The following is a 72,089-nucleotide window of genomic DNA, read 5'->3' as shown; positions in this document are numbered from 1 at the left end:
GCACAATCGGACCTTGTTGGACATGGTTCGTTCCAGGATGAATCGAGCTTCGCTACCAATCTCATTTTGGGGGTATGCCTTAGAGACTGCCGCCCATATCCTTAATCAAGTCCCTACAAAGAAGGTTGCCAAAACACCTCACAAGATGTGGACTGGAAAAGTTCCCAATCTAGACCACATCAAGATTTGGGGTTGTGAGGCTTTCGTGAGACGCGAGACTCATGATAAGCTCAAACCCCGAAGCAAAAGGTGTATTTTCATCGGCTATCCATAGAAATCCTTTGGCTAAATCTTCTACAGACCTAGTGATAATGTGGTCTTTGTAGCAAGAAGAGGATTCTTTCGAGAGATAGAATTCACGAGTCAAGGAGACAGTGGGAGGCAAATTGACCTTGAGGAACTTCAAGAGTCAAGTGATGAAGGAACCTCAAACCCTAGCCCTCAACCTGAGGAGGAAACTCCTGTTGAGACAACTGGAGAATCTATACCTCTGAGGCATTCCACCAGAGTTAGGAATGCACCTGAGCATTATTATGGTTTCCATATTACTGCAGAAGGTGAGACACTTATTAGTGATAACACACTGGTAAATCTGGATGAGCCTAACAGCTACACGGAAGCCATGGTAGGCCCTGAGGCTGCTAAATGGAAAGAGGCTATGGATAACGAGATACGGTCCATGTATGAAAATCAAGTTTGGAACTTGGTTGACAATGTACCTGATCGTAAGATATTTGGGTGTAAATGGATCTTCAAGAAGAAGACCGACATGGATGGTAATGTACACACTTATAAGGCACGACTCGTTGCAAAGTGTTATTCTCAAACTCCGGGAGTTGATTATGATGAGACCTTTTCACCAGTGTCCAAGATAAAGTCTATTAGGGTTCTGTTAGCCATTGCTGCATTTCATGACTATGAAATATGGCAAATGGATGTCAAAACCGCTTTCCTTAATGGAAAGTTGGCTGAAGATGTTTACATGGTTCAGCCAGAGGGTTTTGTCAGTACAGAGTACCCCAATAGAGTGTGTAAGCTCGAGAAATCCATTTATGGATTGAAACAGGCGCCTCGCAGATGGAATATTTGCTTTGATGATAAAGTCAAAGAATTTGGCTTTTCAAGGAGTGAAGATGAATCTTGTGTCTATATCAAGGCTTGTGGGAGCATAGTCAGCTTTTTAGTACTGTATGTGGATAACATACTACTCATAGGAAATGACATCCTAACCCTGCAGGAGGTAAAGTCCTGGCTTGGGAAGTGTTTCACTATGAAGGACCTTAGTGAAGCTGCCTATATCCTAGGGATAAGGATTTTGAGAAACAGGAGTAAAAGACTAATTGGACTTAGTCAAAGCACCTATGTGGACAAAGTGTTGAAAAGATTCAACATGCATAACTCCAAGAAAGGTGAGTTGCCCATTCAGAGTAACGCTAGATTGAGTAAGACACAAAGCCCTAGTATAGAGGCTGAGATAGCAGAAATGAGTCGACTACCTTATGCTTCAGCTGTAGGATCAATCATGTATGCTATGACGTGTACTCGACCTGATGTAGCCTTTGCTTTGAGCATGGTTAGCAGGTATCAGGGGAACCCTGGCAAGGCACACTGGACTGCGGTAAAGAATATCCTCAAGTACCTGCGAAGGACTAAGGACTGGGTCCTTAACCTTGGTGGGAGTGATGACTTGAGAGTTATAGGGTATAGTGATGCTAGCTTCCAGACTGACAGGGATAATTTCCGCTCTCAGTCAGGCTGGGACTTTACCCCAAATGGAGGGGCAATTACATGGAAAAGTTCCAAGCAGGAGACAGTGGCTGATTCCACTTGTGAATCAGAGTATATAGCAGCAAGCGAGGCTGCAAAGGAGGCAATATGGCTAAAGAACTTCATCGGAGACCTTGGAGTTGTACCAGCTATAAAGGAGCCAATGGAGATTTTTTGTGACAACAATAGTGCAGTTGCCTTAGCCAAGGAACCAAGAGATCATGGGAGATCCAGACACATTGACAAAAAATATCACTTCATTAGACATCAAATAGAAGAAGGAATCCTCGTGGCAAAGAGGGTATCATCGGATGAGAACCTAGCAGATACCCTCACGAAGGGACTGACTCGAGCTAAGCATCTCCAGCATGCTCGGAGCATAGGGCTGAAGGATGATATTAGTTTTAGTAGTTAGATAATCTCGAAATTTGTAAAATGTAATTTACATTTGATGATAAATAAAACTTGTTATTTATGAATAAACTTTTGCTATCACTTGTCAATCTTTTACTATATTTCTTTTGCATGTTTTGACTTCCAGAATAATTATGTTTGGTATATCATATTATTCGAACCTCCACAGTCGGTCATATGTCGGAAGTAGGTAAGAATCAAGACTGTCATGATTGGTTGCAGAGGTCTAAGGTGTTGGACATGGCTACCACAATCATGAGTGCTCATAAGTTTTGAGCATTGGACTCAACCCACGCTCACAGGAATCACTTCATGGAATTTATCTCGAGTGATCGTGAGATGGTAATATCATATAAGTCTTCAAACCTAGAGATATGATTTGTTGCCTATGAGTTGGTTATGCAATGATTGTACGACAACGCATTGGTAACTCGATGTTATAAAACGTACCTTTGTGTGTAATTCAACAAGTAGTAGAGAAAACATATCAGTCGAAGTTTATCTATTCCTTCTAGGATTAGAAGCGATATCTGGGCCCCTCGATGATTTTGTTTTGACCTATGTACCGGGCCCGATCAGAACTAAATTGATGTGTTCGGTTAAGTTCTATGTCAAACATATCGGAAATCGGGAAACAAATGTTGGACATTAAGTAAGACCATGTTCCATGTATTTGTCCGGATGATATCTAGAATAAAGGATTATATGATCACTTATCTAAAATGGTGTGTTCTAGTTCAACAGAGTTTAAAGAGCTACAATTGCTGATCGGTTCCAGAAGTCATACTTGCAACTATAGTTATTAGACTTATCCAAGTGGGCGACTGTTGGATATAGTGTCTAAGTCCATAACTATATTTGGTATGTACTTGACCCGACCCGACATGGTCCATTTGGGTTGCACTTCACCCGAACAATTTATGGATAATCTTTGGAGAATAGTATAAGTTATAATTTATTAATATATGATAAGTTCTAATATATTAATATAAGATCATATTATTTAATTAGTATTGATCTATAATTAATCTAGGATTAATTTAGAGATCTAAAGTATTACTAATTAAATATGGGCTCTTATATTTATATATTGTGGGCTAATGCTTATTTGGAATGGGCTAGGCTTGCATGGAAAGTCCATGGATACTCCATGGAGTATTAACCCATGGATCTCATGGAAATGAAGAGACATGGGTATTAGGGTTTACAAGGATGTAACCCTAATCCACCACACTATATAAAGGAGGCTTTGGTTCTTGAAATCATACTAGTTGAGGTGAGTAAAGCAAGAGGGCCGATTTCAAGATAGTTGTGACTATTCTCTCAATGTTCCAAGTTTGTGGTGATTTGTGATTTCCATTTGAGGCATCCACACTATTGGTGCTAGGCTCTAAAACTCCAAGCAATCAACTATAGCTACAAGGTAAGTATTTCTACTAGCTTTATTTGATTCAATTTCCCCTTCTACTAGCTTTATTTGATTCAATTTCCCCATGCCATGCTAGATAGGATATGAACCTTGGAAAAATGATTATTTGCATGTATCTTAGACAAACATAGATCCAAGGTTTATTAGGGTTGCATGTACACTTAGGAAGTGTTAGAATGCTGAAAACCCATGACACCGGTCCAACATCAGGCTGCGCACGCGGTTTATGAGATCCATGAACGCGGCAGGAGCATTGCTGAGCCCAAACGGTATCACCACGAACTCATAGTGACCATAACGAGTCCAAAAGGCTGTCTTCTGCACATCATAATCCAGACTCGCATTTGGTGATAACCCGATCGTAGAACAATCTTATAGAACCAAGATGAACCCTAAATCTGGTCAAATAAGTCATCAATCCTCGAGAGGGGATAACGGTTCTTCACAGTTACCTTATTCAACTCCTGGTAGTCTACACACATCCAATGTGACACGTCCTTCTTCGTCATAAATAGAATCGGGGCTCCCTATGGCGAACTGCTCGGCCTGATAAATCCCTTGTCTAACAACTCTTGCAGTTGTGTAGGTAACTTCTGCATCTCGGGAGGAGCCAACCGATATGGTGCCTTGGCTATTGGAGCCACACTAGGAACTACGTCAATCCTGAACTCTACCTACCTCTCTGGAGGCACCCCAAGAAAATCCTCTAGGAACACGTCCTTGTACTCCCATACAATCGGTATATCATCCACGGTCGACTTACCATTATCCCGGGTATCCATAACATAGGAGACATAACCTACGCAACCCTTCTGAAGGTAGCGCCTAGCTTACACTGCTGAACACAAAGTCGGTCTATGTTGCGGCCGCTCGCCCTAAATCACCAACCTTCCTCCACCCGGAGTCCTAACTCGTAGTAGCTGCTGGTTGTAGCCGATCACTGCCCTGTTGGGGCTCAACCAGTCCATACCCACGATAACCTTATTCCATTGCAGGGTAATAGGGACTAAATCCAAGGAAAATTGCTCATCAAACAACTACAGTTTACATCCCCGGTGAACCCTCGCAACCCGAACGGTCCTATCATCCAATATCTCTACATCAAGTGTATAGTCCAGCTCTCCTGGAGCTCCTACAAATCGCTTGCTCAGTGTGAGCCATACAAAAGATCTGGTAGCCCCCGAGGTAAATAATACCAGAGCAGATATACCGTTCATAAGGAACGATCCTATAATAAAACACATAAACATGAGCAATTATCAATATAAATAGACAGATAAGGAGAAGATACATACCCGTCACAACATCGGGAGCTATAGGTGCCTCCTCCGCAGTGAGCTAAAAAGCCCTACTCCTAGCCGTAGGCGCCTCTGTCCAGCCCTGACGTCCGTCGGTAATACTCAATATAGTAGGAGCTAGTGCCGCCACCTATCCTGTTGTTGCTAAACTCGGACACTGGGACCGCTTGTGTCCCCTCTGATTGCACTGGAAACAAATCAGATTTGATATTGTGGTAGTAGTGGTGGTAGCAGTATAGTCCCTGCTTACATGACTAATTTTTCCACAATTAAAGCAACCCAAACTACCCGCCTTGCATGTACCCTCGTACATCTTGTCGCACTTGCCACAACGGTTGCGGTACTGTTGGCTCCTCGATCTTTGATCCGATACATTGGGATTTTTGCCTGTACTCCTTGTCTGAACCCCCTCTAGTTTTCACGTCTTCTCCATCTCCAAATCCAACTCCCTTTCCCGAGCCCTCGCTGTCATATCCTCCAACATCTTGAGGCTGGAGCGGCTAACAAACTGTCGGATAGCTCTCTGCAACATTTCATGATATCTGGCCTTTTTCATTTCCTCATTCGCCACATACTGCAGAACGATAAGGGCCCTCTCCCTGAACATGGTGGTGATCTCAGTCACCGTCTTAGTCGTCCTGGAACTCCCGCGCAAGTTGCTGCACCTGAATCATAGGCGCACACTCGACCCTGAACCTGGTCGAGAAGTCACTCCAGGTCATAGTATCAAGGGTATCATCACCAACGGCATTCCCAACCTCCTCCCACCAATCACGTGCTCTGTCCTTCAGGAGACAAGAAAGCAAGTAGGACGTTGTCCCCCTCAGGACATCTGCTGATGCGAAAGGTATTGGCGATATCCGCTAACCACCTGCTGCTAGCAGTAGGGTCCCTAACCTCATTGTAGTCTGGGGCCCACAAGCTCGACACTCCCAGAATGTCATCGTGCGCGCCCCCATGATGGCCACTATCTTAGTGAGGAATGCACCCGATCTCTCATCTAAAATCTCCAAAATGCTCTCCTTGACCGTACCGAAGAGTATAGGAGTCCGGTCAATGATACTGCACGTGATCTCAGATGAGATGAACTCCTTCATCTGGTCATCGAGCTGCCCGACTCCAAAGCCCGAACCTAATTCCTCGCGTGCGCTAGAGCTGCCAACTGGCCTAGTGCATAGTGTCACCATACTGAAAATACACCATAAAAATCGTCAGAATACTGATCATAACTCGAGGGATCTCACATACTACAAGTTTCTTGGGTTCATATTAGTCTTCCTTGATTTGAGTACGGATCCTCTGCTTTCAGTAGTATGGGCACATACTACCCTTCATATCTATCCGTACTTCCTCAAGACATGCCTTGACTCCACCAAGTCCTTTTCACTACTACTGCTTTCGGCGCTAATGTCATCCTAGGCTTGCCCTAGGGTAATCTCCGTCCCAGATTTCCGCCATCAGCTGCACAAGGATTCCCTCCTACCCTTCCCTAACTAGCTCACTAATACCATTACATATTACTAAGACCAGATAATTTTTTCGAGTGAGAGGTATCTCCCTACAACGGTTAGACTCAAACGTGAGTTGTGAAATAAGGCTAAACCTAACCTTCTGAAATTATTTAGTCCTCGTAATATGTAACTTAACATATTCGTTACCAGTTAGTTAAAGATAACTAGAACTCCTAAAAGCACAAAGCAAGCAACATTCTAGCATTGAGTAAACAAAACCAAGCATATCCTAATCAGGCCATCATATCACTGACTAATCAGTACTAGCATGCAGTTCAATAAGCTCATACAGTAGGAATACAAGGCAACCTTCCTAGATCCTTAGCCATAATATAGCATGCAGTTCTCATACACATACAACAGGCATATGTCACACCCCAAAACCTGAACGGCGGAATCGTTCGGGGGTGGAGGACGTCATGCATAATATCACAACAATGCAAAGTAGTAAACAAGCAACAACATCATCCATTGCATTAATAATATAATTTCATACAAGTGTGTTCTGTTAAATTAAATAAACACCAAAAAGTACATCAAAATAAAAGAGTATTCTTGAACAAGCTCCATCTTCTCAAAAACCTGGCTCCGGTACATGTCTACTGGTGACCTGAGAATACAAGTTATTTTGAAAGCGAGTATCAGCTTTAAAGTTGGTGAGATCATAAGTATATTAGTGTTTGAGTTTGTATGAAAGCATTTGTAAGATGTTTGTAAGATGTAATGTATAAGTTTTGTAAAGTTTGTATTTGTTTGAACACTCCTATAAAACCCTATGTTTCCTACTAACAGTAGCCTTCTACCAAGGGATCTAGTAACTGTGTGTGTCTCTTGTAAGAGTGTGTATTTTCCCAAATCCGACTATCATTAACCAAAAATACAGTTTTTACATTACCGTGCATCGTGTGAATGTTCACGAAGTGAATGTAATAGGAAAATATTATAGTACTATAGTGTTGTATTAAGTAACTACCACTGTACTAACTACCTTAAACCAATTATTATTTAAAGTACCATGTGATCGGCCTGTACCCTGCTACCGACTCAATAGTAAAACGACGATGTAAGACGCCATAAGAAATGACATTTGGCACCCGTAGACTTGCAAGTCCCACTGTAGCGAGCAACAAGGTGTAGGATAGTCAATCCAGTATAGATCTATACGCAAACTCATACGCTCCCCAATTAAGGAGATTTTGTATACAAAAAAGGTCATGGAAGGTAGTGCCATGACCCGTTTAATGGCTCACATAACTGAATGTAATGTATATGTAATATATATATATATATATATATATATATATATATATATATATATATATATATATATATATGCTATTTGTATTGTGTGTTCTTCCCCTGTCTAGCCTGTATGTTTGTTTCTCATCACTATGTATTATGTTTGTTTCTCATCAATATGTATTATGTTTGTTTCTCATCACTATGTATTATGTTTTATGTTTGTTTCTCATTACTATGTATTATGTTTGTTTATCTTCACTATGTATTATGTTTGTTTCTCATCACTATAAGGTATGACTCGTGTATGAACTGACTCTTTGTATGTTTCATTATTCTAGTATTAGTTTTAGTAAAACCCTAAACTACGCCAATTGTAGTTTACTAGTAATATAACTTGTACGTATGAACATGGAAGTATACCCTTGCTACCCAAGGGTATTGAACTGACTGGAAGAACCTTTATGAATATATATGTACACATGATATATAACTAATAGTTAAACAACCTTCGGACAGATACTCGATATCTTACCAGACCACATCCCAACGGAGAAAAGGAAATAAAGCGAGCTGGCCTTCCTAAGCCTTTTAAACATTGCTTATATAACTATACATACATAGGCATGCATGTGATAATAAGTATAAAACAGCTTAAGTATAAGTATTTGATAAGTAAAACAGTTTGAAGCAAAATAGTTTGATAAACAGTTTGAACAGTAAGAAAATCACTGGTTTTGTAGTTATTAATCACATGTGATTGATGTAATAACTATAAGTATTTAACTTGTATCCCCCCATAAAGCATTTAAAAACATTTAAAACATTGATTAAGGGGTATGAACTCACATGTAGTGAGTGGCACGGATGAACTGAAGATTTAGGATTGCTAGGTGTCAAGTGAAGTCTTGAACACACTCTATGATCCTAGTTAACATATAATATCACATATTTGTATCCAATTAGCCTTTAAAAAACTACTAAACAAGTCAAGACACCCTAGGACATGCCAAACACCTTTTACAAGTGTTTTAAGTCTCAAGGATTGCATCTAAGTGTTGTAGGGAAAGGCTAGTTTGTTTGGGGTTCAAGGAAAACTCCATTAGGGAGTTTACGGTTTTGTGGTCATAAGCAAAAGGGTTTATAGTCGTAAACCCTTGGGTTTATGGTCGTAAGCTCACCCCCTAGGTGACCATTTGTTGTTTGAAGCCTTCTAAGCCAATCCAAGCATTCCTACTTCATGTTTAAGCCTTAGGAAGTTTTTTGTGGCATCTATACACTCCTAAATTGAGTTTACGGTCCATGGACCATTTCTCCATGAGTTTACTACCGTAAACTCCTATGGAACATGGTTTTATGATGTTTTCAAGTTCTAAACACTTCAAGGTAATAGTCTTGGTTAGATTCTATGCAAAAGGAAGGAGTATGGGACATTTATACACCTTTCGGGGTGTTTACGGTTTTGGGAGATCCCCAAACTATAAACACATATAAATGTGAGATTTTTGTGCTTTTTGTGTGATAAAATCATCAAGGATGGATCTAGACAAGTCCCTAAGGCATTGTGAAGCATCTAGGCACCCTAAGGCACCCTTTTGCACCTTACTTGGTGTTTACGGTTTTGGGAGCCTCCCAAAACCTTGAACACCTTGTTCTTGGTGTTCTTGGGACATTTCCTTGATATTAAGATGTATAGCAAGCTTTAAAAGACTATAGGATAGAAGTACTTACTTTGTGGAAGCTTGAAATGAACTAAAAGTCCAAGAACACTAGTGTGTGTTCTTGGTGTTTTGGAAATCTAATCAAAACACAAAAATGGATGGATGAAAATTTGAATAATCACTAGTAGTTATGATACATCAACTAATCAAGTCGAGAAATACTCACGTTTTCAAGAAATCAGGTGAAAACCGGGATGATAGTTGAGAGTGTTTGGAGTTTACTCTTTAGAGTGAAAGTAAAAAGTGATGTGTTTAGGGAGTAAAATCATGCTTAAGGCCTGAGTTTACGGTTTTCAGAGGAGTTTACGGCCCAAACATAAAAGTTTGGCCGTGAACTTCTAAGCTACGTGGTATTCGCGGTTTAGAAATTTCAAGACTCGAGGCGTTAAATTCTTTCACCCGTTCATTTAAAGAATAATTATTATAATAGTCAAACGAACTTTAAATTTGTTAAAAACAAATAGAAATGAAATTGACTTATAATATGAAATGATTGACTTTTAGGGTTTGATCGAATGAAAATTTCGGGTTGTCACATCATCCCCCCGTTAAAGGGAATTTCGTCCCGAAATTAAAGTATAAGAAAATAAACTATTTACAAAAAACTATGTAAAAAGACGAGGATATTTTAGTTTCATCTGATCCTTGTGCTCCCATGTGAATTCCGGTCCCCGTTTGGCGTTCCAACAAACCTTCACAATTGGGATGCGGCTTTGTTTCGTTTGCTTGACCTCTCGGTCCATGATCTCTACTGGTTCCTCCACGAAGTTGAGGCTCAAGTTGATCTTGATCTCATCGAGTGGAATAACAAGAGTCTCATCGGACAAACACTTTTTCAAGTTCGATACGTGGAAGGTAGAATGTATGTTACCGAGTTCGTTTGGTAAGTTAAGTTTGTAAGCTACAGGGCCGATTCTGGCGAGAATCTCGAAAGGCCCAATGTACCTTGGATTTAGCTTTCCATGCTTTCGGAAGTGTATTAAGCCCTTCCAGGGTGAGACCTTCAATAGAACACGGTCACCCTTCTGGAATTCCAAAGGTTTCCTACGTTTATCAGCGTAGCTTTTCTGTCGGTCTCTAGAGGCTTTCAATCATTCACGGATTTGAACGATCTTCTCCGTCGTTTCCCGTATGATTTCCGGACCTGTGAGAGTGCTTTCAGGAACTCGTCCTTTAGCTAACTAAGTATCACCCACCTCAGCCCAGCACAGAGGGGATCTGCACTTTCGGCCGTAGAGGGCCTCGAATGGAGCAACCTTTATGCTCTTGTGATAACTGTTGTTGTAGGATAATTCGACAAGGGGTAAATGAGTATCCCATGCTTTCCCAAAGTCTATCACACAGGCTCGCAACATATCTTCCAAGTTTTGGATAGTTCTCTCACTTTGCCCGTCGGTCTATGGATGGTAGGCTATACTTATGTCCAACCTAGTTCCTAAGGAAATTTGTAACGACTGCCAGAACCTTGAAGTGAATCTACTATCTCTATCCGAGATAATGGATAAGGGAACATCGTGCAGTCTTACAATCTCCCTAATGTAAGTTCTGGTAAGTTTCTCCATCTTGTTTGTTTCTTTGATCGGCAGGAAGTGTGCAGACTTGGTCAGTCTATCGACGATGACCCATATGGTATCAAGCCACCCGTCGTCTTGGGTAACTTGGTTATGAAATCCATAGTTATCCGCTCCCACTTCCATTCCGGTATCTCAGGTTGTTGTAGTAGACCTGAGGGTTTCTGGTATTTGACCTTGACCTTGGCGCAAGTAAGGCATTTACCCACGAAGGTAGCAATCTCTGCTTTCATGTTAGGCCACCAGTATAACTTTTTGAGGTCCAGATACATCTTATCTGATCCCGGGTGCACGTAATAACGAGTGTTGTGTGCCTTGTTCATGACCAAGTCTCTGAAACCACCTAGTGTCGGGGTCCAGATCCGGTCCATGAAATAATAAGCTCCACCACCCTTAACCTCCAAGTTCTTATCCATCCCTCTTAGGGATTCACCCGCCACATTTTCAGGCTTCAAAGCATCGAGCTGAGATGCCTTAATTTGTGTGGAAAAGTGTGAATGGATAGTCAATGATTTGACTCTACGACCAGAATATTCCTTCCGACTCAGGGCGTCAGCTACTATATTGGCTTTACCCGAATGATAACAAATTTCGCATTCCTAATCACTGAGTAGCTCGACCCACCGTCGTTGTCTCATGTTGAGCTCCTTCTGGTCGAAGATGTGTTGTAAGCTCTTGTGGTCTGTAAAGATAGTGCTTTTCGTTTCGTACAAGTAATGTCTCCAAATCTTCAGAGCAAACACAACTAATCCTAGTTTAAGATCGTGGGTCGTGTAGTTGACCTCATGTGTCTTCAGCTGTCTCGAAGCATAGGCGATGACCTTACCTCGCTGCATCAGAACACATCCGATCCCTTGATTCGATGCATCGCAATAGACTATGAAGTCTTCTATCCCTTCAGGGAGGGATAGTATTGGTGCGGTGCACAAGGCTCGTTTGAGCATTTTGAATGCTCTCTCCTGCTTCTCTTCCCAGTCAAAGGCCAAGCCCTTCTGGGTCAGTGTTGTAATAGGTTTCGCTATGCGGGAGAAGTTCTGAATGAACCTGTGATAATAGCCAGCGAGGCCTAGAAATTGATGAATCTCTGTAGGCGTCTTCGGTGCTGACCAGTTCTCAATGTCTTTGATTTTTGAAGGGTCCACGTGTATTCCCTCTTCGCTAACCACGTGCCCTAAGAATTCGACTTGTCGAATCCAAAATTCGTATTTCGAGAACTTCACGTAGAGCTTCTCCGAACGTAATGTTTCGAGGACTTGTCGCAGATGTTGACTATGCTCCTCCTTACTACGAGAGTAGATAAGTATGTCATCGATGAAGACGATAACGAACTGATCCAATTAAGGACGACACAACCTATTCATTAAGTTCATGAATACTGCGGGCGCGTTTGTCAATCCGAACGGCATCACTACGAATTCGTAGTGCCCATAACGAGTTCGGAAGGTTGTCTTGGGAACATCCTCCCCTAGCACTCATAGTTGGTGATATCCGGATCTCAAGTCGATTTTTGAAAAGAAGCTCGCCCCTTGAAATTGGTCGAATAAATCGTCGATACGAGGCATCGGATAACGGTTTTTGTTCGTCAGCTTGTTGAGCTCCCTATAGTCGATGCACATATGAAATGATCCGTCTTTCTTCTTGACGAACAAGACTGGAGCTCCCCAGGGTGAGAAACTTGGTCTTATAAAGCCCTTGCTGAGCAGTTCGTTAAGTTGACATGACAATTCTTGCATCTCTGCAGGTGCTAGACGATAGGGCGATTTGGCTATGGGGATAGCCCCTGGAACTAAGTCAATTCGGAACTTGACTTGACGTTGCGGAGGTAATCCTGGGAGTTCTTCTAGAAAGATGTCGGGAAAGTCGCGTACTACTAGAATGTTCTGAATGTCCTTCGTTTCTTGGCTCACATCAACCATATGAGCAAGGAATGTTGTACATTCCTTTCGCAAGAATTTCCGAGCTTGGATGCTCGAGATGATACGAAGGTTCGTGTCGGGTTTGTCATCATAAACTATTAGGGTTTCGCCAGATGGTAGATTTAGACGAACAGCCTTATCGTAACATATGATATCGGCACGATGAGAACTCAACCAATCCATGCCGATAATGATGTCGAAACTTTTAATTGAGACCAGCATGAGATCGATCGAAAATGAGTAGCTATCTAAAGTTACGGTACATCCTATGAATATACTGCTAGTGCTCTCTGTCTTGCCATTAGCCATTTCTACAGTGAACGGTTCTTTAAGTGTTCATGATTTTTGCTTAAGTAATTGAGCAAACTTTTGGTTCACGAAACTTATCTTCGCTCCACTATTAAATACATTGCATGCATAAGCGTTATCTAGGAGGAACGTACCAGTGACCACTGTGGGGTCGGCTACCGCTTCCTCATGGCCTATGGCCAGGACTCTTGCCACTCCACCGGATATCCCTGCCTTCGGGCAGTTCCTTTTGTAGTGGCTTAGCTCGCCACATCCGTAGCAAGCTTGGCCCACTCCAGTACCGAGGACTTGGTTGATTGGCTTCGCCGGAGCTTTATAGAAACGAGCAGTGTGCCCCTTCCTGTTGCAGTTCATACACTGCATTTCCCGGCAGGCACCGACGTGATGGAAGTTGCATTTGTTGCACTTAGGTAAACTTCCAGCGTACTGCTTTACCGGAACAGCAGCGGCAGGTGCTATCGCAGCATGTATTGCCACGACCTGCTGCTTTTTGGCAGTCTTAGCTTTCTTCTTGTCATCCCAAAACTTCCGCTTGGAGTCAGCGATTCTTGCAGGTTATGAGATGGCCAGGGTAGTTGTTGTTGTGGCCGGGGTATGAACCCCATGGTCTATGAGCCATTGTGCCAACCGCTTGGCACTATCAAATGTAGTGGGTGTGATGCCAAAACATATCCCTGGTACGGTGGAACCATCCCCCATATGTATCTCTCAATCTTCTTTCCCTCTGTATGAACCATGTTGGGACAGAGGGCCACCAGCTCGCAGAATCTGGCGGTATAAGCGGTTACGTTGGAGCCCTTCATGGTTAGGCTCCATAGCTCTTCCTCCAGCTTTTAGATCTCGCCCCTCGAGCAGTACTCCTCAATCATGAAGTCTTTCAAAGTATCCCAACCCATAGAATTAGCCACTATGAGAGATAGCGACTTAACATGGCTATTCCACCATGTTAGGGATTTGGTTTCAAAGGTGCAAGCAGCGAACTTGACCTTGCTCTCCTCTGAACAAAGCAGATTTCGAAAACTGATTTGGTTTTCTCGAACCATTGCGAGAGGGCAATGACTCCACCAGTCCCATTGAAGGACAACGACTTGCAGTTCGTGAAGTCCTTATAGGAGCACTCTCTCGAGCGCACATGAGCTTCAACCTGAATAGACTGAACAGGGGTTCCTCCTCTAGTGGAACCAGATGAATGATATTGAGCCATGGCTGTAGTCATAGCTGCAGCTACAGCAACATTTAAGGCTGCTGTGTCGAACTGAGGAGTAGGTGGTTGAGGAGGTGGTGTTTCGTTATTGAGGTTTCTCCTTGGATATCTGCAAGGCGGCATCTTTGATCTATAGTTTATGAAGATGAAACATTGATAAGATTTCAATGGAAGATTTGATGAAAATGACTCAGGGACTAACTCTCCATAGCCCAACGATACGATTGAATGGAAATCTAGAACTAATAGATGATCACATTTGGATAATAATTCCCATAAGATTAGGTACTTGTCAATATTACTGGAATTACAGATGTAACAAGTTCGGGAAAAACGGCCAACAGAAATAGGCCTTACATCAACCAAAATGGGAAAATTTTGACAGAATTACAACCTAACCAAGACCTAACAGGCCTACGATTTACAACGATAGAGAATTAGACCAGAGTTTTACAAAACTAGGTTATATCCAAAAAGAGAGAAGTTGGTGAGAATCTATCGGCGACGGGAACTACCAGAGTGAGTTCTTGATCCCGACAAGAGATGTTCTATATCCCTCATACGCCTATCAGCCCTTGCTTGCTGAGCTCGAAGTTCTCTGACTTCAGCTCATGTTTCAGTGAGTTCCCTCTGAAGAGCTGCATTGTGAACCATAGCCCTTTCATGAGCAGACTCTAGTTGGCGAATGCGGACAGTGTTAACACCAGTGTTGGCGTCAATCTCCAAGACTCGATTGATAGATGATTAACCCAGTATAGTGTTCCGAGAAATCCTACGAACCATGATGGGTAGGGCTCTGTCAGCAGAACCTCCATTAGTGAGGTTGTAGAAACTTCTGACTCCATTGTAGGGAATGGGTTGACCCTGTTCATGGCTCCATGTATTCAATTTTGTTGCCCACAGAGGTGTGGGTCCTTGAAATGCGGGTCGAGGGTTTTTATTCGGGGCTTGACCTACTTGAGGGTAGGTTGTTGACTTCGGGCTCGGAGTCAGATCCATCCGAGAAGCCTTCAGCTTGATGATCATCCAAATGGATTTGATGCTCATCATCGGACTCTGCTTCAAGCCATCCAGCATTTCCGTTGGGTGGAAAGTACGCTGTCGTTATGATGATGAAATCCAACCATGATATCTATGCGAGAAAAAGGGGTAAGGAAATAATTAATAGACGAGCTAACTAGATAATTATAAGGTGATCTTTATCAACTACCCAATACTTGACTTGGGCATAACAATAAAGACCTTTAGTTCCCAGGTAAATAATTATAGTAACACAGAATACTCCTATAGTATTTAAGTTTAATGTTATGTTCTACTATTCTTATTGTGGTAGTGTTGGTAAGTTTTTAGACTTGTTGCAACCTCACAACCATCCTTAGGCACATGCTAGTCACTCCTCACATAATGTAGTTGATCAGGCTACATCTTCCCAGGTTTGACCATATGTCTCTAAGTCTACTTGTGTTGTCCAACAATCGTAATACTTTTGTTCTGTCCTAGTGACACTGATTTTAGTATGAATGCAAGTATGTATACTTAGTTAAATATTTTATTATTTAAAAGTATATACTCTTTATCAGAGTAATTTAATCCCGCTTTTGTTTATAGTTCGTATATCTTTTATGGGTTGATACACTCAATTCACTATAAATAATACTCTAATACCAATATGTCACACCCCAAAACCTGAACGGCGGAATCGTTCGGGGGTAGAGGACGTCATGTATAATATCACAACAATGCAAAGTAGTAAACAAGCAACAACATCATCCATTACATTAATAATATAATTTCATACAAGTGTGTTCTGTAAAGTTAAATAGACACCAAAAAGTACATCAAAATAAAAGAGGAGTCTTGAACAAGCTCCATCTTCTCAAAAACCTGGCTCCGGTACATGTCTACTGGTGACCTGAGAATACAAGTTATTTTGAAAACGAGTATCAGCGTTAAAGCTGGTGAGATCATAAGTATATTAGTGTCTGAGTTTGTATGAAAGCATTTGTAAGATGTTTGTAAGATGCAATGTATAAGTTTTGTAAAGTTTGTATTTGTTTGAACACTCCTAGAAAACCCTATGTTTCCTACTAACAGTAGCCTTCTACCAAGGCATCTAGTAACTGTGTGTGTCTCTTGTAAGAGTGTGTATTTTCCCAAATCCGACTATCATTAACCAAAAATACATTTTTTACATTACCGTGCATCGTGTGAATGTTTACGAAGTGAATGTAATGGGAAAATATTATAGTACTGTAGTGTTGTATTAAGTAACTACCGCTGTACTAACTACCTTAAACCAATTATTATTTAAAGTACCATGTGATCGGCCTGTACCCTGCTACCGACTCAATAGTAAAACGGCGATGTAAGACGCCGTAAGAAATGACATTTGGCACCCGTAGACTTGCAAGTCCCACTGTAGCGAGCAGCAAGGTGTAGGATAGTCAATCCAATATAGATCTATATGCAAACTCATACGCTCCCCAATTAAGGAGATTTTGGATACAAAAACGGTCATGGCAGGTAGTGCCATGACCCGTTTAATGGCTCACATAACTGAATGTAATGTATGTGCTAGCTGTATTGTGTGTTCTTCCCGTGTCTAGCCTGTATGTTTGTTTCTCATCACTATGTATTATGTTTGTTTCTCATCACTATGTATTACGTTTGTTTCTCATCATTATGTATTATGTTTGTTTCTCATTACTATGTATTATGTTTGTTTCTCATTACTATGTATTATGTTTGTTTCTCTTCACTATGTATTATGTTTGTTTCTCATCACTATAAGTTATGACTCGTGTATGAACTGACTCTTTGTATGATTCATTGTTCTAGTATTAGTATTAGTAAAACCCTAAACTACGCCTATTGTACTTTACTAGTAATATAACTTCTACGTATGAACATGGAAGTATACCCTTGCTACCCAAGGGTATTTAATTGACCGGAAGAACCTTTATGACTATATATGTACACATGATATATAACTAATAGTTAAACGACCTTCGGATGGATACCCGATATCTTACCAGACCACATCCCAACGGAGAAAAGGAAATAAAGCGAGCTGGCCTTCCTAAGCCTTTTAAACATTGCTTATATAACTATACATACATAGGCATGCATTTGATAATAAGTATAAAAGAGCTTAAGTATAAGTATTTGATAAGTAAAACAGTTTGAAGCAAAATAGTTTGATAAACAGTTTGAACAGTAAGAAAATCATTGGTTTTGTAATTATTAATCACATGTGATTGATGTAATAACTATAAGTATTTAACTTGTATCCCCCATAAAGCATTTAAAAACATTTAAAACATTGATTAAGGGGTATGAACTCACCTGTAGTGAGTGGTACGGATGAACTGAAGATTTAGGATTGCTAGGTGTCAAGTGAAGTCTTGAACACACTCTATGATCCTAGTTAACATATAATATCACATATTTGTATCCAATTAGCCTTTAAAAAACTACTAAACAAGTCAAGACACCCTGGGACATGCCAAACACCTTTTACAAGTGTTTTAAGTCTCAAGGATTGCATCTAAGTGCTGTAGGGAAAGGCTAGTGTGTTTGGGGTTCAAGGAAAACTCCATTAGGGAGTTTACGGTTTTGTGGTCATAAGCAAAAGGTTTTATGGTCGTAAACCCTTGGGTTTACGGTCGTAAGCTCATCCCCTACGTGACCATTTGTTGTTTGAAGCCTTCTAAGCCAATCCAAGCATTCCTACTTCATGCTTAAGCCTTAGGAAGTTTTTTGTGGCATCTATACACTCCAAAATTGAGTTTACGGTCCATGGACCATTTCTCCATGAGTTTACTACCGTAAACTCCTATGGAACATGGTTTTATGATGTTTTCATGTTCTAAACACTTCAAGGTAATAGTCTAGGTTAGATTCTCTGCAAAAGGAAGGCGTATGGGACATTTATACACCTTTTGGGGTGTTTACGGTTTTAGGAGATCCCCAAACCGTAAACACATATAAATGTGAGATTTTTGTGCTTTTTGTGTGATAAAATCATCAAGGATGGATCTAGACAATTCCCTAAGGCATTGTGAAGCATCTAGGCACCCTAAGGCACCCTTTTGCACCTTACTTGGTGTTTACGGTTTTGGGAGCCTCCCAAAACCGTGAACACCTTGTTCTTGGTGTTCTTAGGACATTTCCTTGATATTAAGATGTATAGCAAGCTTTAAAAGACTATAGGATAGAAGTACTTACTTTGTGGAAGCTTGAAATGAACTAAAAGTCCAAGAACACTAGTGTGTGTTCTTGGTGTTTTGGAAATCTAATCAAAACACAAAAATGGATGGATGAAAAGATGTATAATCACTAGTAGTTATGATACATCAACTAATCAAGTCGAGAAATACTCACGTTTTCGGGAAATCGGGTGAAAATCGGGATGATAGTTGAGAGTGTTTGGAGTTTACTCTTTAGAGTGAAAGTAAAAAGTGATGTGTTTAGGGAGTAAACTCATGCTTAAGGCATTAGTTTACGGTTTTTAGGGGAGTTTACGGCCCAAACATAAAAGTTTGGCCGTGAACTTTTAAGCTACGTGGTATTCGCGGTTTAGAAATTTCAAGACTCGAGGCGTTACATTCTTTCACCCATTCATTTAAAGAATAATTATTATAATAGTCAAACGAACTTTAAATTTGTTAAAAACAGATAGAAATGAAATTGACTTATAATATGAAGTAATTGACTTTTAGGGTTTGACCGAATGAAAATTTTGGGTTGTCACAGCATATAAGGCATCTTTCCTAAATCCTTAGCCCTAATCTAGCATGCAGTTCTCATAATCATATCATATCATAAGAAGCTTGTATGGGTAATTTGGGAGAACTTACTTGAGCTCGGTTGATTGCATGCACCACACCCTTTTCTCCTTTCAAAATCCTTTTTATAAACATGGTTTTCTTTTGAAAATTTTTATACCAAGTCCTCAGCTTGAGTTCAGACACACCCGGGAGTGTGCCCGAATCGCTCAAGCCAAGGCTCTGATACCAACTTGAAACATCCCAAAAATCATGACCAAAAATTTCATTTTCAAATCATTAGAGAAATTATAGTTACTAAAAATCATTTATCAAAGCAGGAACCATGTTAGCTCAAGACATCAAAATCAGTATATCCATATAAAAACACATGTTAAATTTATATCATAGTAACATCTCGGGCTAACATCATGGTGTGTGCAATGCAGACATCCCGAGCTCGTCCCCTTGCTACCACATACCATACACATAATCACATAATCATATATAAACATATCGTGGCTCCCACCCGGAATCGGATGGTGTCCGACATCGTGCCCTACCCGACATCAGACAAAGTTTGGCATCGGGCCCCACCCGGCATCAAGCAAAGCTCGGTATACATATAAACATATCAACAATACACATAAATGACCATATAACATAAACATATAAACATTCCTCGGGCCCTACCCGACATCGGACCGAAATCCGGAAGCATACAAACATTCCTCGGGCATTGCCCGACTTCGGACCGTAATCTGGAAACATACAATACAGATACATGCAAGAATCATGAAGACATCAAGCATGCAAACATTCCTCAAGCACCGCCCAACATCGGATCGAAATCCAGAAACATATAAACCTACATTGGGCACTGCCCTACATTGGATCGAAATCCGGAAACATATAAACCTACATCGGGCACTGCCCAACATCAAACCTTAGTCCAAAACGTACTAGCATATATATATACAGGCTGACATTGGTGCCTTCGACCCGTTCATATAGGAGGAAACTCACCTCTCAAAACTGAAAGCAAAATCTCACGGTACGAAATCTCTAACGGCTGCTCTGACGGCTCCCCGAGCTATTAGTAGAAAATAACACTTAGTCAATACTCAATAATCCTTCTTAGGGTAAAATGACCATTTTACCCATGATCTAATTCAGACCATAACCTAGGTTCAAATCCATAACATCAATGGTCCAATTCTATAAAGCCTTTCCAAGCCCATTAATGGACCACTTATGGCCCAATTTTCCAAATTGGGCCCAACTCCTCAAATGGGAATTCCCTTAAGCCCTAACATGTCCTTAGCCCAATAACTGACTTCTGATGGACCACTAAAGCCCAATAGATAAGAAGTCCAAGGATCGGCCCAAACCGAGGCCCAAATAACGAAAACACATATCCATTGAGTACGCGGGGCGTACTCCTCTATATACTAAGCGCACAACTTGCATGGCTTGTACGCTGCGCGTACGGGCTGGTACGCCCATCTTACTAACCTGTTAATCCATAAACTCCAAAAAGGCTTAATCCTTTAAGACCTTAAGCTCCAAATGCATATCTAAGTCTACTAAAGTGTCTTAACCTATAAAGTCGATTACTTGGTGGCTTGTGAACCATCAAATGGACCCAAACATGAAATATGGTAACAAACTTCCTTGGAAATGAGTAAAACTCATGCATGGCCACAAAATGACTTCCAAGATGGTAATTTTTTTGTTCTTGGGACTCATATAGCATTAAGTGTGGCAACCTTAAGCCTCGAAACAAATTTGGACCATAAAAATCTATTCTTGGGACGAAAAAGGTCCAAAACACCTTTACCATAGATCTAAGCATACATGAGGCAAGTTGTGAGCTTTGTACGTCAAATGAGTACTAAATTATGATGATATCTTAGATCTTTGAGCTCAAGCTACTCAAGTTCTTCTTCACCAACTTCTACTTTCTCCTTCCAAGCTCCAAACCACCAAAATGGCTTTACAAGGTCAAAATCACACAAAGATGAAGAATGTTAGGCTTTCTAGGGTTTCTGAGTTTGAGAGGATGGTAAGGAGGCTAGGGTTTGGGACATAATGAGGTATTTATATGGCATAAACCCTAAAAATCAGGGTTTTGAGTCTGCTCGCCTACGTTGCGTGTATACGTATCACCCCAACATCCAATGCTGCCACTACGCTCCGCATATGCCAAGCTTACTCCCAACATACATCCTCAGTCGGCCCATTCACTAATGGCCCAAAGCATTAAGGTCTAACTCAAATAGTCCAACATTACTCTTATAGTCCAACATATAATTACAAAAATTAACTAATTTAGCATTACCTCGAACTACGAATGTTACAGTAGGCGTTTAAAAATCTACACCGTCTTTGTCTTGGAGGTAGAGAGACTTACATCTTTTGTCCTCATAACTCTTTTGTCATTCATGTACAATCATTAATAGTTATCAGGTTCACATAATCTTTTCTGTAATCTCTTGTGTGGTTCATGGATCAAAATTCAACGTATCACCTGCATGCTCTTTGTTCAGTTTCATGTTTTCAATGAATGCTCAACTTATCGAGGATCAAGGCTTCCATTGTACAAAGCCTCAAGCAGTGAGGTCTTTATGTTGGTGTAATAACTATCGTTGTAGGAAAACTCGATTAATGAAAATGAGTACGCCATGCAATATCCAAAGTCTGTCATACATGTTCAGAGCATAATACTTATGTCGAGATGGTTCTTTCATTCTGACCATTAGAGATGATAAGCTAAACTTATGTCTAAGTGTGCCCAAGGAATTCAATGATTGTCAAAAGTAATAGGTGAATCTACTATCTTAGTGAGGGATGATAGAGATGGACACCTCGTGCAGTCTGACGATTTCTTTGGCAAGTATTGGTCAGCTTTTCCATTTCACATGGTTCTTAGATTAGTACGAAGTGGGCGTACTTAGTCAATCTGTGGACAACTACCTGAATACAATTAGGAACCTTTAGGTTTCTTGGGTAGCTTTGGTATGAATTCCATTGACGTTGGTTCCCACTTTTACTCGGGTATTTCTCATTGTTACATTAACCTTGAGTATTTTTGACATTCTGTCTTTGATGTAGGTTTGATACTTGTCCACTCAAGTGGAAATCCTTGCTTTCGAGCATTATCACCATTTCAATTCCTTCCAATCTAAGCACATTAGGTTAGAGCCTGGATGAATGGAACACTTTAGCTTGTGAGCTTTATTCAAAACTATGCTCACGTGTTCACCGTACTTAGGCATACAGATGTGGTTCATCAAGGATCACGTCCCGTCATCCCAGAGTTTAACTACTTTATCTAGTCTTCATAGATCTTCACTCGTGAAGCTTTTCTTTCTAAAAGTCTCGAGTAAAACATCTCAAATTTGAGTTGTAGGTTGAATAGACGATCATAAATAATACTTGTACTCAACAGGCTTTGGTACATTCTTTTTGGCTCAATACATTTGCTACCATGTCAATTCTCATTACAATGCTAATGAATCGCACACATCATGATGACAAAATTTCTCATTTATGTCATTCAACCAAAAGCACAAGCTAAAACCTTGCCTCTATTCATCTATGTGCACCTCAATCCTTTATGTACATGTTGTGTACGAACAATTTTTCTGTTCTTTCAGAAAGGTAGGATTGGTGCATTACACCATAGCTGTTCCAACTTATGGAATATAATTTGTTGCTTGTTTTTCCAATTGGACTTTGTTTCTTTTTGGTGTTAACATAGTTGACAGTTGGGCTACTTTGAAGAAGTTCCCAATGGATCACTGGTAGTATCCAACATAAATTCTTTTGTTGTTAAAATTCCAGCTTTCATTTCTTGGGAAGAAGTCTTCACTTAAACTTCCAAATTTGATCAAATCATTAACATTTGATTAAATCCTTCACAATTGATCTTTAGGGTAAGAAAGCAACTTTAGGTTCTTCTTCGACTTGTCATCATAAATAACCATGGTTTTCTCGTGGGTAGATTTAGTCGTACAACTCTCTCTTGTAGTACAATTTCCATAACATTAATAAGTCACATTATTGATACGATGTGATATTCATAATTTATGATTCTTAAATCTTGAAGTTGATCACGTTATCTTATGCAACGACCATTCATAATTTAGTAAAAACTAGTTATATTTTTATAATTAATATTAAAATATATTAATAAATTTTACATTCATTTTTACACAATCTTATACAACAAAAGTTAAATTTGGTAATTTTAACTAATAATTATATATTTTCATAAACTTGGTTCTTCCACCACGTATGTCAATGCATTTTCCTTTTTTACACGATAAATATGTGGAATACTATTTTTGATTACATAATATCTTAATATACATATTAATAATCACGACAAACTATAAGCATATTATCTTTTAGCAATCTACTTTAACTTGTATAATTTATTAATGATTTATAATATTTTATATTGCTATTTAATAAGTTTTTGACCAATAATAAAGTATGATGCTATTATGTGTATAAAACATGGCAATAATCAAGAATCTAATAGACACACATTTATTCTCCCCCAAATATTAAAAACTGTAAAAGTGGGGCCGCATAAACTCACATCTGATGCCCAATCTCGATCCCGATTCGCTTTTTGGTGAAGCTTCACGTGAGAAATCGCAACGTACCCATTCTTGGACTTTCAAACGTTTCTGGGTTTACTAAAGTAAAGGTACTTGTTTTTAAATATTTTATATTTAGAAAGGACTGTTTTGTAATTTATTTAACACCAGGGGACTACTTTTGTTATATATTATATCCAAAAGGGCAGTTTTTAAAATGTTTAATTCACTTGAGACCTACTTTGAAAAAGTTTATGTCAAGGGCTGATTTTTTATTTAAAGTTATAATTGTAGGGACTGGTTTAGTAAACCTGATACAGGGTTTGGTAAACATGTCGACGCGTTCATCTTCTTCATTCGTTCATCAAATCGAGTCACAGAATCAGTCGATCGATGGGGACAATCGGCGGGATCTTCGTCGATAGTTAGGCAGAAGCGAATTGCGAGAAAGGGTGAGATGATCTCCGGCGGCCTTTAGCTTCGATTGGATCACCATATTCGTCCTCGTTTCTGATCGAAGCAAAGGAAGGAGGGAAAAATAAAATCGCAACCAGTGAGGAGAGGTTTCCATCCACCTCCGACGACCCTTCGCGGTCCTTCTTTCATCGCCGACAGCCACCACTCAATGAAAGGGGTCCTCGGTCTTCATCTACTTGAGAAAGTAATTCACGAACGGGGGAGGCGGTAGGGAAGGCTCAGTGGTGTTTGATTAAGAAAAGGAAGGAGGAAATCGAAGGTAATAGAGTTGCTCTGACGGTCCCTTGGTTTTCTTTCTTCCATCCGGCAGAAAACACAACGAATGGAGGGAAGGAACGGGGTGCAGGAAGTCGGTACCTTCGACTGTTCTTCTTGGGTTCTTTCTTACATGATTTTGGCAGCAAAGGCTCAAGGAAGAGGGTGGAGCAGATTAAGGGTATCGCAACAGGTAGAGGATGGGGAAATCAGTCTCCGGCGAGCCCTTCGGGCTTGCTCTTTGTGGTTGGTTGCTATCTGAAAAAGAAAGGGTGAAGTAGTAGAAATCGAATGAGGGTGTTAGGCGGTTTCTTCGTTTGATCGGAAGGAAAGGAAAATGGGGTTGCTCCCCTTTTGATCTCATCGGAAATAGCTCCTCCGATGGAGAACTTTGACAGCCAATCAAAGAAGAAAAGAGAGAGAGGGATCGAAATTTAAGTGTAATTTATTTTTTCTAAAAAGCCAATTCTAACGGACATCGCATCACTTGGCCTTTCGCAGTTGGCTTCGCAGTTGTTTGTTTTTCAGAAGAATTCTGATTTAAAAACTCTTGCGCATGTGTTGCGTGGCGCAACACTTGACCATCTGCTTCAAACCTCTTCACACCTTACTTTAACTTATTGCAGCAGTCTGCACATGTTAAAAAAAAAAGAACTTTTTATTACATGCTGCAGCTGTTGTGTTCCCCTCTTCTGCTGCAGAGGGTTGCAGAGGTGGTCCGCAGACTTCAAACATTTTCTCTTTGAAAAAACAAACGACACCTTAAAGTGTGTGTGGGAGAAAGAATGATTGCCAACTACCTTTTGATTATCTCCAAATGATTTTGAGAAGACTTTGGTTGATTTCTATGTACTTCTAAATCTATAACTAATAACTGTGTATCTGATTGTTTGTGTGTATGATCCGGTAACAAGATTTTTGAGGTTTAGAGTGAGGTAGGGGAAAGTGAGAAGGAATGTGGCAGATTCCAAGTTCTTATAATTAGTTTTTTGATTGATTTTGCAAGCTTTTATTAGATTGTGAATGATTTTGGTTATACAAAATCAAAATATTAAAGATGTTTTGTGCAAAAACAATCAAATGTTGTGTATTTTTTTTATGGTGTAAATCCCGACTCTCAATTCTCAATTCTCGTGTTATCAAATCGTTTTGTGAAATTTTTTTGAAATTGTATGGTCCCGGTCTTGGTTGTGGTGATCCCAAAAATGCAATAGAATTCAATTCCGATATACCAAACTCCGTGAATTAACATTTAAAGTTTCGCGATTAATTGATTTGGATTCGATAGATTTTTATGAATCTGATTTTGGTCGAGGTTAAAAATATAATAAAATAATGACCATAGTCTGAATCATAAACGTGCTCAAAAGTGATTTCCGAGGTTTGTGGCTATTCCAAACGAAACAATATACGGTTCGTTTCAGAAAAATCAGATAAATACTGATTTTATAACATAAAACGGGCATAACTTCTTCATACAATTTTCGTTTTGGATGTTCTTTATATCCACAAAGATTAGGAGAACCTAATCTTTTCAAAATTCTTATCCATAACTTTCAAATATACTTCATGTAAAATTTTATTTTTAACGCCATAAATAGATTTAATTTTTGTTGATTTTTTATTCAATCTTCAACGATAGGCGGTTTGAGCAGTTTCAGATGCTCTAAAGAAATTATAAATATAATATATTTAATATACACCTTAAACATAAAATTACACACAATTGGTCAATAATATATAGCGGTTCGCGGAGGTTTGACATCCGAACTTTGATCAATTTTTTCCAATTGTTACACATAAAAGTTGTCTTATAAAACAAAGAGTTCGTTTATATAATTTTGAGTATATAAATGTGTATGATATGCATAAACTAGCCATGGACCTTTGTGTTGTTGAATATGTTGATTTATTTAAAATGGTTGTAATTTGTTATTTATTCATATGGTATGTAATAATCAAATAGATGGTTTTCATTTATTAATTTTTGTAAGTAATAAATTAGTTTTAGAAATTAACAAGAATAAAGATGGTGACCATTTTGAAAATCAAAAGTTTATAAACTTCATTTTATTAAAGTTTCTTAAACTTTATAAAATTATTTTTATAAACTTGCTAGAAAGTGTCGAAGCAAGTGGGAGCACATGCAGATTACACAAGATGAAGGTCTCTTATGTCCCTTTAGGAGTGGACTTAATATTTTTTATGATGGATCACAAAAATATTACTAGTTTATGGCATGGTTTATGCACATATGTTATAATTGTTATGCATGTTTGTGTAGTTTTATGTTTATGTTATTATTATTATGTTATGGTTGATGAATTAGTTTTTCAAATGCAAAATAATATTTGAACATAAATAAACATCACAAAGGAGTTTGGTTTTACTTTTTAACATAACATGATAAAAACAATTTTAAAATAAAATAAGTTTTATCGTTAAAACTAGTAACCGGTATAATTACGGGATTAAAATCGTATAATTTTAAAATAGAGATTTGTAAACTTATCAAACTGCAAATCTTAATTTATAAAATAAAGTTTTATTAAAAGGTTTACAAATGTTCTAAAGCGCTCACACATCGAATTAATACTAACTATTAAAATTTCAACGCGTCAATATTATAAAACCGGGTTTTATAAAGGAACATTGTTAACATTCTATTTTTTCATAAAATAATATATATATATATATATATATATATATATATATATATATATATATATATATATATATATATATTAAATTACACCATGGGTTATTGGATGCATGCAATAACCATGATATTGTTGGATTAGTGTCTAAGTCCATAACTATTTTGGTATGTACTTGACCCGATTATGAGCATGGTCCTTTTGGGTTGTCTTCACCATAGCAATATGTAGGATGAATTAAGGAGAGAAAGGTTTAATTATGATTTATTTATATATTATGAGAATAATATATTAAAGGAGAAATCATATTGTTTAATTAATATTAGTCATGAATTAAAAAAGAGTTAATTTTGTGGCTAAAATAGATTAATTAAACTTAGGGGACTGGAATTGTAGTTATAAGATAATTGCAATTGGGCTATGGATCACCTTGGAATAATAGGTTGGATGAATTCTATGGGGAAGCCCATTAGAAATCGTCCAAGGCATGTTCCAGAAGGGGTACATGGGCTGCTTAGGGCTTAAGCAGTCAAATTAGGGTTTGCTTGTTAGATAACCCTAATTGCCTACCTATTTAAGGAGCCCCTAAGCCCTAAAAACGTGGTGAATGATTCCTTTAGGGTTTCTAGACGATTTTTGGTGCTCCCCTCTCTTCTCTGTTCATTCAAGTTGCTTAGTGGTGTTTGTGACTCCATTAGAGGTGCAACACTTGAGGCACTAAGCTTTCTAAAGCCAAGGAATTGATTGTTATTGCTACATAACAATCAAGGTAAGATCTAAACCCTAATTCATATGTTAATTTGATCACTAGTACGCTAGATCTAGGGTTTGTAAGTCTTGGAAGTTTATTGCATGTTCAAAGTAGAAAAACTAGATCCAAGCAATTAGGGTTGCATGAACACCATAGGATTGATGTTATGCACATAATCCATCAGTTGTATCAGAGCCTAGGTCGTTTTTCTAGTTGAATAGATGCAAAGTGAACTGCTAAAAGATCAAAAAGTCAAAATTTTTGTTGTCTGCACCGCCGACTCGGCGAGTCCATCAGTGGACTCGACGAGTAGGCTGAACTCGGCGAGTCCATCAGTGGACTCGGCGAGTCCAGGGTGCTGTTGATGGGATCTTTGATTTTTTGAGCAGATTTTGTTAAGGATAATTACAAAAACTCGTGTTTATTGCCTAAAATCGATTTTTTTATGTTTGGAATGTTTATACTTATCAAAATTAATGGATTTGGTTAAATATGGATAATATAGGATTATTATTAGATAAATATTTGACCTAGTAAGTTTGAAAATTTTCAATTTGCACCTGTTAGGTTTTATAGTTTAAATTTGAACTTAAAAATTTTGTTTTTTAAATTTAAATAGTTAAACCCTAATGTTTTGAAAAGTTTCAAAACTTGCCCTCAAGGTTTGAAATTTAAAAGTTGATTAAAAATTTAATTTTGAAATGTTACATTCTAAAACCCTAGTCTTTTGAAAAAAGTGCAAATTACACCCTCATGGTTTTGTTAAGTTAATTAAAAGTTTAATTAAAAGAGAGAGTTAATAAAACGACCTAGCATTTTAAAAGTGTAAAATACACCCTATACTATATATATGTAACATTAACGGTCTAATATTATATATATATATATATATATATATATATATATATATATATATATATATATATATATATATGAGTAAAGAGTCAGTCTTACCGTTAGTAGGCCTCATTCACAAAGCTGATCTATAAGGGGTGTTTAAGGAAATTGCCTATAAAATGGCGATTGAATGGGTATCCACTCTTACCCACCGCACTCTTGACTAGTGGAGGGTCGTTAGCCAAACGGGTAGGATAGGATAGAAACCTTCCATTATAAGTATAATGAAGTACAAAGTAACTAAATGCTTTTACAAATTCCCAAATCATAGTTACAATAGGAAAAATGTGAAATTGTATGGTAATCCATGGAATTCCACTTCATACCCTTGTCAAACGTTAGTGGAGCATGTGTGGTTAACCGACACACTAATTTGGGATTGACATTGGTGGCGAAGGGTGGCTCAATGTTTATCATAGATCAATGGAGCGTGTGTGGCTAACCGACACATTGATTAGGTGATAGTAGCATTGAGTGGACCATGTGATTCGCATGGTTATTCACACCTTATTTGTGATCCTCGGCATCCCAGTCACAAATGAAGGGCATAATCGAGATTTAAACATGCCATTAAAAAGTTCAATGAATCTCAAAAGATCTAGGAGTTTCAGTTCATTTAAAACTTAAATTTCCTTTTCGTTTTTCATGGTGGAAATTGGTAAATCGTCATTTACCTACCTTCAAATATTCTGCAACTAGATTACGACATCCCTCTTCTAGGTTGTAGAGTATTGTGTTGGATCCTAGCCTCGATGTTTCATTTGGGTGTTACATCAAGGATTCTAATCAACTTAACTTGAATTTTCTCCTGTTTTGTAGATGTCTAGTTATGGCAATCAGGGTCTTCCCAAATCCCATGGAACTAGCTTTCCAAATGAAGATGATGTTCCATAATATGATCGAGGGAGCAAGAAATCATGCTTCACTTCCTCCACCTCCTCCAATTATTCTGCCTAACCTACAAGTTCGAAGGCTTGAAAAGTTCAAGATCACTCAAGCTCTTTTGGAAAGTAAACACGAAGATGGGAAACCTGTGTGTGCACACGTCTTAGAGATGAAGACACACATTGATAGGTTAAGGATTTTGGGTGTCGAGATTTCAGGTGAGTTAGCTGTTGACTGGGTTCTTCAGTCACTTCCTGAATCATATAGTGAGTTCGTAGAGAGTACTATATAATGGATCATGACATGACCCTCATTGATCTCACCTATTTGCTTATAGCTGCTGAATCGGCAATGATTTGGCGTGCTGGTCAAGCAAATTTGTCTGGTGAATCAAACTCCCAAATTTCAATGGACACTGGCAGCATTGGAAGTCCAGAAAGGACTAAGTATGAGATTGTCCCATGTGCTGTGCCAAAGGAGTCCATTTTCTTTTATTGCCAAGAGAAGGGGCATTGGAGATGAAGCTGCCCAAACTACCTGAGAGATCTAAGAGACGGGAGAGTCAAGATGTATGGCTCTACTTCAGGTAAAATCCAATAACTAACTCTATAAGTTCCTATTCTTTGATTTTTAATACATTATGTGATAAGATTACATTTTGATGTTTTATAGGATCGAAGAAAAGAGAGGAAACATAAGGGAAGAAGTAAGCTGAATCTAATCGTGAAGAATTTGATTTCAATTGCATTGCTTGAAGATCAGATTTTTGAGCTACTACTTTAGAGTTAGAATAGATTACTTAGAAATTGAAATAGCATAATTTTTTCATTTGAATTGCATTGTGAGGACAACTTTTTCCACAATAAAATGAATTTTGATTTCGTCTTATTTATTTATCCTTGCAATGGCATATGTGAAAATGGATGTTTATGTATTTCTAATTTTATAATGTTGAATTGGATGTGATTCTTGATTTTGTTATTTGTGAAATGTCGAGAATTTACCAAATAGGGAGAGTTTCTCATCACTCAAGTTTCAATTGGACAGAAACTTGGAATCATGCAACATGTATTGTATGATGAATGAAAAACTTTCATATTTGGAAATTAGACTAATTCTTTGACAAAGTGTCAAGTGAAGGACTAGGAGATCGAGTACACTAGGTTGTGAGTCGATCAAGTCCACCACAAGAGTGATAAATATATTCGTCATGATTTACTAAAGTTTAGTAAATATGATTATACTTATAAGATTAAGTGTAATTCTGAGTTGATTGAAAAGGTTTCAATAAATGGCAGAACGAATAAGAAGAATCAAAAAGGCAGAAAGATAAAAGTTTCTCTATTCTAAGAAGAAGGGAGAGTACCTTTTATTGTGTTTTGTGATAAGTCTTAATGATTAAGAACCATATCTCAATTGATCCTCTAAGTGAGTCTTAGTACATTTATATGTCTAAGAAGAGGAATCAAAAATTGTGGAAATGGTTAAAATCAAGAAGTCAATCATACTTCGTTCCAATATCGAGTCTTAGAGTTATACTCAAAGATTGTGAATTGAGTAACAAGTCTTAAGTAGGTTTATAACACTCATTAAATTCTTATTCTTGCACATTTGAAATTGGTAAGTTTTGATGCCTTGGATAAGACAAAGACCAACTAGGACCAATTTTGTAAAGTGTTTAGTCTTGATAAAAACTACACTAACTCTTGAATATTTGTTTTGTCAAGGAATGTTTCTTGACAAGAGAATCTTATATGTCAAGGAGTCAGTGGGAGTCTTAATGGTCTTGAAAGGTTTCAAGAATAAATCAAGAGTTAAACCTAGTAGATCATCACTAGCACACGACTTGAGGTTTAAAGCCTATCGTGGATGACACACTCTTTTTCTGTGCCATTGCAGTTGAGTTAATTATGCATGTGAGTTCTCTGAGTTCTCAATTGAATGCATAAAGACAAAGCACCTTGATCAATGGAAAGTACATTGATATGAAAAGGTGAGTTGCTTGGAAGACATGGTGGGCATTCATGTTACCTTGAGGCAAGAAATCGAGATTGAGCACATTCGGTCCATATGAGTTTGGATTTGTCACAAACTTTGGTTTTGGCAAATTCACATGGATAGGAACACATACACTTTATAATCTAAGTGTCATAAGATTTCTCTCCATCATGAAAATGATTGTGAGGAAATGTTTTCACTAAGAGAGATTTTAAGAATATTGCAATTGTGAAAATTGTATTCTCAAATTCGATTATGATTACAGCATCCCTTTTCATAGTTCGAATTGTGAAATTTGGCAATTAGTCTGAACATTTGGGACTTAATAATATACGTTCTGAATTTCTTTAGATACACATGTGAGCTTTCTAAGGCAAAGGTGTGTTAGGTTAAGAAGCTTAGATAAAGACTTATCAAAGCATCATGTATTTAGAAATATGAACTTAAGGAATTCAATAAACATTGTTTTCTGCAAGTTAAGATGTTTTCTAAATACATGTCAAAGCTAGTGTCACACCCCAAAACTGAGAACGGCGGAAACGTTCCGGGGTGGAGGACGTCATGTACAGTATCACAACAGTGTAAAGTAGTAAACAAGAAACAACATCATCCATTGCATTATAAGTAAAGTTTTAATACATGTGTTCTTTCATTGTAATAAGACACCAAAATATGTATAATCAAAATAAAAGACGAGTCTTGTCTGTTCTCCGTCTTCTCAAAATCTGGCCATCGTACCTGTCTACTGGTGACCTGAGAATACAAGTTATTTTGAAAGCGAGTATCAGCTTAAAGCTGGTGAATTCATAAGTATTTGAGTGTCATTGTCTTGTTTTGAAAATCTGTTATGAATGCCATGTAAATCTTTAAATGAAACAGTTGATATAAGTATGAAAAACTCTAGAAAATCCCTTATTTCATACTAGTATGAAAAGTAGTCTTCTACCAAGACCCGAATGTTTTGTAAGTAAAATGATAGTTTTTCCTTTTTATTGACTAGTACTAAAAGTACTTAGTCTAAATCCTCGTTTATGTGAATGTATCACAAAATAAAGTAAATAGGAAAATGTACTAATGTAAGTGTTATCTTTTGGTAGTAAGACTAACACGACATCGCGGTAAGCGAAATGTATAACCTAATGAACATCCGAAGATTGTCCAATTGTCCTCTATAGCAGCAGCAGGGGTAGGAAGGGTTAGTCCCGTAATCGATGTTCTTAATATAAGTATTAACCGTAGGCATCCGTAGATGTTCATCGACCACTGGTGCTAAACAGCTAGGATTCGGAATGGTTAGTCCCGTCTAGATATCCCGTTGAACTGGGATAGGCAGGAAAATTTACATAGAAGGTACTAATAAATCATCCTTGCAAATTGAGATACAAGTATTCATGTAAGTGTATACAGGTAAATGTATCTACGTAAAGTTACTCATGTAATGTATTCATGTAAGGTATTCATGTAAGTGTATCCATGTAAGCGTACTCATGTAAGTGTATTCTTGTAACATGTAATGTATAGCATAGACTCATGAATGAACTGACTCTGATGTAATTCCTTGTAATAGGACTAATGTTTTGTATCTTCTAATTATCCCTATGATAATTAACTGGAATGTAATTGGTTGTTCAAGCAGGTTTATACACCCTTGTTACATAAGAGTGTGGGAAACTGAATGAAGGAATGAAAACTATAACATCAATACATATATAAGAACATATGCGTATAAGTGTAGTTTTGCTCAAGAAGGTAAAAATGGTTTTGTAAGACATCTAAGAGTTTTGAAACAATAATAAAAGTGACTTGATGTCCTTTTAAATAAACATTTCAAAAGTAATACATTTGATGACAAAGTATTTTTAAGATAGAAAACCATTTCATGCATCACATTTTGTAGTATGTGAAATCTGGTGAATGAAAACACAGTTATAAAATACATATGAATGATTTAATAACATGCTGTTTTCTACTTGTATCCCCCCCCCATTAAAGCATTTAAAATCATTTAAAACATTGATTAATAGGTATGAACTCACCTGTAGATGGTGGTTTGGATGAACTGAACGGTGTAGGATTGTTAGGTGTCAAGTGAGGACTTGTACGCACACTATGACCCTAATGAACATATAATCACACATATATGCACCCAATTAGTCTTAAATTACTAATTGTAAATGTTAAGACATCCTAGAACATGATAAACACTTTATATAAGTGTTATAAGCCTTAAGGATTGCATCTAAGTTGTTGTGGGACAAGGCAATTGGGTTTAGGGTTCCAAAGAACCCTATACATGAGTTTACTCTTCCATAAACATCACACATGGAGTTTACGATCGTAAACCCTTGTGTTTACGTCCGTGAACTCCTAAGCTTGGTGTCATTTTGTGTTTTGAAGTTCTAAATGATCCCTAGAAGTATTCCAACTTGGTGGTTTAATTCTTGGAAGGGTGTAGAAGCAAAATTGTAAAAGTCGAATATAGTGTTTGTATAGTTTCGCATCTTTATGTTATTTTACTAAGTCATTTTTATGCGAAGTGTAATGTTTAGACTTAGTATATTTTTTGTACACTCATGTTCCCTATAAATAGGAACTGAGGTTAGAAGTAGAGGATAACTTTCATAAACGAAAATATCCTTTCTGCTTATTCTGTAATCAGTCTTCATCAATATAAGATCTGATTAATATTTACTCTTCGTGTTCTAACTCTTCAATCACTCAAATCATATTTTGCTTTTGTAAATCTTGATAACAATTCTCATAAATTGGTATCAAAGCAGGATTCAAACTGCATCGATCTGATTTTCGTGTTAGAATCATTTGCTTTTTGAGTTGCAACTTTACTCAAAATTTTCCGCGCATTTTGGTTTTGAAAATCAAATTTGATCTTGAGATTTGAATTGATTCTGTTTTTGAATTGTTTAGTCGAGTAATCGATCAGTGATTTGTGATCAATTCAATTGATCAATTCTCAATTTCATCAAGTTTTACAAGCTTTCTAAAAATTTCTATGTTCATCAATGGCGAACTTCAACATGAATACAATGACTTCTTTCTCTCACTTGCTTGGTTCCTCAACCAAAATTCCGATGTTAATTCCAGAATACTATGATCAGTGGGCTGATAGAATGGAAGATTACTTAAATGGAATTGATGAAGAACTTTGGAATTGTATCGATGGAACAGTGCAAGCTCCTGCTAATGTTCAACCAATTGGTCAATCTGTTGCATCTGCTGAAGTTGCTGATCAAGAAAAACAGTTGAAGAATAATGAAAAGAGGTGCATGAGGGAACTAAGAGGTGCTCTTCCTCCTGTGGTTTATAATTACATTCGTAGTTGTAAAACAGCAAAGGACATCTGGAGCACTCAAAAAGAGAAGTATCAAGGTAGCGAAAAGACAAAGATCAACTCTGTGAAGCAATGTCTAGTTGAACTGAAGGAATTCAGACAAAAGGATGCTGAAACTCTTGAAAATTACTATGATCGTCTGAATGAGCTTATGTTTCGTTGCAATAGGTATGGAATCACTAGGTCTCTCATGGAGTTAGATTTAACTTTCACTATGGGCCTTCGCAAGGAATGGCGAAGTGTGGGCATGATGATTAAGAATCAACAGAGTTTTGATACAACTCATTTGAATGATCTCTACAATCAGCTGAAAACACATGAAATTGAAGTTTCAGAAATGTATGAAGAATCAAAACAGAGTATTGGAGGTCCTTTGGCTCTAGTTTCAAAGGTATCTGAAGTTGATGTGAATGAAAAAGATGATTCAGATAATGAAGGATTTTTGATGAATTCAGATGATGAAGCTGTGGCATTCTATTCAAACAATAGAGTTAAGAAATTTTTTAAGAAGCCATTTAATCCAAAAGGAAAGGCTACTGATGCGAAGAGTGGAGTCACAAAAACTGGAGGAGAGGAGAGGAAGAAAATGGAGAAAGCTGAGGAAAAACAAAAAGATGTGAAAGAAATGAAGAAGATGAAAGGTGACTCAGGAATTTACTGTCACTACTGCAATGGTGCGAATCACTTCGCAGCCGATTGCATGTTGCGAAAGAAAGAAGAGAAGAAGGAAAAAGTTAAAGATGAAGCATACTATTCTGAAAAGATTGAAGAGATACATGCTAAGACCAAAGGAGTTTCTCTGGTTGCGAAAGGTGAAACTAATGATGAAGAGAGTGGTACATATCAGATCTGGTCTTCAGGATCTGATGACGAGGAAATGAGGCATCCCACACATGGAGCCATGTTCGCAACTTTCGAAGATTGCGAAGAGGAAATTTCAGGGAGGTGCTTCGTATCCAAATCCACGGACAAATCACCCATGACCACCAAGGTACGTCTTATACTTGAATCTTTTAATATTCATTTATCTGCTTATGATGGTGAACTCACTTCATTTGATGATACTGTGGCTTATTTTGATTCTGTAATTGTGTCTGCTAGTACTGAAGCTCAAAAATTAAATATGCAACTAGGAGAGACACAAAGAGAATTAGAAATAAAAAGAAGCAGAGTAGACAAACTTGAATTACAGCTCAAAAATGTAGATTGTGATAGGAATAATCTTACAAATGATGTAAGGTTGTTGCTAGCACAAAGGAACATATATTGTAATTCTGCCAAACGATTGTATGCAAAATTAACTGCTTTACATAATTCTTCTGACATTAGCAAAGAACAACATAGGAAACTTTTACCTTTTCTTGTGTATGAACGTGAAAAAGTTGATGTTGTTTCTTATGATTGCGAAAGTACAATTGCTCAATTTGACAAAATACCTGATGATAGATATCCATATGGTATTGTCAAAATTGATGAATTTCTGAATGTTGATGAGTTGGTTAACATTGTCAATGAAAGTTTGACAAAGAGTGAACAACTGAAAATCTTAAAGAAAACAGAAACTTCATCTCTTGCATCTCAATTCAATTATGCTGATATTGATGACAATTCAGATAATGTGAGTGAAATCAGTGAGATAAAAGAGGAAGAAGAGGTTGATTGTTCTCAATTGTCAATCATTAATATCACATCTAAGATCAAAGGTAAAGAAATTATTGTTGATTCGATAGTAGATGATGAAATTGATAAACCTTCAACTTCGCAACGTTGTAAGTTTGATAATGTGGAAGTTAAAAGTTGGAAATCTGATGATAATGAAGAAAACAAAGAAGAAGTGACAGATTCACATGAAATACCTCCACGAGTTGTGGTTGATCAAGTGTTTGAGAATACAAAAGAATTTGACAAAATTTTAAATGACAAAGGCGCACATTATTTGGAAACCAACACTGTGGTATATCCAAATTTTGTATGCACTGATAAAACCATTTTTCCAAATCAAGTTTTTGTCACTACTGGAAATGCTGAGAAAATTCATCATGAATTCAACAAAATGATTGAAAAAGATAATCTAAGGTCAACCACTGAAGGTTTTTTCGCAAATCAAAACACAGAAGAAAACAATTTGACTAAAAATTCTTATGTGTTTCAAAAACAAAAATCATTACAAAAATAGGTGGTTAAAGGTGAAAAACCAAACAAAGTTTTTGAAAAAGTTGAAAAATCAAAGGCTGAAGTGAAATTAAATTCTCATGAATTCAAATTGATGGTTGGAAATTATTCAACAGAGAATAATGTTTCAAAAAGAAAAGCAAGAAAAGCAAATTTCTGGCAAGTTGTGTCTAATGATAAATCAAAAGTTGAAAAAGAACAAATTTCCAAACCAAAATCATCAAAATTTCAAAGCAAAAATACACAAATAGATACAAGTTTTCACAGACCAATAAATTCTATTGACAAAATTCCATATGTTCGCAAATATGACAACAATAGAAAATTTGAGACTTCGCAAAAATTTGTGAACAATCAAAAGTTTCGAAATGTTGACAAATTCACGAATACATCATTACCTTTAAACAATTCCAACAAAGCTAACGGGAAGTTTTCACCAAAACAACCAAATTTTCCAAATCCTTCAATTTCACAACCAACCAAAGTTTCATATTGAAAAGGAAAATGTGATGTCAATACAATTAATCGTTGGCTTGAAGGGAAAGGCAGAAAATATCAAAGTGGGAAGTTTTCAGAGCAACAAATCAAGAATGCATTTGACAAGTTCGCAAATAACTCTTCCACTGCTAGTTCATCATCTCATCATTCGCAAGTTCCAGTTCAAACATGGAAACCAATTATCAAAAATGCGAATGTTGTGAAGGATAAGATTACAATCAATGGAAATCCAAAACTATTGAACGACTATATTTCAATATCTAGATCTGATGATGTTGATATAATGGATTCTGTCACAAACAAAGTGAAAACATGGTTTTTAAATTCAAAGAATTTGTTTCATTCTACTAATGATGGACCCAACAAGTCTTGGGTTCCTAAAATTTTCCAATAAATGCAGGTGATGTGTGACGAGCAATATGATACGAAATGGTATATTGATAGTGGTTGCTCTCGTCATATGACTGGGAGAAAGGAAAACTTGCGAGATTATAGAAGCTTGGAAAATGTTGGAGTAGTCAAATTTGGGAATAATCACAAGTGTCAAGTGAAAGGCTATGGGAAAGTCACAAATGGATAATTCACTGTGAACATAGTTGCTTATGTTGAAGGACTTCAACATAATTTGATAAGTATGTCACAACTTGTTGTTGGTACTGGAAACCAAGTTGTATTTACTGAAGAAGGAAGTATCATTTCAAATGCGAAGTCAAATGAAGTACTTCTCAAATCCAAAAGATATGGTGATATGTTTACAATGGACATCAAACCAATTGTGGGAAAACCTGCTATGTGTTTACTATCAAAAGCATCTAATGATGTCAGCTGGCTTTGGCATAGAAGATTGTCACACTTGAACTTTCGCAATATTAACAAACTTGTCACTGAAGATTTATTTCGAGGGTTACCTGTACTAAAATTTGACAATGATTCTCTGTGTGTAGCTTGCGAACAAGGAAAACAACATAGAAAAGGTCATCCGATTGTGATCGATTCAAAAATCGTAGAACCATTGGAGCTTCTTTACATTGACTTATGTGGACCGTCGACTGTTGCTACAATCAATAAAAAGCGGTACATTTTGGTTATTGTAGATGATTTTTCTCGATTCACATGGGTATTCTTTCTTAGGTTAAAATCTGAAGTTGCTCAGATGATGATTGATTTTATCAAAAAGATTGAGCTTAGTCTGAAAAAGAATGTTCGCAAAATTAAAAGTGATAATGGTTCTGAGTTTAAAAATCAAACTCTTGATTCTTTTCTCACAAGCAAAGGCATTTTGCATAATTTCTCATCACCATATACTCTGCAACAAAATGGTGTTGTTGAAAGAAGAAATCGATCTCTATGCGAAGCAGCCAGAACCATGTTAATATATGCGAATCTACCTCAATATCTTTGGGCTGAAGCAGTTTCCACTGCATGTTTTACTCAGAATCGATCATTCATTCATCGAAGATTCAATGTTACTCCATATGAAATAATCAATAATAGGAAACCTAATGTCAAATTCTTTCATGTTTTTGGTTGCAGGTGTTTTATTATGAATCTCAAAGATAATTTGTCAAAGTTCCAAGCTAAAGCTGATGAAGGCATATTCTTAGGATATTCGCAGAATTTAGTTGCATACAGAGTGCTTAATAAAAGAACTAGAAAAGTTGAAGAAACTTTCAATTTAACGTTTGATGATTACTATCTTAAACAAACAGATAGTAAATTTGAAAATAAATCAATACTTATTGATTCAAATACTCAAACTGATAATTCTGAAATAAATGATTTTGATTATGACTTAATTTTCGGAATTCCTGACAGGACAATTGAAACGGAAAATAATGCTGTGACAACTGCCAATTTTCGGTCAAGTCAAAGTCAACTAAAGTCAACAAGTCAAACCGGTCAACCCAATTTGCCCGTAGGTACTAGAGTTTACGTTATGTAATTTCTAAACAACTCTCTATTCTAATGAGAGATCATAAATCGAAAAGTGCGTACATCTAGATCTCCTTAACCTAAAACGGTGGTACGTGGAGAGCCAAACCGATAAATCAATGTTACATACTCATCGGGAGTATGCAAGATCCTTAAACAAGGCTTAACGGGGTTCACGGACCTTGCATTGCGAAGCCGGACACTCAAAAAGATCATCAATGAAACCTCTCTCAATCGTTTTCACTCCATCTCTTCTTATCAGAAATCTCTCCCAAATCTCTCCAAGAATGTGAAATCTCTCCCAAATCTCTCTTTGTATGAGAAACCTCTCCAAGAATGTCAAATTTCTCCCAAATCTCTCTTTGTATGAGAAATCTCTCCAAGAATGCCAAATCTCTCCCAAATCTCTCTAAGTATGTGAAATCTCTCCCAAATATCTCTTTGTATGAGAAATCTCTCCCAAATATCTCTTTGTATGAGAAATCTCTCCAAGAATGTCAAATCTCTCCCAAATCTCTCTTTGTATGAGAAATCTCTCCAAGAATGTCAAATCTCTCCCAAATCTCTCTAAGTATGTGAAATCTCTCCCAAATCTCTCTTTGTATGAGAAATCTCTCCAAGAATATCAAATCTCTCCCAAATCTCTCTTCGAATGTGAAATCTCTCCCAAATATCTCTTTGTATGTGAAATCTCTCCAAGTATGTCAAATCTCTCCCAAATCTCTCTAAGTATGTGGAATCTCTCTCAAATCTCTCTCGAAATCTCTCCCAACTTTCTATAATCACTCGGGGCATCCCGACCCTCGAATCTGGCGAAAACAGCCCAAAAACGGAAGTCTACGCGAAAAACGGACTTAAGGAGCCGAAACCCCTCTTAGGAACCGAACCCTTCTGAGCCGAAGGCTGCTGAACCGAACTCGAAAGGTCCTCTCGGGCCCGAACCTCGCATGCCTCAACCGAACCCGAACGTTCGGCACCTTTCGGATCTGACCTCTTCTCTTCTAATGGCTACCGAACCTTCTCTTCTGATGGCCTGCCGAACCCTCGCTTCTGACCTTCGGACCGAGCCCTCGGACTAAGCCTCGCCTTCGCCTTCTTCTTCTGGCTCGCATTTGCTTCCGGCTCGACACCAGCCTGACCGAACCTCGGCCTAGGACCGAGAGGTCTCGCTGGGAAGCCTTTTTCTCCCGGTTTTCGACTAAATTTGCATTTTAGGCCCGTTTTTAATTGTTTTAACACGGGATTTTCACCCAAAACTTTATTTTAACATATAAGGACCCTTAATTATTAATTAATCACATTTTTAAGGATAAAACCTTATCCAAAAGAGAGTGGGTGAAGTACAAAGGTAGAGTGTTGACTTTACTTATTTGTATGACACAAGCAACCACTCCCATACCCACTTCACGTCACTATTCACCACCAGCCCATCCCTAGTCACTTCATAGGTCCTTTCTCACTATTTTCAACTATTCCCACGTTCTTAGGGCTGGAACATCCATCCTCTCTCCTCACACTTTAATCATTCTCTCATTTTTACCAAAAATCACACTCCAAACTCTCTCATCTTTTTCTCTCTAATTCGAGAATTTCAAGGCATACTCCAAGACTTTTCTCCTACAATTGGTAAGTATCATCATCTTTCTTATGATTATTAAACATCCTCCTACTCAAAATCATAGATTGCTTACACAAACATCATCACATTCTTGTTAGATCTTCGAATCTTCAAGTGATTCTTCAAGTGTTCTTGGGTTGAACACTTCTCTTCTTCAACACTTACCTACTGAAATCACTCAAGGTGAGTTCATACCCCTATATTTTCATGTTTTCTCAAGTTTTTAGGGGGGAATACAAGTTAAAACACCAAGAACATAACTACACTTTTCTAACAGCCTTCATCAGAAAAGTTCAACTCCATTCACGGACTGTTTTGGACAACTTAAACATTTTAGTTTTCAAAACTGTATTAGGTGTAAGTAGTTCCAGTTCTTAGCTTTAAAATGACTACTTGCACATCTCCATACGATTTTTCTACAATTTATGGTGATTTTTACAAAACTGCCTATCATTTCAAACACCAATCCGGACCAGTATGTGATTATGGACTTCTTCACCCAAGTTGGAGGTCATTAAAAATCATGATAAAAATTATGAGTAAACTAGACACATTTTGGGAACTCTCAGAAATTACGGATTTAGTTTTCAACTTTGTATGATTTTTCTATGACATTTCAAAAACAGTGTAGAAAGGTTGAAAATTTGTTAACAGCTTATAACTTTCATAACACTTTGTATTATGTTGATCAAAGTATATAACAATAAGTTCTAAATGTTGAATGTGTTTCCTTGTTAGTTTATCATCATAAACTGAAATATAGTCATTAATGATAAGATTATTCATTCATTTAGAACACGTATATTAAGCTATAATGAGCATAGTATATGGATTCATAGCATTAAGGCATTTTCATAAAAGAATTCTTATACATTACAAACATTTTGGATAAACTATAATAGGTATAGTTTATGTATCATTTACTTCTCAAACTTATTTACCAAAGGTTTTCAGTTTAGTTCACGTAAATCTGTTAATGAATAAATTTGTGAGTCATTCCCTTCGGGTTACTTCCAAAGTAACAAAGTCAAAAAGTCCTGTAAATTGTAACCAGAGTCTCTTGTAGGGAGAATGTGATAGTTTTGTATAGATCTATATTGGGTTTAACAAACCCACACCAGAGCTGCTTGCAACAGCTAGACCGGCAGGTCTGTGGTGACAAGTGTCATTTAACGGCGACGCCTGAAGAACGTCGTATTACGAGGCCGTCTATGTCAAGTATGGTTATGATAGCTCACATGTGGTATTAACAATCATAAGATTTACGGGTTCTAACTTTAAATTAGCGAGTTATGTCTATTTAGCTCACTGAAATTACTTTAAGTATGGAAAAATACTTATACGCCTTCGTATCAAAAAGGGTTTTATGTCGATTTAAAATCACTTTTTACATCAACAATTACATACTTTATTATATACTTTCGGTCTTGGTATTTAAGACTACACATCATTCATTACGGGATTTTTCTCACATCATAAAGGGTTTTATGCCGATTTAAAACCACTTTTATATCTTTAAGTATGACAAATAGTTGTTCATTTTCAGTCCTGGTATTTAGGACTACATAACTTTTGTAAGGAAAATATTGGATTTTTCTTGGTATCATACATCTCTTTACAAAGATCGATTTTCAAACTCTTATTGTCAAAAGCTTATGAACTCACCAACCTTTGTGTTGACACTTTTCAAAACTACTTGTATTCTCAGGAATTCAGTGAAATAGGAAATCAACCACGTTTTGAGGATGGGACGATAAATCGTCGAACAGTTCATTTTGTATCATAATGTAATTGATTTGAATCATGTAAACATATACTTTAGTGTAACTTTTTCAATTATATTTATGATGGTTGTATTTACTTTGAGCACTATTATACTCGTTGTTGTGATACTCTACATGAAGTCCTCCACCCCCGGACGTTTCCGCCATCCTTGGTTTGGGGGTGTGACAGATTGGTATCAGAGCATTGTTTATAGTGAACTCAGTATATCGAACCACATAAGATATACAAACTATAAATGCATTGGGACTAGAGTCTCTGATTTAAAGTTTTCAAAACAACTACACTTTTAGAAATAAGTAGTTTCTTATTAAAAGTATACAGGCATGCATACATACTAAGGTCAGCATCATTCTAGAACAAAACTAAAGTAATGATTGTTGAATATCACAGGTAAGCTCGGGGGTGTATGATCAGTCTTGGGAATGGCATAGCCTGATCAACTATGCTAGTCCGAGGAGTGATTAGCACATGCCCAAGAATGGTTGTGATATGGCAACAAGTCTAAATACTTACCAACACTACCACAATGAGATCATTAGAACAGAACACGAGTTTAAAATACTATAAGAGTATTTTGTGATATCATGACTTATATGAAAACTAAATAGATCCTTAATAATAGATCCTTAATAATAGATCTATAGCCCCTAAGTGGATACCCTAAGATATTATATAACCTAGAAATCATAGACTTAGAATTTGTGGTCATTGCCTTACTTCCTTTTCCTTGTTTGGATGTGGATCTAGGGTAGGATCACTTATTCGAAGGTCTATCATATCTTGTTATATGTAATTAGTATGAGCTATGTCATTATAGAAGTAACTAATAAGGATCGCCCCTATAAATAATTAATTATAGAGTTAGACGCCTAGTATTTATCTCTTCCACTCTTATTCTCGCAAGTACAACATAGCAAGATCCTACTTACCGGAAGACCCCTACTTTCCCAATCCGAACTCGAGAAATGGTGAATGGTTATGAGGAGAATCAGAAGCGGAACCGGAGGTAATCAATCCTCCATGCATAGCAAGGGTTTCCGCGAACCGTTTCGACTACATCGAACCTGTGCCCCGTTGGGCAATCGTGATCGAGGGTTGAATGTCGATAGCAACGGCAACAACCACCATGTGGAGACCAACGAGGGTGCTATGACCTCAACCACGGGGGACCGACTGACAGAGCCCTCCCGGCGAAGACCCGGCAGATCGCGAACATCGGGGATTAAAGCAGGTAGACTATAACCCGAGTTCGGAAACTGCAAACTACTACAGGCCCTACTGTCTCACGTACCCGAGACTCGGAAAGAGACTACTATTTCGGAGACCAACTCTCTATTTAGGACCTTATCACCACTCAAGCAGAGGTAAGAGAGTAAAGGGGTAGACACATAACATTCAAAGAGAAGAGGATTGCAGCCAAGCATCGATTTGCAAGGTGCATCGACTTTGCCTCATGCATCGCAAGGGACAAATCGTCGTAAGTAGAGTTCATACCTCTCACAAGACCTTGTAAATTAGATTCGTGAGTATGCGTTGGTGCTACTCTATTCTAGGCGTAAGCACGACACTAGGATTTAAGCGGTCATACTAAACGAGGGATCTAGTTGATATCAAAACATTTCCATGCACAGATGTGAGGTAAACCTACATCTAGGTCAAAAAATTTCACCAAAACCCAAATTACTACAGTCATATTAACAAGATGGGCTTAGGACATACCTAACAGACTCGAAGGACTACTTAGCCTTAATTATATAACTAAGCATACATCAATTGGTCATAATAAGGACCTAGCTTGGGTCAAGTATAAGGGTTCACTTGGATACAGAACTACTAAAAATTCATGGGTTTACCATATAAAGACTCCCGTTATGAATTGTTTTCAGAACGCCCTTAACGACCGAATGACATTACAAATCGATATAAGATAAAACTTAGTTAGAAACTCGCGACGTATAGCCATTCTAAAAACTCATTATCATCTCACCCTTAAACATTTTGTTGAGAAGTTCCTTCATCATAGACTTATGGGTGCGATCATACCAGCACTAATACACCGGGTCCCATCAAAACTCCTCAGCCAAGCGTGTTTGGACACACATGATTCTAAGATGAGTAAAGCTTAACGCCCGTATGAAAACTACCCCTACCCACTGCTGTAACTCCATTTCAAGAATGTTAGCGGAAACACTAGGAGTAGTACAGTAATGTGCAAAAATTTATATGCGTTAATATAAATCGTAAGGATGCACTTAAGATAATCATTTCCACTAACGAAGACGTTTTTCATTATGAAACAGAGCTATGTCTTCACCAAGAGGCAACCAACCAACTAGTAAGGCGCCAACTCTGTAGATAGACGCTGCTACTTTTCAGGCTGCAGTCATGGCAGCCGTGGCAGCCGTCATGGCACAGTTCAATGCTAACAACGCCAGTAGAAATGGAAGCGGTACTGACAATACAGATTGTGGTAACAATCAGGAACACCAACAGGTGCCTGCCAGCAAAAATACCTCGGGTCACAAACCTACGAGCAAGAAGAGAAAGTTTTGGAACATGAAGGAGCGCCACCAATCTCAAAGATCCACTAAAAGACAACAACCTATGGCCACCCCCACCATTGCAACAGCAGTCACGACACATGCCTCAACACTAGCCACGGGGTCTGCCACCCAAACGTCGGCCAGACCATATGAGGGATCACTCCCAAAGTGTGTCAAGTGTGGATTCCATCACAATGGGGCTTGCCGAGAGATACGCTGTAAAAACTGCAGCAGGAAAGGGCACACCGCCCGTTTCTGTAGGACCCCGACTCAGTACATCACACCAACCCCCATTACCTAAGTAATTCCAGTGTGCTTCCTCTGTGGTGAAACGAGACACTTCAAGAGAAACTGTCCAACTGAGAGGAATGACGGGGAAAGCGAAGGAGCATAACAAACGAACCAGCAAGGGTAATAGGGAACCATATTAGGACTTTTGTAATGTTTCCCAATGACAAAAACGTTTAAGTATCATATGTTTGTAATGAATTTTTATATGCTTGCTAAAATCCATGACTTTCTAAAAGTAGTTAAAATACTCCCTCGTCCAAATCAAACCAAAGTCATTCATATATGATCTTAGGATCATTACCTGTGAGATGTGATGACTTTATGCATACATCGGGGTTAATTATAATCAAAATACCGAAGTCTTGAAACAAATAATTTCATCCTGACTCCTATTACGTGTCTAGTAGTAAGAATTGAGTGGGGCCACCCACTCGACGATTCACCAACATCAGATCACATACGACGTTCATATACCGTTCGATCATAGGGAGACCTGTCAGGGATCATGATGTCAAATATCATTACTGATTCTCGAAACACACCCACTGCCAGTGCTAGACACTATGGTGTGAATCATCTACAATAATGATAACATCAAACAAAATGAATCAACCTGAAAAGAAACACAAGATACTCCATCACTTTAGTGATCTCTTCTTATAAGTACATCCTGGCTCATGTTATCTGAAAAGATTCGGTCGTCTCCATTCAGTTTCAATTAAGTATAATCCTCACTTTCCCGATTTAACATCTACAAAAGGGCTTTTCACCTAACCCTCCGAATGCCGTGACCTTTTCCTCACATAAGAACCCAACACGTATCTCCGGTTCATCTCTCGTGGTTAGATCCCAAAGCACGCACCAGAGAAGTGTTACACTTCCTGAAAACCTACCACAAGTATTTACAAGAGACTTTCGGGAATGTCACGCATGTAGCGGACAAGGTTCAAGCACAGAAGCTTGGGACGGATATGGTTAGTCTACCACTACTATGTGTATACGCGAGGATAATGTATAATTAAGATTCTACAGACATCGGATGGGTGTTTCCGCCTTATTTCCTGTTCCGTGTCTGGTTGTTGATTTGGGGCAGAGTCACCCATCCAACTGCCTTGCTAATCTTAAACACATACGACCTATATGTGCAAGTTAATGATAAATAGACCGGGTACGAGTCCTACCTTGAACTTCGGGCCAAGGTTGCCCAGAGGGACGAGTAAATGTCCTACCATCTAAGAAGGCCTAGTCGTGTAAACCAAACCCACATGTTTTCTACCGAGCTACAAAAACTATCAGGTCCAAACCTGTCGAACTACTCAAAAAGGAAATTGAAGAACCAAGCTTCTCACCCTGGAAAACATCTGATCTTATTCTTCAAATAGAAAGGCAAATTGCTCATAGTTCCATCAACTTCAGAGGCCCCGACAATATCTTCAGTAGAAACCTTTACTACCTGCCTCGCATAAACGAATAGGCCGACCAACCACAAGGAACGAGGTACCCTTCAGGAATCGGACCTGAGATCTGAATATCACTAGTCGCGAGTATTGGAGAAGGATGTCCGAGGACAACCCTTTAGATTCGATGCGGACACTGCAAGTCCGTAGTGTTACCCCTCGGATGGGACCAACCCGCTCGCTGTATTCATGTGTTATGCCATTCTCACTAGGATCCGTTAGTCATTGTCATTGTAAGTGACTTGCTTATCTACCCTCGTAGTAAGAAGGAAACCAAGGAGAGCAACTACAACAAACCGCGAAAGCAATACGATCAGAGAAGCTTTACCCGAAGTTCTCTAGATTCGAGTTTTGGAATTAAGGACTCAAATTCCTAAGACACATCCTTATCAATGTGGAAATCCTTAAGGACCCTTTCAATTGATCAAAACCGTTGAGAAACAATCAGCACCAAAGGCGTCAGTAGGAATACCCCAAAATTCCGGGTCTCGCTGACTTACCGTCTTAGTCCCTTTGGGACTTCTCGTAAATTTCAGAATCCCCTTACGACTTTGACCATAAAGGAGCAACCCTTGACTGGAAAGAAAAGCAAAAGGAAGAAACCTTTGGAACTCCAGAATAAGAGACCAAATTCCTCTGGAAACCTCACTCTGGGCAGGTTTAGTACGCTTTGGAGAGCGTGGAAAGCCAAAACCCCAGATAATTATGCCTTTCGAGATTCTTGTAAGAATCAGCCTTGTAATCGCAACTTCAATCTACTCCCGCGAGTTTGGTAAAGTACGTTCTACCCGACGTGTCCCGAACTTGCAGAAGTATCTATTCGACGAGACTCTTGTAATCCTCCTCGACGAAATCGAGTTCCACAAGAGCCTCACCTTCGTGAAAGAACCATAGTGACCATGGACCGAAAGGTTAAGCGAACGCAGCATCGCTGCTTCCCATTAGTGAAAGTTCGCAGGAATACTAACCAAGGACCTGGAGTCACTTGGAGGCGCGAGAATCAGTCGATTAGGAAGTATCCCCACTTCGTGGTTCGATTATTCGTGCCTACTCCTTGCCTAAATTCAAATTTCGGGACGAAATTCCCTCTAACGGGGGGATGATGTGACAACTGCCAATTTTCGATCAAGTCAAAGTCAACTAAAGTCAACAAGTCAAACCGGTCAACCCAATTTGCCCGTAGGTACAAGAGTTTACGTTATGTAATTTCTAAACAACTCTCTATTCTAATGAGAGATCATAAATCGAAAAGTGCGTACATCTAGATCTCCTTAACCTAAAACGGTGGTACGTGGAGAGCCAAACCGATAAATCAATGTTACATGCTCATCGGGAGTATGCAAGATCCTTAAACAAGGCTTAACGGGGTTCACGGACCTTGCATTGTGAAGCCGGACACTCAAAAAGGTCATTAATGAAACCTCTCTCAATCGTTTTCACTCCATCTCTTCTTATCAGAAATCTCTCCCAAATCTCTCCAAGAATGTGAAATCTCTCCCAAATCTCTCTTTGTATGAGAAACCTCTCCAAGAATGTCAAATCTCTCCCAAATCTCTCTTTATATTAGAAATCTCTCCAAGAATGTCAAATCTCTCCTAAATCTCTCTTTGTATGAGAAATCTCTCCAAGAATGTCAAATCTCTCCCAAATCTCTCTAAGTATGTGAAATCTCTCCCAAATCTCTCTTTGTATGAGAAATCTCTCCAAGAATGTCAAATCTCTCCCAAATCTCTCTTCGAATGTGAAATCCCTCCCAAATATCTCTTTGTATGTGAAATCTCTCCAAGTATGTCAAATCTCTCCCAAATCTCTCTAAGTATGTGGAATCTCTCTCAAATCTCTCTCGAAATCTCTCCCAACTTTCTATAATCACTCGGGGCATCCCGACCCTCAAATCTGGCGAAAACAGCCCAAAAACGGAAGTCTACACGAAAAACGGACTTAAGGAGCCGAAACCCCTCTTAGGAACCGAACCCTTATGAGCCGAAGGCTGCTGAACCGAACTCGAAAGGTCCTCTCGGGCCCGAACCTCGCATGCCTCAACCGAACCCGAACGTTCGGCACCTTTCGGATCTGACCTCTTCTCTTCTAATGGCTACCGAACCTTCTCTTCTGATGGCCTGCCGAACCCTCGCTTCTGACCTTCGGACCGAGCCCTCGGACTAAGCCTCGCCTTCGCCTTCTTCTTCTGGCTCGCATTTGCTTCCGGCTCGGCACCAGCCTGACCGAACCTCGGCCTAGGACCGAGAGGTCTCGCTGGGAAGCCTTTTTCTCCCGGTTTTCGACTAAATTTGCATTTTAGGCCCGTTTTTAATTGTTTTAACACGGGATTTTCACCCAAAACTTTATTTTAACATATAAGGACCCTTAATTATTAATTAATCACATTTTTAAGGATAAAACCTTATCCAAAAGAGAGTGGGTGAAGTACAAAGGTAGAGTGTTGACTTTACTTATTTGTATGACACAAGCAACCACTCCCATACCCACTTCACGTCACTATTCACCACCAGCCCATCCCTAGTCACTTCATAGGTCCTTTCTCACTATTTTCAACTATTCCCACGTTCTTAGGGCTGGAACATCCATCCTCTCTCCTCACACTTTAATCATTCTCTCATTTTTACCAAAAATCACACTCCAAACTCTCTCATCTTTTTCTCTCTAATTCGAGAATTTCAAGGCATACTCCAAGACTTTTCTCCTACAATTGGTAAGTATCATCATCTTTCTTATGATTATTAAACATCCTCCTACTCAAAATCATAGATTGCTTACACAAACATCATCACATTCTTGTTAGATCTTCGAATCTTCAAGTGATTCTTCAAGTGTTCTTGGGTTGAACACTTCTCTTCTTCAACACTTACCTACTGAAATCACTCAAGGTGAGTTCATACCCCTATATTTTCATGTTTTCTCAAGTTTTTAGGGGGGAATACAAGTTAAAACACCAAGAACATAACTACACTTTTCTAACAGCCTTCATCAGAAAAGTTCAACTCCATTCACGGACTGTTTTGGACAACTTAAACATTTTAGTTTTCAAAACTGTATTAGGTGTAAGTAGTTCCAGTTCTTAGCTTTAAAATGACTACTTGCACATCTCCATACGATTTTTCTACAATTTATGGTGATTTTTACAAAACTGCCTATCATTTCAAACACCAATCCGGACCAGTATGTGATTATGGACTTCTTCACCCAAGTTGGAGGTCATTAAAAATCATGATAAAAATTATGAGTAAACTAGACACATTTTGGGAACTCTCAGAAATTACGGATTTAGTTTTCAACTTTGTATGATTTTTCTATGACATTTCAAAAACAATGTAGAAAGGTTGAAAATTTGTTAACAGCTTATAACTTTCATAACACTTTGTATTATGTTGATCAAAGTATATAACAATAAGTTCTAAATGTTGAATGTGTTTCCTTGTTAGTTTATCATCATAAACTGAAATATAGTCATTCATGATAAGATTATTCATTCATTTAGAACACGTATATTAAGCTATAATGAGCATAGTATATGGATTCATAGCATTAAGGCATTTTCATAAAAGAATTCTTATACATTACAAACATTTTGGATAAACTATAATAGGTATAGTTTATGTATCATTTACTTCTCAAACTTATTTACCAAAGGTTTTCAGTTTAGTTCACGTAAATCTGTTAATGAATAAATTTGTGAGTCATTCCCTTCGGGTTACTTCCAAAGTAACAAAGTCAAAAAGTCCTGTAAATTGTAACCAGAGTCTCTTGTAGGGAGAATGTGATAGTTGTGTATAGATCTATATTGGGTTTAACAAACCCACACCAGAGCTGCTTGCAACAGCTAGACCGGCAGGTCTGTGGTGACAAGTGTCATTTAACGGCGACGCCTGAAGAACGTCGTATTACGAGGCCGTCTATGTCAGGTATGGTTATGATAGCTCACATGTGGTATTAACAATCATAAGATTTACGGGTTCTAACTTTAAATTAGCGAGTTATGTCTATTTAGCTCACTGAAATTACTTTAAGTATGGAAAAATACTTATACGCCTTCGTATCAAAAAGGGTTTTATGTCGATTTAAAATCACTTTTTACATCAACAATTACATACTTTATTATATACTTTCGGTCTTGGTATTTAAGACTACACATCATTCATTACGGGATTTTTCTCACATCAGAAAGGGTTTTATGCCGATTTAAAACCACTTTTATATCTTTAAGTATGACAAATAGTTGTTCATTTTCAGTCCTGGTATTTAGGACTACATAACTTTTGTAAGGAAAATATTGGATTTTTCTTGGTATCATACATCTCTTTACAAAGATCGATTTTCAAACTCTTACTGTCAAAAGCTTATGAACTCACCAACCTTTGTGTTGACACTTTTCAAAACTACTTGTATTCTCAGGAATTCAGTGAAACAGGAAATCAACCACGTTTTGAGGATGGGACGATAAATCGTCGAACAGTTCATTTTGTATCATAATGTAATTGATTTGAATCATGTAAACATATACTTTAGTGTAACTTTTTCAATTATATTTATGATGGTTGTATTTACTTTGAGCACTATTATACTCGTTGTTGTGATACTCTACATGAAGTTCTCCACCCCCGGACGTTTCCGCCATCCTTGGTTTGGGGGTGTGACAAATGCTCCTGATAATCAAACATCAGAATCCTCAAACCATACTGATTATTCAACAATAATTACAAGGTCAATAACTTGTGAAAGTATGCCTGATGTTAGTATGTCGGGGGAGCATACGAGTATCCATGAAGATTGTCAGCCAACTTTTGATGGGGAGAATGAAAATATGAATCATGAAGTTGAGGGGGAGCATTCGCATAATCAACAGGAACATGTAACAGCCCGAAATTTCAGGTATCTTTATTTATTTGATTATTTTGTGTTTTGAGAGGGGACTCGGCGAGTTGGAGCTCAGACTCGCCGAGTAGGGTCGCGATTCTGGACACGGGATTCGTTTGGACTCGGCGAGTCCAGGATATGGACTCGGCGAGTCTGCGCTGTTTAATGAAACCCTAATTTCCCGGTCCTAAGCCCTATTTAAAGGACCTTATGGCCCTCATTTGCGGCCACCTTGAACCCTAAGAGCCCCCATACGACTGTGAGTCCTTGTGAGTGTATTTGGAGGCCTTTTGTTCACCATTTTGTGTGATATTGCAAGAAAGGAGGGAGAGGATCAAACTTGAGGAGTTGGGGAGCTTGGATCTGTTGCTAATTCTTCAGGTGAGTCTTCTTGAGGTAACTTTCAGAGCCAAACTTCGTGTTTTGTGTTGATGTGTCAAATCTAGGGTTTCTTCTTGCTTTTCTTGGCTTAAATTGGAAGTATGAGAGGTTCCATGGAGATATGGAACCTAGATCTGGGCCTTAGCAGGTTCAGTAGACCCCATATGACTAGCTTTATGTCCATCCTTTTGAGTTAGAAGCTAAGGTGGTCATATTAGAGGTTGTTTCCCCAAAATAAGCCTTGCACGCATTGCATGGCAACCAAGACTGAGACTTTACGTGACAAATAAGCTTGGGAAGGCCAGATCTATGAATGGATGGAACGGATCTGACCGCAAAAGCCAATTTTAGCTGGTGCATGGCTTGGACTCACCGAGTCTGATGAACAGACTCGACGAGTCGCTTGAAGATTGTCCTTGAGGACACCCAGTGTGTAGTCTTGACCGAGTTATGGTTGACTCAGTGAGTCAGGACGAGTTAGAGAGGGTCAGCAGGTGGTCTGAGTCGAGCTGGGACTCGCCGAGTTGTTCTTGAGACTCGACGAGTTGAGTCGGGGTGGCCCCACGACTCTCCCAGGTGGAACTCGTCGAGTCAGGGGAAGTACTCGACGAGTAAGAAGGGAATTCTATGGAGTTGGCAGATGCGTCTAGACTCGCCGAGTTGCCCTTGTACACTCGCCGAGTCCGGTCAAGTTGACCGTTGACCGTTGACCAGAGTTGACCTATGTTTGACTTCTTAGTGTTGGGTTTTGAGCATTCTAACACTTCCTAAGTGTACATGCAACCCTAAATACCTTGGATCTATGTTTTCTCTATTATACATGCAAATAAGAACTTCCAAGGTATTATCCTAATCTAGCATATAAAACAATGGATATAGTAGGATAGAATACATACCTTTTTGGTGTAGTAAGTCTTCATGAAGCTTGAGTGCTTAGTGCCCCAAGTGTGACACCTCAAATGGAATCACAATCATCAAAACACTTGGAATGACTTGAGAGAATTCTACACTCATCAAAATCGGCTAGCCCTTTCTTCACTATCTCTAGTGGCCGATTTTTCCCCAATAATAAGATGCTTATATAGTTACACAATTAGGGTAAACTCTTAATTGTCATGGCTTTCCATTTCCTTGGATCCATGGGTACAAATACACCATGGAGCATCCATGGACCATCCTATGGGTTTTAGCCCAACTTGATTATCCATGGAGCATTAGCCCACTATACAAGTATGGATGATTTACACAATCAACCCATATATTTAATTAGTCTTCTTTTGATCACTTAATTAATCCTAGATTAATTCTTGATCAATACTAATTAAATAATCTTATTATTTCTATTATTAATATACTAGAACTTATAATATATTAATAACCATAAGTGTCTTATTTCTCTCATTCAAGTGCATGATGGTATGCAACCCAAATGGACCATGCCGGGTCGGGTCAAGTCTTACCAAATATAGTTATGGACTTAGACATTAATCCAACATTCAGTCCTGGCCCGGCCGAGCACTTCCATTTGTCATCATCAAATCATCGAGGGGCCCACAGATATCGCTTTTATCCCGAAGGTAAAAGGAACGGATAAACTTCGACTTATATGGCTTGTTCTACTACTTGTTGAATCATACACAAAAGCACGTTTTATAGCACCGAGTTACCGAATGCGGTTTCGTGCAATCAATGTACTACCAACTCATAGTAACAACTCATATCTCTAGGTTTGAAGAATATAAGATATTATCGTCTCATGATCACTCGTGATAAAATCCATGAAGTGATTCCAATGAGCGCGGGTTGAATCCAATACTCAGAACTTATGAGCACTCATGATTGCTGTAGCCTTGTCCAACACCTTAGACCTCTACAACCCATCATGACAGTCTTAATTCATATCTACTTCCAACATATGACCGACTGTGGATGGTTTGAATAACTTAGTCATTCCGGAAGAATAACCCAGTTTATTCGGGAAGTCAAAACATGCAAAGTGAAACACAATAATAATAGAATCCAATATGGTATCAACCCTTTGAACATAAATAAAACACCTTTTATTTATCACCATATGATTACACATTATTCGTTGTACACTGTTTCAGCTATCAACTTTATTCTTGAATTTAAAACAATAGTTGTCCCATGCTCCAAGCATGTACACTATGTTTTCTTAAACACTAGTCATGCCACACACCAAGTATGCATACTATGTTTGTCTATGATCTTTACTTTGTGAACTAGATCAATTGAACATAACTTCAATGATTCTCTTTTCACACTCCCAAATCCTTACTGCAAATGCGAGAATTCCAAATTCATGCCATTTACAGAAATCTGTTAGATTCTAAACTTATATGCATTGATCCTCTTGTAACGATTATGCACAAAGTCAGAAAGACTTGACAATAATCATTACAGAGTATTCCAAAGGAGATCAGCTCCTTGGAAACATCCTTCTTGCATTAAGTTTTCTAATCTTAAACAGATTGAAAATTCTAACTTTGAAACATTTCCAGATTCCATTTTGACTATCACTTCTGAACAAGAGTTGCCTCCTTACAGATTATGTCAATATGGTCCTTCCAGAATTATCACTATACTTCCAACTGTCCTTGAGCAACCAATCTTTGGTAAACCTTAGATTGTCCTCGACAATTGTTTAATCCTTTTAGTCATATCCAGTTCTAAACCTTTTCCCTTCTTAATGCCCCAGGCATTTGGAAAATTTTAGAACGGATGATTATAGCACATGTAATCGATCCTATATCCGAAGCATATGGGACACGATTCATGATGTCTCACATAAAGACTAAACCAGTCTTTTGCTATAACATTTCCATTTCAATTTGCCAAGTTCTCATAATTCAGATTATGAAAAGGGATGCCGTAATCATAATCGAATTTTAGAACGCAAATAATGGACCCATATACAGAATTTCCTTATGTTGAGCCATTCCAACATGAAATTCATATATTTCCTTGACTAAATGATTAAAACCTCAAATCTAAACCTTATAGATTTGATATGAAGTATAATTTCCTCTCCCTTAATTATAGCAAAACAACTCTTTCCCAATTGAAACTTTTGTTTTTCTATAATTAACATTGGTAACTTGCAATACTTATCATAATTATCATGCTCCCACTAACATGATGATTAATAGCATAACACTTATGCTCCCACTAGCTTTGACATGTACTCAGAAATCAGCTGGACTTCTAGAAATCAATACTTCATTGACTTTCTTACCAAAGTTCAGATTTCTGATACTAGATTGTTTTGATAAGACTTTATCAAAATCATACACCTTCCCTTAGATAGCACACTTGTGAGTCTAAACAATTATGAAGAGGTATGCCGTAATCATAATGGTTAGACCTTTTTGCCACTTCTCACAAGTCCATATTAGTGTGCCGGTTAACCACACGCGCTCCACTAACGACTTTGAGAATGCAAATATCACAATTGCTATCTAGCTAAAATCTACTTAGTGAAAGTGTTTCCTCACCATCATTTTCATGAATCGGAGAGAAACCTTATGACACTTAGATTTAATGGTGTATGTGTTCTTATCCATGTGAATTGTCAAAATCATAGTCACAAGACAAGGATAATGACAAATCCAAACTCATATGGACTGAACTCAATCTTAATTTCTTGCCACCTGGCAGCTCAAGGGTCTGCCATTGCTTCCAAGTAGTTGTGCAACAAATTGAGAACTCTAAGAACTCATATGCAAAGCCAACTTTAACTGGAATGGGCACAGAATATGTCAACACGATAGGTTATAAACCTCAAGTCGTGTGCTAGTGAAGAACTTCAGGTTTTATTCTTGATTAGTTCTTGAGACTTTCAAGACCTTTAAGACTCCCACTGTCCTCTTGACATATAAGACTCCCTTGTCAAATATCCAAGAGATAGTGTGGATTCTAATCAAGACAAACACTTCACACAATTGGCCTTAGTTGGTCTTTGTTTTATCCAAAACATCATAACTTACCAATTTCAAATGTACAAGAGTAGAAAACTTTTACTCTTACATTTGACAAGTGTTTTAAACCTTCTTTAAGACATGTCACTCAAATGACAATCTTGGAGTATGACTCTAAGACTTATATTGGAACGAAGTATGACTCATCTTCTTGATTTAACCATTTCAACAATTCAAGTTCCTCTTCTTAGTCATAAGAATGCACTAAGATTTCCTTAGAGAACTAATTTTGATATGGTTTCTTAATCATTAAGATGATCTCAAAACTGATACTAAAGTACTCTCCCATCTTTTCAGATATGAGAAACTTTTATCCTTCTGCCTAATTTGATTCTTCTTAACGATCTTTAGTGGTGGACTTAATCAGTGCACAAGAATGTGTACTCGATCCCTAAGTCCTTTACTTGACTCACACATCCATGTGAACAAGTAATTAGTCTTAATTTTCCAAAACTTGAAAGTTCTCATTCATCATGCTATACAACTTGCATGATTGCAAGTTCCGGTCCAATTGAACCTTGGATGATGAGAATCTTTCCTTATTTGGTAAATTTAGACATTACCACAAATGAAAGAATCAATTTCATATTTCCACTCTTGCTCTTAACGGAATTATATAAGCAACAATTTTTCCTCAAATGCCATTGTAAGGATATTTTAAAATAAATAAAATCAAAAAATTTTCTTTTATTTTAAAACTTTGCGGAAAAACTATCCTTACAATCCATATGAAAACTTGTTGTTATCTATTCCTAAGCAATATCTCATAACTCCTAAGAAGTAGCTCAAGAATCCGATTTTTCAAACTATGCGATAGAAATCCATCTATGCGATCAGATTCAACATATTCTTCCTTTAAGTTTCTTCACATTCCTTTGATTCTTAAACCATCACCATGCGACCCGGTCACATCATGTATCAAGAATCTCAGAATAGAAACTTAACAGAGTTAGATAGTGGATTTTACCTGAAGTAGAGTCAAACTTATTGACTTTAACATCCTTAGGTAAATTTGGCAGCTTCGCAACCAATGCCCTTTCTTTGGCAATACAAACATATGGACCCTTTGATAATGGTACACAGGACTATCACAGACTTAGCTTTTCTCTTTACCATTTGGTCAACCGAGTTGACTATGGCCGATCCCTTTCCATTGGGAAGAGAATGCTTTCCGAGATTTCCTGTGTCACTATTGTCAATGTCCATCAAGTTTTAAGAAAGTTGATCTTAGATAAGATCATTAAGGGTCTTGTCATAGTCTATTTCATAGGTGTCCCAAAGGAACTCACTATGTGACTTAGAAAGTGATTGAACCACCAACTTTCTCAAGACTTTGACACTCAACTCTCCCGGCTTGTCAATATGTGACTACATCTCCAAGATGTGCTCACACCTAGACCTTGCCTTGCCAATAGGGCTTGAGTGACCTTAAATTTTTCAAGAACTTGTGGGTTAGGGAGAATAATTCGAGGAGGAGAAAGAAGTATGATATCCATGGGACATCATCTTCATTACGAAAGCTTGTTTCAAGGGATTTGGGAAGATCATAAATGTCTAAACCAGACATGTTTTGGGAGATATTCAAGATAGTTGATCTTAAGTCCTTAATATGACACCCAATATGAAATATTAAGGCTAGGACCCAACAAACTATTTTATAACTTAGAAGAGGTATGCCGTAATCCAAGCTATAGAATATTTGAAGGTAGGTGAATGACGATTCACCAATTTCCACCAAGATAAACGAAATGTATAATTAGGTTTTAATTGGTTTTGAAACTCCTAGATCTTTGAGATTCATTGAACTTTTCAAAGGCATGTTTCAATCTCGAGTGTGCCCTTCAGGTTTTGTGACTGGGATGCCGAGGATCACAAAACAAGGTGTGAAGTAACCATGCAAATCACTTGGTACCCTTAATAAATTACCCCTCAATCGATGTGCCGGTTAACCACACACGCTCCATCGATACTATGATAAATATTAAGTCACCCTTTACCTACCTTGTTAAGTCCAAGTTAGTGTGCCGGTTAACCACACACGCTCCACTAACGACTTAGACAAAGTGTAAAGTGTAATTTCATGGATTAGCACCTTATTCACATTTTTCCTAAGTAACTAAGATTGGGTATTATTAAAAGTTTAGTTACTTAGTATTTTCATTAATACTTTTAATGAAGGGAGAATTATAGTCCTGTCAAACCCGTTCGGCTAACGACCCTCCACCGGTCAAGCAAGCGGTGGGTGAGAGTGGACACCCATTAAGTTGCCATTTTATAGGCAACAACCTTATACCCACCTTATAGACCGGCATCGTGAATGAGGCGTACTAGCGGTAAGACTGACTTTACTCTTATACATATATATATTATTAACTTATAATATTATAAAGTATAAGGGTTGAATTTTAACTTTTAAAATTCTAAGGGCTAACTTGGAATTAAAGTATTCATTAGAGAAAACTTTACAAATTCCAAAACTTGAGGGCAAGTTTTGAAACTATTCAAAACTAATTAATTCCATAACTTATGTGTTTAAAGTAGTTTTAATCCAAAAACTCTTCAAGTTCCATAACTTGAGGACAAGTTATGGAAGACTTTAAACTAATAAAAGAATTAACTTTTCTTTATTTTATAACTTATGGAATTAATTAAGGTTACACCTTTTTTTTATTTTATTTTTATTTTATTAAATGAAGAGACTCTTGGTCCTCCATAACTTGAGGACAAGTTATGGAGTCATAAAACCATTTAATTAGAACTAGACTCTTCATTTTGTAACCTTTGCCAATTTTTATGAGTTTTATGATTCTTAAATGTGACTTTTCATATAACTTGAGGACAAGTTACAAAAACATATTTTAGAATAAATTCTTAGATTAATTTGGATTAAAACCAACTATCACATAATTTTCATCATTAATCCAAATTCACTCATAAAACAAGATAACACAAAAAACTTTTGGTGATCCATAACTTATTCTTAAGTTATGTAATCCTTTAAAACATTAACACCAAATTTTGTAACTCCAAAAAAACTTTGAATCAATTTTTTTTTTAAAACCTTTTCAAATCCATAACTTATGGAGGTTTCAAAAAAAAAAATAAAACTTTTTAGATCAAACTTTTAAAACTAATAAAATAATCATATTATTTTATCTTTTATTAAATTTGACCTAATTCAACTCATAAAGCAAATTATTCAAATTTTACAAATAATTAGTTTTTCACAAGAACAAGTAATTATTTTAAAATTTGACAAACTTCATGTTTTTTTTTTCAACTTTGAAAATAAAATATTTGCATCAATATCACATAAAACAACCCGTGGCTCTGATACCACTGTTGGGTTTTGAGCATTCTAACACTTCCTAAGTGTACATGCAACCCTAAATACCTTGGATCTATGTTTTCTCTATTATACATGCAAATAAGAACTTCCAAGGTATTATCCTAATCTAGCATATAAAACAATGGATATAGTAGGATAGAATACATACCTTTTTGGTGTAGTAAGTCTTCATGAAGCTTGAGTGCTTAGTGCCCCAAGTGTGACACCTCAAATGGAATCACAATCATCAAAACACTTGGAATGACTTGAGAGAATTCTACACTCATCAAAATCGGCTAGCCCTTTCTTCACTATCTCTAGTGGCCGATTTTTCCTCAATAATAAGATGCTTATATAGTTACACAATTAGGGTAAACTCTTAATTGTCATGGCTTTCCATTTCCTTGGATCCATGGGTACAAATACACCATGGAGCATCCATGGACCATCCTATGGGTTTTAGCCCAACTTGATTATCCATGGAGCATTAGCCCACTATACAAGTATGGATGATTTACACAATCAACCCATATATTTAATTAGTCTTCTTTTGGTCACTTAATTAATCCTAGATTAATTCTTGATCAATACTAATTAAATAATCTTATTATTCTTATTATTAATATACTAGAACTTATAATATATTAATAACCATAAGTGTCTTATTTCTCTCATTCAAGTGCATGATGGTATGCAACCCAAATGGACCATGCCGGGTCGGGTCAAGTCTTACCAAATATAGTTATGGACTTAGACATTAATCCAACACTTAGTGATAGTCAAACTTAGAAGATAAAAGTGTTAATAAGAGATGTATGATGTTATAGGGAGATTGTAGCTCGGCGGATCGAGTACGAGTGACTTCGGGATTTGCTAGCTTTCGATATTCACGAGGTGAGTCTTCTCACTATACTGTACCCGGAAGGGTTTGACTGTGTGACCGGAAGGTCGGATATGATATGAGATATATGTGCTATATGTTATACGTGCTATGTATGTTATGTGGGCCGGAAGGCGATTATGTTATGGGCCGGAAGGCGATTATGTTATGGGCCGGAAGGCGTTGTGAGTCTTAGACCGTAAGGTTGGCGTGGGTAGGACCGGAAGGATTACCCAGCAGGGACGGAAGTCCCCTAAGACTCATGGACCGGAAGGTCAGGGCCTGGAAAGGCGTATGTGCGTAAGTTGTATTTTGGGGAACTCACTAAGCATTTATGCTTACAGTTGTTGTGTATGTGTTTCAGGTACCAGCGAGGACTGTGGGAAGGCGTCGGCGTGATCTGTACACACTGATAAATGTTTTGTGATCTTGGGGTTCATATGATTTGTATTTTGACATGACACTTGGAACGTTTATGCCTTGTTTTAAATGAAAATACTTTATTTTGAAATGAAAAATTTGCTTGAAAATTTACGTTGTTACAGAACATCATTTTGAGGGGGAGCATCTAGATGAATATCATTTCGAGGGGGAGCATGATGAAACACAAACAATTAATCTTGATGAAAATGATCAGTTTCATGAACTAAATGATAATTTTTCTGTTGCAGGATCTGAAAATGAAGATATGTATGAAGATGCACCATTGGAACTTGATCCTAATTTTCCACCACTTGAGAAATGGACAAGAAATCATCCAAAAGATCAGGTAATTGGTAATCCACAAGATGGTGTGTTGACAAGAGCTCAAATTCGTGCGAAAAATGAGGTACTAAATGCGAACCAAGAACTATGTATGTTTAATGTCTTTATTTCGAAAATAGAGCCAAAGACAGTAAAGGATGCTATGGAACACTCAGATTGGGTTGTTGCTATGCAATCTGAACTGGCTGAATTTGAACGAAACAAGGTTTGGAGATTAATTTCTAAACCTTCTGATGTTTCAATTGTCGGATTAAAATGGATTTTTAAAAATAAAACCGAAAAAGATGGCAATATTATTCGTAATAAAGCTAGACTAGTGGTTAAAGGTAATTCGCAACAAGAAGGAATAGACTATGAAGAAACATTTTCACCTGTTGCAAGACTTGAACCAGTTTGCATATTTTTAGCTTATGCAGCTCACAAAGACTTTGATGTTTACCAAATGGATGTTAAGTGCGCATTCTTAAATGGAGAACTAGAAGAAACTGTGTATGTTGAACAACCACCAGGGTTTATAAACGATGAACATCCTAATCATGTTTACATCCTAGATAAGGATGTATATGGATTAAAACAAGCACCAAGAGCCTGGTACGCAACACTTACAAATTTCTTGAAACAATCTAAATTTAAACAAGGATCAGTAGACCCCACATTATTTCGCAAGAAAGTTGGGAATCATCTAATGCTTGTTCAAATTTATGTTGATGATATTATTTTTGGCTCAACTGACCCAACATTGTCAATTGAATTTGAAAATCTAATGAAAAGTCAGTTTGAAATGAGCACGATGGGAAAAATTAATAATTTTCTTGGTTTGAATATAAGACAGAACAGGGATGGAATCTTAATCAATCACGAAAAATATACGAATAACTTGCTTGAAAAGTTTGGAATGACTAATAGCACGAAACTAAGAGTACCAATGGCAGTAGGAACAAGACTAACTCCTTCGTTAGATGCTCCTGCTGTTGATTTAACACTTTATCGAAGCATGATAGGGTCTTTATTATACTTTTTTTTTTTTTTTTTTGAAAAGAGCCAAAGCTCAGCAAAATTTATTAAAAAGAATAAAAGAATACAAATACATAAAAAATAAAAAACAAACAAACCCCTAACCAAACCAACCTATCCATAACCAACTCCCCATCCACTTTTTAAACATGTCTACTAAGCTCCAAAAGTCCCAAAAAACCTTAATGTTTATATGCTTATACCAAGGACTTATTAGAAGTGGGAAAAAAGGTAACTTCACCCCATTGCAAAAACCACCCCACCAATCACCATTAAGACCAAAGCAAGGGGTAAGGCCCTTAAAAAAACCCACAGTCCAAAAGTGAAAACATAACAAATAACCCCATAAAAGATCAAACCCAAACATCCTACATACAAAATTAAAGTACCAAAAAATACAAAAAATATAACCCAAAATCCACTGCAAAAGCATCAAGAACTCATTCCAGCAACTTCTGTCAACTTTCAGCCCTTGTATCCCTCCTTTATTGTACTCTCTTTTATCCTTCATCCTCCAAATGTGACTCAACATAATGGCCTTCCTGCAATCAACATTCGTACTATCCAAATTCACTACAAACAGCTTCATAATCAGCTTCGTAACTCCTTTTCTGCACACATAAAAAAACCCACACTGGACTACACAATACCACCATATTATCAAACCCAGTTGCATACTTGACATGGCATCAATCACATGTCTAGGATTTTCCATTTGAATAATCTCAATTAAGATCATATCCAAACAAAAAATCCCAAAGGTACATATCACAAAATTCAAGAGCAAGCTCTTAAACCAGTGAATTAATCCGTCAATTCCTTGAAACCCGTCAATTCCTTTGAACCTATCATTCCGAAAAAACCCCCAATACAAACCTCCCATAAGAACAGTCAAACAATTCAACATCTCCATATTATCCCAATCCTCAAAACAAACAGGATCACAACAGCTACTCCTAACAAAGAAATTCAAAAAACCCATCAATTTTTTCCAAAAATACCCCATATCTGTAAAATTTCCCTGCTGACCATAACATTCATCTTCCTCAACCCTAATAACTTCAATTGAATTTCTTTCTCAATACACAAAATAACTCCTTCATTCGATTTTCTCAATTTACTAAAAATTCTTGAATTTCTTTCTTTCCAAATGTGAGAAACACAGCTAGCAAACACCCATTTTTTGATCAAAATCTCAATAGATCTCGAATTTAAGACTGAAGACAATTTAAGAACAAGATCATTCCAATTAGAATAAGAAATGTCAATTCCAGCCTTAGAACAACAATGTTTCCATATACTATGCGTGAATTCACATTGAAAGAAAAGATGATCATGAGAATCAGGAATTTTTAAACAGAAAGGACATAGTAAAGAACCTGATTTCTCCCAGCATTTAACTCGATCTTGAGTTTTCAGACGATTCAGAACAGCAAGCCATAAAATAAATGCATTCCTGGGAATACAATTACTATACCAAATACAGCTAACCCACTTGACTTTACTTCCAAAATTATTGATATCTCTCCAAACTTGCTTGCAAGAAAATTTTTTATTCACACCATTCATATCCCTCCAAACAGTAATATCCTTTTGATTACCAATATTACAAAACATGGGAGCATCTTTCAGACCAGGAAAATTTATTACCCAATCAACAGGCCATCTATAAGTATCATTAGTCAAAACATCACTGACTAAAGAATTTTCACTAAATCCATTTCTAAACCAATCCCTCCTTGATATAATTGTACTTAATATGCCAATTGGGTGCCACCAATCATGCCATAAAGAAGTATTTCTACCATCACCAACACATGAGACAATATGATGTCTAACAGTTTTTCTCAATTCCAAAAATCTTTTCCAAGTCCAATTCATGCTTTTCTTCTGCCAAATTTCCCAGAAATTTCCATCACCAATGTAGTTTTCTCTCACCCACTGAACCCACAGAGACTTCTTGTTACTGATCAGATTCCAAATGTGTTTAATTAATAAAGCATCATTCCAGAATCTTAAGTCTTTAATTCCCAGCCCCCCATTTATTTTTGGCTTACAAACATCACTCCATTTAACTTTAGCTTTTCCTCTAACCACTTCTCCATTAGCCCACAGAAAGTTTCTACAAATCATTTCAATCTCCCTAATAGTAGCAATAGGAATTTTGAAAATTGAAGCCCAATACACATGAATAGAAGTCAGGACAGAATTTATGAGCTGTAATCTTCCAGCAAAAGAAAGCATCTTGTTTTTCCAATTACACACTCTCAATTTAATCTTATCAACAAGAGCAAAACAATCTCTTTTGAAAAGCATATTCACACACATGGGAATCCCAAGGTATTTAAAAGGAATTTTACCAATGTCAAAAGGTAAAATTCCCAAAATAATCCTTCTCATGTTTGGCTTCACACAGCTAAAAAAAATTTGGCTTTTTTCCATGCTAGCTTTCAAACCAGAAACAGAATAAAAATCGTCAAGGGCAGCTTTTATGACTCTAGCAGAATTGCCATTACCAAAAGAAAACACCAACAAATCATCTGCAAAACATAAGTGTGTAATCCTCTGAGAATCACACTTGCAATGAAATTTGAAACATTGGCTTTCTTCAATTTTCTTCACCAGGATTAGATTAAAAACCTCCATAACCAACGTGAATAAGTAGGGAGATAGAGGATCTCCTTGCCTTAATCCCCTCTTTCCTTCAAAATATCCATGGTCTTCACCATTAAAATTCAGCATAAACCAAGGGGAAGAAGTGCATGCCATAATCCAATTAACCATGACAGGATGAAATCCAAATCCAATAAGAATTCTATTAAGAAATTTCCAGTCAACAGTATCATAGGCCTTTTGTATATCAATCTTTAAGGTACATTTAGGCATTCCTTTTTTATTTTTGTATCCCACCATCAATTCTTGAGCAAGGAGAATATTGTCAAGAATTGATCTTCCTTGAATAAAAGCAGATTGGTTATGACTAACTATATCACTTAAGCTGCCCCTTATTCTGTTTACTATTATTTTACTGATACATTTATAAAAAATGTTGCAGTAGGCAATAGGCCGAAAATCAGTAACTTTCCTTGGTTCTTCCACTTTAGGAATCAACACAATCCTAGTAGCATTAATACCCTTCAATAATTTTCCTGTCCAGAAAAATTCCCTCACAGCTTTACAAATATCTGTCCCAATAATACTCCAAGCACTCTTAAAAAACTTAGAGGAAAACCCATCAGGACCAGGAGCATGATTGTCAGCAATATCAAACATAGCTACTTTAACTTCTTCATCTGTGACCACTCTTATCATATTCATTGCCACTTTTTTATCCAACTTATTAATAAAAAACTCATTATTAAGTATAGACAAATCAGTGGCAACTTCACATCCCAAGAAATTCTTAAAATGATTAATAAATTTCTCTTTCATAGCCTTCCCCCTGATCCATCTTCCATCTTCATCAAGCACCATCAAAATCCGATTCCTGTTAATCCTGCTTTTCAAACAACTGTGAAAAAACTTAGTGTTATTATCCCCATCAGAAAGCCATTTGATCTTAGATCTTTGAGAAAGCAGCTTTTCTTCATCATTACAAGCAACATTATATTCAAAAAGAATATTAGCATGCTCCTCCCGATATGAAGCATTAAACGGCTCCTGATCAATTTTCAACTGAATATTTCCCAATTGCTCCCTTAGATCCTTAATTTTCCTTCCTGACCCTCTGAACTTACTACACATCTGTTTACACTGACTCTTCAACATTTTCAGTTTCTGAGTAACTTTGAACATAAAAAAGCCTTCAATATTTGAGGACCAGATATCCTTCACCATAGGCAGAAATTCTTCTTTATCCGCAATGAAATTAGCAAATCTAAAGGAAGCTTTCCATCTCAATTTATCATTAGGAATGAAAAGAATAGCAGGACAGTGATCAGAAGTTCTGTATGGTTTAAATGCAGCATAAGCTGAAGGATAATCAGAAATAAATTTCGTGTTGACCATAATCCTATCCAGCTTCTTTAAAATTCCTTTATTCCCAGAAGGCGATTTATTCCAAGTGAATTGAAACCCAGTGCTATTCAAATCTTCAACTTCAATAAAATTGATACATTCTCGAAAATCATCAACTCCTTTCAGACATCTCGAGCATCCTTCTGAATAATCGGAATCTTTTAACACAACATTGAAATCACCCAAAATACACCAAGCTTCCTTTTTCACAGTTAAGCTGAATTTTTTCAAATCTTCCCATAAAACCCTTCTTTCAATATAACCGGAAGCAGCATAGATGAAGGAAAAAAACATGCTATAATTAGAACCAGAAAATTTGACAAAGCAATGAATCACCTGTTTCGATTGAGATAAAACCATAACATCAAATAATTTTGGATCCCATCCAACAATTATTCTAGTACCAACATCACACTGTTTGTTATTAGAAACCCAATCCCAGTTTCCAAAAGATTTACTACACACATTCTTTAAATTTGAAATTTTGACATGGGATTCAACAACAGCACACATTCCCAGCTTATTATCCCTTATAACATCCATAACCTCTTTTTGCTTAACAGCTTTATTTAACCCCCTAACATTCCAAACACCAATCGACATCATTGACTAATAACATGATTTTTGGCATTTACCACCTCAAATGCCTGAGATAATCCACTAATACTACTGCTATCATTATTCCTCTTGCTATCCATCTTCTTTTCAGCATTAACCATCACAAGATCTTCATTGCTAATGCCCATGTTATGAATCTCATTATATTTCAATCTGTTGTCATCAGTAGCAGAGAGAGTGCAATTCAGATCATCAAATTGAACACCAATTTTATCTCTTTTATCATCCTTTTCCATTCCAATTATAGCTTCCTCATCAATCAATCCCAAAACTTCAAAGCTATTTTTATTGCTGCTATCAGTTTCCTTATCACTCTTCTTAATCTCAGCCATATCATTGACATTCTTCTTTATAGTCACCTGTCTTTTATCTCCATTATTTACCTGGTCATTATTATTATACTGTCCAGAACCCATCTTCTCAAATTTTTTATTCTTCTCCAAATTCCAATGCCCCACTCCTTTGTTATTCCAATTCCCATTTTGTCCCCAACCATTTCCACTTTTGTTCCCATATTGACCCCTAAACTTATTCCCCACTCTTGAGAAATTACTCTTCCCTTTATTTTTCTGATTACCTATATTAGCAGCTTTCCACATAGAATTGCTTGTACCTTCTCCATCTTTAATAATTTTATTTTTCCTATTAGTAAATTCTGTAAATCCTTCATCATCAATCACATTTTTCCCTTTATCTTCCTTGCTAATCCCACTGCCACCATTTTGCATAGATTTAGCACCCATCATACTAGCCATACAGACCTTATCTATGTGCCCAAACACTTTACAATGACTGCACCTAGATGGCATCCAAGCATATTCCACATCAAAGCTTTGAATAACAGCAGAATTAGTAACAAAATCCCACGTTGAGATATCAATGTTTCTTTTCCATTCTTTATCAGCTGACATTTCGATAAGGATCCTAGCATAAGCATTTCTCCCTTTATGTTCCAAACACATCTCCTCAGTAAAAGAATCAAACGCAAGAGGAATTCCCAATTTACTAGCAATAATGCACAGATTATCCCCACTCCAAACTTCCAAAGGTAAGTCATAAATCTTGACCCAAACCGGAATCTTATCATGTCTATTTTTAGTTAAAGTCAAACCTGGTCTCCATCTTTGTAGAAATAAAGGCATATTATTGAACATTAGCCATGGACTTCCTTCAAGAATAGATAACATCCCTTGTTCATCACTGAATTTAAAAAAGAAGAATCCTTTATTATTCATGAATACCTCTTCAAGACCCACATTCTTCCATAGCCTTCTTACCTCCTTTTGAATCACTGGAAAAGCCAATTTCTTATCAATCATATATCCATATAAAGTATTCACATAAGGAATACTCGCATTTTTTAGATTTTCAATTGGGATAATAACAGGACCATCTTCTTCACCTTTTTCCCCTGGAATATATCTAACATCAATCTTACCCTTATGCCTATTCCCTTTTAACACACCAGCATAAGAGTTCTTTAAATTCCCCTGCACATCCTTCTCCATCGAATTTCCAATTTTAGCTGCTCCCAAAATAGAAGGAAAGGTATTAATACTATTAATAACAGTGCCTGCAACCAAATTCCCATTATTATCATTACTAATATTATTAATATCCTCCTCCTCCATCTTTATTTCCTCATCTTCACTAGTTTCCTCCTCACTTGAATCAACTTCCCCCTCTTCATCTTCTGAACTCTCTTCTTCATTATCATCTCCCAACTTATTCTCCTTCTTATCCACTTTCAAATCATCCATATCCATATTCTGAATTATACCCTTATCAACTCCCTTTCCCACCTGTCCTTCTTCCTTCAATTCATTCAGAAACTGAAATCCCACTCCTGGAATGAAATCTTCATTGTTATTAGCCCTTTTCTTCCCATCAGTTATTATCTTCACAACTTCATTATCTTCCCTATTAGAGTTATTCTGAATTTTAACATCCATCACCGATATGGTAGGGTTCACATTAACCATTTCACTAGTAACATTCTTCAATTCAGAGATTGGACTCAAAACTTCATTATTCATCATCAACCCATCCCAATTTTTCATCAAATTAGCAGTATTACCAGTTGGGATAGAAATAACATGAGAACTTACCTTTTTAGAATCACCAGATAACCCTTTCTTCAATTCCTTCTCCTTCCCATCATATCCCGGTATAGAAATGTTAGAATCCGACTCAAAAACTGATACAGATTCCGATTCTTCTCCCGTTTCCTCTTCTGAACCATCTTCATTGAAGAACTCTTCAGTATCCATCGGAGCTAATTTATCCACCTTCTTCCTAGCTCTGTTCTTAATCCTGAAAGATTTCCCCTCCATTTTCCATCCCGCTTTGCTAATCCCAGATGCAACAGCTCCAGTCACACTTGGTTTGCGACGAGCTTTGTAGATCGTGGCAGATGATTGTTCAATTACCCCAGGAGGAACAAGATCATTCACCTCCATTTCAGTTTTTGTATAACGAACAGCAGCACTTTTATCCGGAGGTTTAACCTTCACGTCCTTCAATCTATCCGACTTGGAAGATGCTCCCATTAAATCAACGGAATTAGGAAAGAAATTGCTTCACCGATTAAAAGAAATTCGTCAGAAAAGCAGCGCCGATGAATCTAAGCTAGATCGCACCACCGTCAGAAAGAATCAGGATAAGAGAGAGAAAGTAGAGAGAGAAAGCGAAAAAGCACAGCAGCATTACTTTATTCTTAGCATTTGTGCTAGATATCAAGCTAATATACTTAACTGCAAGTAGACCTGATATTATATTTTCGGTTTGCAATTGTGCTAGATATCAAGCTAATCCCAGAGAACCTCATTTGACTGCAGTGAAAAATATTTTTCGCTATCTTAAGGGAACAATTTCGTTAGGACTTTGGTATCCTTCAAAAACGGGGTTTTTCATTCAAGCTTTTTTAGATTCTGATCTAGGAGGATGTACTTTGGATAGGAAAAGTACGAGTGGTGGATGTCAATTATTAGATGGAAAGTTGGTGAGTTGGCAATCGAAGAAACAAACTTGTGTGGCTATATCAACTGCTAAGGCTGAATACATTGCTGCTGCTGCTTGCACATCGCAAATTATTTGGATTCAGAGTCAACTTCGTTACTATGCAATAAACATGAAAAAGATTCCCTTGTATTGTGATTCGCAAAGTGCAATTTGCATTTTTCATAATCCAGTACAACTTTCAAAGACAAAACACATTGCTCTTCGATATCATTTTATCAAAGATCATGTGGAAGATGGGAATATTGAAATTCATTTGGTTAAAACAACTGAATAACTTGCTGATATTTTTACAAAACCTCTTGATGAAAAATCATGTGTTAGAATTTTGGGAGGTTTGGGGATGATTGATGCGAATTCAATTCCAAAAACTCAAGCATGAAAGTGTCGTTCAGCAGTTATGAATCGAAAGTGTTCAGATGTTACTGTTCATCCAGAGGCTTCGCATGGCTTCGCATGGCTTCGCATCCACATCTTTTCGCATTCGCGATCATAACATCTAAGGTTAGGTTTACGATTCATTTTGTAGTTTTTAATTTTTGAAAAATCAAAAATCCAAAAAGATTTTATGTTTATTCATTTTTGTTTTTGAAAAATTAAAAATCCAAAAAGATTTTATTTTGTTATGTTTTTAATTTTGAAAATTTCAAAAATCACAAAAATATTTTTGTTTTCTTTGTTCTTTAAATATTGTGTGCTGAGAATTTAGTACAGGTCTTAATGCGAAGAAGTCATGCTTATATGTTTCTACGTGAAGGTATAATTTTAAAAAAAAAAAAAACTAGTTAGGATATCCCTAGAAGCATGCTGCTGTATGTAGACCAAAAGCCTCAACAAGACTCTATGTGTGAGAAAAGAAAGCCTTAATGAAATTATCACATGAAAATTTCTTCCAAAAAGGCTTATATTCGCATAAGTCAAAAGAGCTACCTTACTCTTCTCAAATGAGTAAAGAGTTTTCTGTTTTGTCCATTATAACAGAGTTACCTTCGATTCTTAACCAATCTCTTTATACCAAACAATTCTTTTAATCCAAATTTTCAAAAAGATTTGTCCTTGAGGTCTTTGATCAAACCAATCAAAACCTAGACAAATCACAAGTCTGTGTTTATGATCTAACATCATGAGACCGTGATGGAAGTGAAACCCAAACATCATAAACCTTAAGGAATTGACGGGGAACATCGTTCCAGATTTTAACGAAACCTTTGTTTTAGTATCAAAATTTTGAAACTCCAAATCATATTCAATTCGCATGTGTGGTCTTGATCAAACATTCGCAACCCACGATGTTTGTTACCCAACAAGATCCAAAACAATTTTTTTTTGAATATGATTTATGTGTGAGTTTTATTCGCAAAACCCAGTCATGATAAATATTTTCAAAAGCCAACTTGTCACTGACTACACTGGTCAAACAAGTAATTTCATTTACAATTTATCACCTTATGTTAAGGCTGATATGTAATGAAATTTGAAACTAACCCGAAATATCTTTTAAAAGAAGCCCTTCGATACTTATTTAAAAGTATTCGATTGTAATTCACGGGAAACTACACAAGCTGTTGATTGTTTCTCTTGATGATTAACGAAGCAACCTTTGTCTGGGGTTTAACTGCATTCATGTCAAATTGAATTTTTGACATCACATAATTCCAAATTTTTTTTGTTTCTCATCTTATTCTGTTGACACAATGCACACACGAAATCCTTGAGGTTCTGAGTAAAACCAACTCAGGCTGATGATTTCGCAAATCTGGCATATGACTTCACTTTACATCCCAAAAGTGAAAGAGCCTTGCCTCCATGCGAAGGGTTTTAACGGTTCAGATTCTATAACGGGAAACTTGACAGGCTGTGTACTCAAGATGGTTG

This window comes from Lactuca sativa, chromosome 3 (genome assembly GCF_002870075.4).
Source record: "Lactuca sativa cultivar Salinas chromosome 3, Lsat_Salinas_v11, whole genome shotgun sequence".
Taxonomy (NCBI): Eukaryota; Viridiplantae; Streptophyta; class Magnoliopsida; order Asterales; family Asteraceae; genus Lactuca; species Lactuca sativa.
Note: the sequence above shows the minus strand (reverse complement) of the source record.